General features: G+C 45.8%; 1 protein-coding gene across 2 annotated transcripts; it reads right to left on the bottom strand.

The window, feature by feature from the left end:
* Nucleotides 1-12,599: 12,599 nt before the first annotated feature.
* Nucleotides 12,600-55,959, bottom strand: PRAG1 (PEAK1 related, kinase-activating pseudokinase 1). Of its 2 annotated transcripts, XR_010785857.1 has the most exons (7): nt 55,827-55,959; nt 43,132-43,543; nt 40,120-41,648; nt 27,294-27,469; nt 19,845-20,584; nt 14,871-16,389; nt 12,600-14,811 (listed from the first exon to the last, which is right to left on the bottom strand). XR_010785857.1 is itself a non-coding variant. In XM_066574307.1 (6 exons), the coding sequence occupies exons 2-6, from the start codon at nt 43,468-43,470 to the stop codon at nt 15,355-15,357; spliced, it is 3,819 nt and encodes a 1,272-aa protein (XP_066430404.1). In that variant the 5' UTR covers nt 43,471-43,543; nt 55,827-55,959; the 3' UTR covers nt 12,600-15,354. The 2 variants fall into 2 exon arrangements, 1 of the variants encoding a protein (XP_066430404.1); XM_066574307.1 differs by having other exon boundaries at nt 12,600-16,389.
* Nucleotides 55,960-72,089: the final 16,130 nt, after the last annotated feature.

The raw sequence follows: 72,089 nt of genomic DNA, 5'->3' as shown, positions 1-72,089 counted from the left end.
GGTCAGATATCCCGACCAGCATTGCTTAGTGCATGAGTCATATGCAATAATTTGTCACCCGCGCACTGTAACTGCTGATACATACACAACATCAGCTGTCGATTGGCTGAACACTAAGGCCTCATGTCCACGGGGAAAATCAGGCGCGCTCCGGATTCTCCATGTAGAATCCGTAGCGGGTCCCTCCTGCCCCGCGGACATGAGGTATAAAAATAAGAATTAACTCACCTCTCGCCCGCTCCGGATCTTCCCTTCGGCGTGGCTTCATCTTCTCTCCGTCACGGCCGGATCTTCTTTCTTCGGTTCGGCGGATGCACAGGGCACGTCAGTTGCGTGCCCTGTGCATGCGCCGGCCCGAAGAAAAAAGATCCGGCCGTGACGGAGAGAAGATGAAGCCGCGGCGAAGGGAAGATCCGGAGCGGGTGAGTAAATTCCTATTTTGGTCTCCCGCGGATTCAGACGGCTTCCATAGGCTTCTATTGAAGCCTATGGAAGCCGTCTGAATCCGCGGGAGACCCACACGAAAATGGAGCATGGTCCAAATTTTTTCATGCTCCATTTTTTTTTAAAATCACTTTTATTGACCATCCGTGGGTATTTATCTTCCCGCGGGTGGTCAATGCATCCCTATGGGGTGCGGATCCGCGGGCAGGAGAAGAGTTAAAATCCGCTGCAGATTTTAATTCTTCTTTTGCCCGTGGACATGAGGCCTTACAGAGGGTAGAGATAATCCAAGGTAGGGGAGGCTCCCTCGGCGAGAAACTGGACCGGAGTCCATATGACAATAAAGGGAGTCTTGGATAGGCTATAATGGGGGGCAGGCCTAGGAGGCTATGCACGGGCGCGATTGTTCCTACAGACAGATGATCCATGTGGCGGAAAAACAATCACTGCATGTCCTATTCGTGTCCATTTTCACGGAAGAGAATAGTACATGCACAGCACACAGGTACATGGGTGTCCGTGTGCCCGAAATTCTCAGATGCAATATAGCCGTGTGAATCAAGCCTAATGGGCATGGGGAAATATTTCCATCTCTGCTATTGACAGCAATGAATTTGGAAACCACCACCTTCCTCCTTACAGAGAAATGACTAGCTATTCTCCTTAAAGGGACTCTTATTGGCTAAAAGTAGGTGACACGCTAAGTCCGGGGAGGTAAGTGTAATACTTACCCCCCCCATTGTTCCCCCGCTGTTGGCACTGGAAGCCGCTGCTCAGTGCATTGAGCGATGTTGCCAAGTAGTCCGCCCGTTCTAATTTTTTTTATGGGCAGACTACTTAGCAGCGCCACTTAATACAATGCAGCAGAGGCTTCCAGTAGTGACCCGGGGGTAATGACAGGAGAGGTAAGTATAACACTCAGTGGGTCACCTACTTTCAGCCCAAAGTTTTAGCTCACAGGGCTAAAAGTAGGTGACGGAGTCTCTTTAAAGGGTAAGTAGTCATGTACTTACCTTTAAGCCTTTCCAATCCACTGTCTGACGTCTAAAGACATTCTAATTGAAGGCTGTACACCTCCGATGTCGGAAGACGTCCAGCAGGGTATTCTTACTGTAGATTATTGGCCGCTCTGTTGTTGGGGGCCTCTTCAGCATGTCCCATACCGCAGTACTCGCTCTAGCCAGCAGATGGCGCCATTGTATAAAGAGAAAGCCCCCCCCCCCCCCAGGAAACCCTGAATCCAAAATTGGATTCCAAAGGGTTAAAATTTCATGTTGTTTCTGCATTGCAAATGCAGTTTTACAAACCCCCTTTGCAATTGGTTCCATCACTATATTTATGGAGGCCTCTACCACTATTTCAGACACATAAAAGTGGTGAAAAGGGCTTTAATCACTCTGATGAATGTTACACGGTGGAGAGATTCTGGCGCGTTTTGCACAGTGCACCTATATTAACCCCTTAATGACCACTCATACGCCTTTTGACAGCGGCTGTTAAGGGGCATTATTCTGATGTATATGCCCTTTTACAGCGCTACATCAGAAGACTGGCACGGGTCTCCCATGCCAGGGGGAGCAGGTGGTCAGCTGTTGGATAACAGCCTGGCACTTGCTCAAACAACAGGAACCTGAGAAACCTCTGATCTCTACTGCAGTCAATGCAAACCTGGCATGTAAAGAAAGGGCCGTCACCATCAGACCCCCGCAATGTAATCGTGGGTTCCCGATGGGTTGCTTTGGACCCCAGAGGCTTGATTACCTTCAGGTCTGTCAGCTATGGTGGCCTATGAGGCTCAGCCTTTATCTGAGCTTCATAGGCTTCATAATACACTGCTATACTAAAGTATAGCAGTGTATTATAGGAACAATGACAATTTGAGAGATTGAAGTCCCTTAGTGGGATAAAAGTGAAAGACAAAAAAGAAGTGAAAGTAAAAAATACAAAAAAATAAAATAAAAATGTCAGAACCCCAACTTCCCTCTCTATGTATGTAAAAAAAAACCCCCCACACACACACACAAAAAACACCATAAATTTGATATTGCTGTATTTGTAATGACCCAAGTAAAAAAGTTAGTACATTATTTAACCCGCACGGTGCATGCTGTGAAAAAAAAATCCAAAAACCCGGAGAACATAGTTAATTTTGCCCATTTGCCTTACAAAAAATGGAATAGAAAGCGATCAAAAGGTCATATGAATAAAAACATTGTACGATTAAAAAACACAATAGTACAGACGTAATCGTTCTGAGCCTCAGAATAAATGTAACTATTTACACTGCACAGGGTAAACCATAAATAAAACATTTAAAGGCTGGATGCAGAAGAACGTATATCGGCTCGGTTTTCACGCCCGAGCCGATATACGTCATCTCTCTCTGCAGGGGGGGAGCTTGGAGGAGCCAGGAGCAGTGCTCTGAGCTCCCGCCCCCTCTCTGCCTCCTCTACGCCCCTCTGCACTATTTGCAATGGGGAGAGGCGGGGCTAATTCTCAAAACTTAGCCATGCCCCCGTCCCGCCTCCTTTCATTGCAAATAGTGCAGAGGGGCGGAGAGGGGGTGGAGAGGAGGCAGAGAGGGGGCAGGAGCTTAGTTTCTGCTCCTGGCTCTTCCATCTCCCCCCCCCCCCCTGCAGATGAGGACACCGTATATCGGCTCGGCGTGAAAACCCTGGCTCCACCCTAAAAATCATGTCAGAAATGCAGATTTTAATCTTTCATCTAAAAAAAGGAATACAAAATTGATCAATGTGTAATATGTTCCCAAAAATGGGATTAAAGACTAGAACTTATCCTGCAAAACACAAGCACTCATAGACCTGCGTTACGGGAGAAATAATATTTATGGCTCTTAGAATGCGCTCACACAAAGGCAAAAAAAAAGGCTGATTTTTTTTTTTACTAAATCGCCCCTAAACAAAAATTGACAAAAGTTCTACAATACATTATATGTACCCCAAAATTAGGTAATTACAAAATACAACTTGTACCGCCAAAAAACAAGACCTCATAGAACTAAAATTGGCCGGTCACTCTCCCCCTATGAATGCTAATGTGGGCAGCATGGACATGTTATGCTGTCATGCCATATTCAGGATATTTGTCTGTATACTGAGTACCTGTGTGAGATTTTGCAAGCCACACATAATAAACACAGGCCCTATGGGCTGAATCTGGCATGCCACCCCTTTGTGTGTGCACCACCCTGTAGGTATAGGTCAGTAGTCAAAGACTCAGCCGTGGCTGCTAGACCGGAGCTGGGTGAGTGGAATGCCCTTAGGGATGCTGCCTGACCAGATGCCAATAGCGGGGTTGCTATTACTACTGGGACTTCTATGGGGGTCACTTATTACTACTGGGGCCAATATAGAAGACACTACTACTGCTGGGGCCACTATGAGGGTCATTATTACTACTGGAGCCACTATAGGAGTCACTATTACTACTGCAAGTGGCTTTGGGGAGCACTATTACTACTGGGGCCACTAATATAGTGGACACTTACTACTAGGGCTACTATAGGAGTCACTGTTACTGCTGGGGCCACTAGGACGGTCAATATTATCAGAGTCATTATGGATGGAGGGGGGGGGGTAGAGTCACTAATATTACTGGAGTTACTATTACTACTGCTGCCACTATTATTACTGGAGTTACTATTACTACTGGGGCCACCAATATAGTGGACACTTACTACTAGGGCTACTATAGGGGTCACTATTACTGCTGGGGCCACCGGGACGGTCAATATTACCAGAGTCATTATGGATGGAGGGGGGGGGGGTAGAGTCACTAATATTACTGGAGTTACTATTACTACTGCTGCCACTATTATTACTGGAGTTACTATTACTACTGGGGCCACCAATATAGTGGACACTTACTACTAGGGCTACTATAGGGGTCACTATTACTGCTGGGGCCACCGGGACGGTCAATATTACCAGAGTCACTATGGATGGAGGGGGGGTTGGGTAGGGGGGCTAGGGTCACTATTATTACTGGAGTTACTATTACTACTCGGGCTGCTATGGAGGTCACTATTACTTTAGAGTCTTATACTTAGAATTGGCCCTTTGAAAACAGCCATAAGGCTGATGCAGCCCTCTGTGAAAATGAGTTTGACACCCGGCTCTAACTAGACATTGATCCTTCCAGATAGACACTCCTCTAACCACCGGGGACGGAGCCACCTACCTGCAGCGCAGAGCGGTGATTCACCTTGGAATTTGTGTAGGAGTGTTTATGGGAAAGGAGAGGGGGGGGGGGGGGGGGGGAGAGAGATTAGAACATGACTTGTGGACCCACTGGCATATAATACAGTGATAGAACACTTCAGAGAACGTACAGGAGCTCCAGACTCGTCTTTCTACACTTTCAAGAACATTGCACATGTACAATGACCTAGAAGGAAATGCATTCATCTGGAACTATAGGGCTGTTACACCCATGGGAAGCTCGTTTCCAGAACGTTCTATCTCAGCATCCTGCTGTGTTATTCACAGGCCAGATTTCCCACAGGATGTGGACAAATAATTTGTCACGAGACAGAATCCATAATTCGCTGATTAACCCTAATAAGAGGACATTGATACAAACTGAAGGCGGAGCCTGTTCAGCCCAATGGTATAATTACTCCTCTAGGTTGGAGAATACCGGGGATAGGATATATACAGGGTTATTCAAAAAGAGGGAGCAGATGTGTGTTAATTAAATCTCCAAAATCGGCTTCTTCTTTTTGAATAACCCTGTATAAGGCTTCATTCACACGGGCGTGAAGATTTTCGACCAAGTCACGGCTGCAACTCCCGTTTTAACGCCCATTCAGATGTCCGAGTGCGTCGATTATATGCCGCACCCTAAATACTATCAGGTGGGGCAGACAGTTTAGCTCTGCTAAACTGCCTCCCCCTCTCCACCGCCTTGCCGGCTGTCGGCAAGGGGAGAAGGCAGGACAGGAGCTAGTGTGCTAAACTCCCGCCTCCTGTCGGCTGCCAGTAATGGGAGGAGGCTTAGCAAACTAGCTCCCGCCCCATCACACCCCTCCCATTGCAGACAGCCGGCAAGAGGCGGAGTGAAGGAGGGAAGGGGGTGGTAAGTTAGCAGACACTCTGTTAAATTCCCTCCACCTACCTTCTCCGGCAGCTCCCATAGGAGTCTATGGGAACCACCGCCGTATTCCGTATGGAAGATAGTTTCAGAGCTATCTTTTCCAGCAAGCATAAAAACCCGTATGCGCTATCTTTGCCGGACGGACATTTTTATGCATCAGGAATACGCCAATCTGAACTGATGCATTGGAAACCAATGCATCAGATGGGTAGCGTATATCGGCGGCCGTAAAAAAGGCGGCTGATATACGCTTGTGTGAAAGAGCCCTAATAGTTATAAATGTGTAAATGGTCATTTAAGTCCCTTGTTAGTCGAGAGTCGGGTGAATGATCGCTTGGAACACTACACTTTAAAGGGGCACTAACTTTTGAGACAACTTCTGCTCATTTACTAGCTTGTGTTAGTCTCATCATTTCTGTAATATACTTTCATTAAAAATTTGGTTGGCTTACTACTGTAAATCACGCTTCAGATGTCCAACCACTAAAGGCCCCCTTTCAGCTTCTCTGCAATCCACCCGGTTATAGTTTGTAAAGTCTCTATAACAAGGCTACTGGGAGGTTTCTTTTCAATGCGGGGGGAGGAGCTATCTTCACAGGGGTGTTCCTGTGCACTCAGAAGCTGCAGACTGACAGATGTGTAGACACTGTGAAAACAATCGCCACAATCTTTGTGGGTGTGTGTGTTCACACATTGTATTGTGTTGGCTCACCAGAATGCCTTAATTATCCTGGGAGAGTAGATACTGTCCTCTTGCTGATTGGACCACAGGCCGTGCAATGTTGCATGGGAAGTCAGAGCAAGGAGGTACTGCACTGTACCTCCTTGCTCTGACTTCCCATGCAACATTGCACCGCCTGTGGTCCAATCAGCAAGAGGACAGTATCTACTCTCCCAGGATAATTACTACGGATAATTACTACTGAACTACTGACAAAGTACTAGGCTTGCTACATGCCCCACAGAGGCAAATTAATTGCAGACAGCAGAGCCACAGAAAAATGGGGAAGTCCATCTGAAAATCAGAACTTGCAAACATTATATGGACTGTATATTTGCGGCGCTGACAGCATGCGCCCGCTCAGCTGATCGGTTGGAGTCACAAGCGACAGACCCCAGCTAATTACCTATTAATGACATATCCTTAGAGGCCCGCACAGAAAAGTCATGGCTGATGCACCGGCTCTGCTCTGCACATGTGCGGGCTGGGCTGCAGCTGGGAAAATAGCAGAGCGGCGGAGACGTCGGAGCAGGTGAGCCTCGGTGGTCACTGCAGGGGCATGGCTCACATCCCGCTGCGAGAATTCTCGCAGCAAGATCCGACCCGGCTGTCTGCGGGAGGCCAAATGGTTAAAAAGAAAAATAAAGTCTTTCAAATTATGCATCCAGAATAAAGTAAACAGAATATATATATTATATCAAAAATTTCAATATTATGTTTGCACATATTTGAGATATTGCAGTTGAAAATGTGAAAAAAAAATGACAATTTTTTCAAATTTTCCCAATATTGATCTATTGGTCTATTCTTACTGTCTAAATAAGTACAACATGTGTCCAAAAAAAAGCAATGTCAGAATCCCTTGGATATGCAAAACCTTTACGGAGTTATTCCCTGTTAAAGTGACACGTCATATTTCCAAAATTTGGCCTGGTCATTAAGGCGCAAAAAGGCTTGGTCACTAAGGGGTTAAAATAGAAAGCACACAGTAAATAATAGTCACTTCAAACACCCCCTTCATGTAGGGGCTGGAAGGCTCCGGTTACATCCTGCCTTGGTTGCTGTTAAAGCACATTTACATTTTTTCCTTATCTGGATTACCCTTCATGCTGACTTGAGCGTTTAGTTATGTGACGTTCCCCGAAGTACTCTTGGACCCGATTTCTTGATATGTGCATTAATATGCCGGGGTGTCATTTTGGCATATATTTCAATTGAAAATGCTGTGTTTTTGCTGAGTTACCTGTGTTTTTTGATACAACAGTATGCCGCAAAAAAAACAACAAATGTACAATATATCACATGCTTTCAGGCTGAACTATTATTGCTCAAACGAGCGAAAGTGAATGATAATCGTTCGGTCTAAATGCCAGCCAACGACGAACGCTAATCGTTCACTTTATGAAGTGGCTCATTAATTTCTTTCTCAGTCCCTTTTCTTTCACCTATACGCTGCCTCTGCCTGTCTAAAGGCCCATTTACACGGAGCGATGATCGTTCAAAGATCGCTCAAAGGACAGTTTGAGTGACAGCTTTGAGCGATCATATTGCATAAACTATTAAGTAGCTACTCAGCTACTTAATAGCAATTAAGTATGCAAATGAAGCATTCGCTGAATGCAATTAATAGCCGGAGGGCTCTTATCTGCTTTCAGTTCCTCTGTTCTCCGACTGGCAACAATGCTATCAGCACTCCCCGCGGAGAACTGCTGATAAGACTGAACAACGATTTTTAGGTTGGACTGAATTTAGCGATCAGCTAGCAGTGCACAATGGCGGCGCAGTTAGATGCAACGATTATCACTCAAACGATCGCTTTTTAGCGATTCTTAAGCGATCATCGCTCAGTGTAAATGGGCCTTATGCCGACTGCATGAGAGCAAACACATTAGCGATGACGTCACTTGGCTCCTCTAAAAGAGCACTTAGTGGGGGCCATACATAACTTTTTAGGCATGATAGCGCAGTAAGGCAATTCCTCAATTTAAAAGATGCCCATATACAATCAATAGCTTGACAACTATTCCTCCCGACCCCCATACACACTCATCTTAGCCAAGCAGGCATTGGTTCTTAGCAGGGAGAGCGGAGTAACACCTCTGGCAGCGGCTCATCAACTCCGAAGACAAAAGGATCAAGTATTGGAATTCAACATGCCCAATCCTTCTATCATCAGGCATCATCTGTCGGGGGAGAGTCTGGAGACCCCCATACACATAAGATAATCAGTCACATCGATTTTTCTCTTATGTATTTGGGGGAGGCATAATGTGTAATCAAACAGTATTTATCTAGAGCAGGACAAACCTCCCCCATGAAGAAGCTGCCAGTTGCCCCATACCATAGGGAAAACGATACAGACTCCACATATGGCAATTGTATGTTTTTCTTATAATGATGACATATCGCTAACAAAAGGGGATATAGTGCTATAACAGTGCTGCGTCTTCTTTAATCTCAAGATCAAGGGGGTCCCAGAGGTTGGACCCCCATCAATCTTGAGAATGAAGGGAACCAAGCTCTGCCTCCTCTTCGCAGCTATTCCCCTGCACAGCCCTAGTTACCAGCTGTGCAGCAAACTGTGGTTTGACCGATGCACAGCTGGTGGCAAGACGGGTTACTATGTTGGGAGAACCTGAAAGGAGAAGCAGCACTAAAGTTCCTCCATGTTTGGGATCCTTTGGCTCCTAGAAGTTGGACTCGTTCATAAAGTGTCAATACTCCATCATTATTTGAAGGCAGGAAAACACCTTTAACCCTTTCCAATCCAATTTGTATCCTGGTTTTCCTAGGGGGGTGGGGGTTTACTCTTTTTCTGCCATTATACAATGGCGCTATCTGCTGGCTAAAGCCAGTACTGCATGAGGTGACAGATTGGATAGACTCCGACAGCAGAGAGGCTGGCAATATACAGTAAGAGAACCCTGACGGACGTCTTCCAACATAGGAGCTGTACAGCCTTAAATCATAATGTCTTCAGGAGGACAAACAGTGGATTGGAAAGGGTTAAGAATAATTCCCGCTTTATTTACTCAACTCTACTAGTCTAGCAATTAGAACTTGTATTATTTTTGCAAGAAATACTTTCAGGCCCCTTAACGTCCTTTGATGAATTATTCATGACTGCTCGAACAGAGATTGCTCTTACAGTAAAGAACCCTCTTCAAGGTTTGTGTAGAAGTCTTCCATCCTCTAGACATAGTGGATGCCGCCTTGTTACAGTCACAGTGCTGGGTAGAAAATAGAATTGAACAGTACTGACCTTTGATATGTTTAGAGAAGTTTCACATCTGCGTTGGGGGTTCTGGTCTCTGGCTTCGTTCAGGGAGCAGGAAAGGGGAATTCCCTGGCCAAACGGGAAAACTTATGACGAAACCGAACCGTGCCGAATGGACACCATTGACTATAAAGGGGTCCATTCAGTTTCCGCTCAGCTGCCCGGCATTTTACCGGAAGACGAAGCACTGCATGTAGCTCTTTTTCTTCCGGTATTTTGTGCCGAATCGGCGACGGAACCCCTGATTAGATGTTCCAACACAGATGTGACCCCAACCTTATACAGAAATGTTATACCATCTGTTTTAACTGGAATTTGTCACCTTGTGACCCAAAGTAATAAGTGAGAAGAGGCCGAGCTCAAGTATGTGGTCTGTATACTCGCACTCACGCCCATTTCCACGCTACACACCCACAAACTGGCCGTTAGCTGCATGGAGCCGACTACCAAGTATATTCATATAATGGAGAGGAGCAATCCTATTATTACTCCTCTATGCTTGCAGGCGCACAGGAGGGAACGGGTGTGTAAGGCCCACTTCAATTAACACCTGCAGCTTGATGTGCGGATGCCACGCGTGGAAAAGAAATCGCAGCATGCTCCATTTTACTGCGGATTCCGCATGGATGGGTTCAATTGATCTCTATAGAAGTGAGCGATCCGCAATTCATTTGCGGATTTGTAGGCAAATACCTCTCTGGTTCTTGGAGACCAAGCAGGCAGGTGGGGAGGAAGGGGAAGGCAGGCACTTTGGGCTTACGATTTCTTTTTCTGCTCAGACTATCCATGGTGCATATGTGCGGGAAAAAAGAAATTCGTATCTGCGATTGCTGGCTAGCATTTAAAAATCATTTCCACACGGACACGCAGGTCTTCCGCTGTGGAAATCTGCGTATGGAATGCGCGCGTGCCGTGGACATGAGGCCTAAGTATGCAAGATATGAATTTTAACTCAATGCCGTATTTATTCATAACTTCAAGGTATGGGAATCATCCAAGTGGCAAACTCTAGTTTAGGCGGCCTTCACATCTATGCTGGAACCTCCAATCAGGGTTTCCCTCGCAGATCCGCCACAAAATCCCGGAAGGTACAGCCCTGCATGCAGCTCTTATTTCTACCAGTAAAATGCTGGACAGTTGAGTGGAAACCAAAAGGGACCCCATTATAGTCCATGGGGCCTGGTTGGCGCTGTACGGTTCTGTTAGAAGACAGATCCGTTTGACCAGGGGATTCCCCTTTCTTGCTCCCCGGATGGCCACAGAAGAGGTGAACGCAGCCTAAGCCATTTTTTTTCCCAAACCCCAAATTTGATCTGTATAGGTCTTGGAAATTCATTAGGTGAATCATTTCAAACGTCTGGTCGAACATAATACCCGGCCGCGGTGCGACGCTGACCGCTTCCCAGATGTGGATGTAAACTGGTCACTCTCTGTTATCCTTACACTGGATGAGCGTCTTAAGGTCTATAAACACTAGTGGAGATGAGATTACCAGCTGTCTTCATACCACATGTAAGCTATGCATCACTAGTTTAATGGTGGACCCCGTATTCAATGTAGTCTTTACTTCCTTAACCCCTTAGAGACCGCTGTATTCTGTGCCAAGTGATTTTCATTATTATTATTTTTTTGGGGGGTTGGGTGGGGAGAGAAGAGTTGTATATTTTAATGGCACCACTCGGCCAATATACGGACGTGTGAATAAGCCCTTACTGCGATACCAAGTTCATATTGATTTTTACTTTTTTCACAATAAAAACAGGTTTAAAAAATAAAAATAAATAAATAATAGAATACGGCGATGCAGATTTAATTTTAAGAGTAAGAATTTTTTTTCTTTTTTAACCGTCAGTGGAGATCTTTGAGGGCTTGCTTTTGTACATGTGATTTTTGGATTGCTTTTTTTTTTTAAATTGCATTTTTTGTGAGGCGAACAAAATAGAAATTCTGGCATTAGTTTTTAGGTTATGTTTTTAGCTTGCATAGAGAATGCTGTAAAAGAAAAAAAATCATTGTCTAGGTCGTTACAAATGGGGTCATATCTATTATGTGTTTTGAATTTATTGGGGTATTTTATCCATTTAAACACTTTTTGTGGTGAAAATGCATTTTTTTAATTTTTTTTTTTTTTTTTTTAAAGAAATCGGGGTCTTTTTCTTTCAAATTAAAACTATTGAATTTTTTTTACGCCATTTTTTAGTCCCTGAAGGGGCTTGAAGATGCGTTTAATTGCTAGAATAGTACACTGCATTACTTATGTAGCTTATTCTTCTAAGGCCGCCTGCACACGGGCGGAAATCCCGCGGCGGGATTTCCGCCACTAAAAGCCTGCATAGGAGTGCATTACAATACGCACTCCTATGCAGACAGCCGCGGTTTGGCCACGCCAAATGTCGCGCGGCAAGTCCTATTTCAAAAACGTCACTCACCCAGCCGCCGACTCCGGTCTGCGCTTGCGCCGGCTGCCCGTCAGCCGGCACATGAAAGAGCCGGGGCCGCCGGGGGGTACGTGCTCCTCCCTGCAGGCGCTCGGGTCGGGTCCCGCGGCGAGAATTCTCGCCGCCGGATCCGACCCGCCCATCTGCAGGCGGCCTTAGTCTAGGACATCAGCCTAGTAGGCTCAGCAGGAGACGAGGCCTAATAGACCGAGTTACATAGCAGACATGGAGGCCTTTGTCAGGCTTCTGTCTGCAATGGGAACCCATTGGTACATTGCAATTGCATTGCAGGATGCCAATGGATGACAGAAGTCCCCTCCCCCCGTCATCCACTTTACATGCTGAAGTTGTTATTGATTGCGGCATGTAAGGGGTTAAACTGCCAGGATCTGAGGTTTATCCTCTCCTGGCTGTCAGTAGTCAGCCACACCACCGCCTTAAAAAGATGTATGTGCTGTTTTTAAAGCCCATTAGTGAGGTCAGTAAACAGGCGTATTATGGTCTCTAACGGGTTAAAAAACAAACAAAAAAAAAAAAAAACAATAAAAATAGATAAAACAAAAAGTTACTTAAACATAAGAAAATTTGAAAAAGTAGTTTATTTTTCAATATTTTAAAAGTTAACACAAGAACATATAAAATATGATAAATGTGATTTGTAAACAGTATTAAAAAAAAAAAAAAAAAAACCAAAAAAAAAAAAAAAAAAAACACAAAATAAACGCTAGCGTGTGAAGCGGACAAACCATTGCACTGCAACGTGATGAGGCTCCCACCAAAAAGGTTTTAATGATAATCTTATAAAACAAATGTACATCTATAATACAGAAATGCTGAATGACGGAGGAGCGACCTCTGCTACCGGTAGCGGCTCCCCAAACAGAAGCCACGAGTAACAATCCAGGCTACTCTCACCCTTGTTTCTGTACAGATGGGCGAAGTTCAGTGTGGCACTCCTGATATACAGCAGTTTATGAAGTTGGTGCATACGGGCAGTAGAAAAAGGGGTCAAGTATTTAGGGTAGTGGTAAGATTATACAGCAGCTCGAGTAGAAACCATGGGAAGGATTTGCATTCTGGTTTCATGACCATTTAAAAATGGCCATTATTCATGGAGCAGAAAAAAAGCGTAAAAGGGGTTGTCAGAAAAAAAAATGTATTTGCCAAAAATGGGTAAAAAAAATAAATAAATAAAATAAAAAATGCTTATACTCCCCTCTTCAGGAAAGGGGAGTATTGGCTCTTTTGACGTTTTTTTTTTTGCTATAGACCATCAGTTTTTACAAAAAAATAATGAGTTCTTGGACATCCCTTAACCCTTTCCAATCCAATTTGTATCCTGGTTTTCCTAGGGGGCTTACTCTTTTTCTGCCGTTACACAACGGCGCTATCTGCTGGCTAGAGCCAGTACTGCATGAGGTGACACGTTGGATAGGCTCCGACAGCAGAGAGGCTGGCAATATACAGTAAGAGAACCCCAACGGATGTCATCCAACATCGGAGCTGTACAGCCTTAAATCATAATGTCTTCAGAGGTCAGACAGTGGATTGGAAAGGGTTAAAGCAGCCATACACTTGCGATTGAGCCTTTTGTCAACAACTCTTATGTATTTCAGTGGAGAGCAAAGTGAAACAATGGCGCATCTCTTGATGAGATTGGTAAGGGCATCTCAAGTGTAAAGTTTGACCAACTTTAACTATATTTTAACACTGGTATACCCTTTCCAAAAACTAACTGCTTTTGTTCATCAACCTACCTTCCATTCGGGCAACATCCCCATTCTGTATATTTAGAAATCTACATGGATGGTGTGTAGGGTGTTGAGCAGAAAAGTGCAAACGGTGCTGTTATGGAGACCACAGACTTGTTTTAGTGTTCCTACAGTACAGATTCTATATTCAAGTCCAGTTCAGAGTGCTCAGGGAGGGATTTCCTTTACAATGTCTAGTCTACATCAGGAACCATGAAATGGAAAGATTAGATAAACATGGCCATACAAAATATTTGGGGGTCAAAAATTACACGGCAATTGCAAATTAAAGGAACCTTTACACGGGCCAAGAGTCACTCGAATGAGTAATTATGGGCGACTGTTGACCCATGCACATTCGGGCCCGATAGGGCACCGAGTGGCTCAGTAGTTGCCAGTCATTCCTTTGCAGCGAGTTGGAATTGAACGGCTGTTGAGCGGCTTCTTGCTCCGTGTAAACAGGAATCCCTCAATCTTTGAGAGACGCCCCATTTGCATCGAATGGAGGCGGGCGAACAGAAGAGATCTCCAGCCCACTCCTCCATTCTCTGAGCCACTAGGAGCGATCGTTGTTGGGACATACCATGTAAAAGGTACCTTAAAGGCAGGCTTAACTAAATTTATAGGAAAAGCTTGAAATGAACCAATTTTTCAACTTCTTGATGATTTGCACAGCTTTGCCGTCTAAAAAAACCAAAAACAAAGTGGGGGCATCTGGGTGGATTAGAGGTGCCAACATGTGAAGATATGGCAGTGGATTGTTGCCAAGCTTCACAAAATCATATATAAATACCTTACTAATAATTTTGATAATTCACAGCATTGTCTTAAAAGTAATAAACAGCGTTCCCAGCAGGCTGAAAATATGTAATGAAATAGACCCCTGCAATTTAATGCATCCCTTGATCGGGGGCAGGAAGGTTATGGTCGCTCCTCAAGTCATCCCATGTAAAAGGGCCTTGTCGGGCGTAGTTGTCCCAGCAATAATTGTCCAGCACCTTCTACTAAGGAACGAGCATTGTTAGTGGAGACGTAACAGGCCGTGGATCTCTACGGTCCACCCACCTCCATACACGGTAAGCATGCAGTCATTCATAGGCCGTGGATCTCTACGGTCCACCCACCTCCATACACGGTAAGCATATAGTCATTCACAAGTGAACAACTGCCTGTTTACACGGGCCGATACGTCGTTTAGTTTCCTGCATGCAGAAACCGATCACTGGACGAGAAGCAAATAGATTCTCGTCAGACGTTCACTGAATGCTTTTTTGGCACGTGTAAAAGGGCCCATAGGGAGAGCATTTAGTGAGGAGACGGATAATACCATGCATGCTCCTCTGGGAAAATTGTGCAAAAAGGCAGATGGAGCAATGCCTCTACAGCACCACCTATGGGGAGCCAGCACTCCTGCGAGTCAACATCAGATCTTTTAACAAGCCTTGTAACAAAAAAAACAAACAAAAAAACATAACCAAACCAAAATGAAAAAAAAACAGACCCATTAGATGAAAATGCAGCATTATTGGCGTTTTGGATCTTGCAAGCTCTACAGTGATCTTCAAGACTCAACAGCCAGATGTTATTTTGCCAATTACATAGTGCAGGTCATGTAATGAGTTTCATGAGTTTCAGTGTTTTATACAGGTAGCACGGATCTGCAGATGCCAAGTATTGGCAGCATAACCAGTCCTCTAGAGAAATGCCATGCTCCGGCTCTAAGGCACGCTCTGCAAACTTCATCATGAGAAGGGCTCGCTTCATGTCAATCCAATTCTGCAGGGCGCAGTGCAATGCCTCTTCATGGCTAAATTGTTGATCGGTTAAGTCTTTTCTTGGACCCCACAAAAGACACTGAAGAATGCGCTTTGCTTCGGAAATGCGAATACGTTTAATTGGATCGGCTTCCAAGAGTAAGTGGGCAAGCTGTTGAAGACCTCGAGAATAAACCGATAAGTTACGGAGCAAGGGCAAGTCTTTCTGACTGTATTCGTGCTCGTGAAGGCTTGCACGGACCTCAAATGGGTTTGGTCTGTGAAGCAGTTCATAAATAAGAATCCCCGTCTGGAACTCGTCAAACTTTTTGTACTGGGAAGCAGCCATGATTTCTGGAGCTAGTCTGGTTTTATCTCTCTTGAGTTTGAAGTCCTCAGATCCAGGTCTCTGTTTGGCTTTGGAAAAGTTGCTCACAATAAGTCTTGGAACATACTTTCCATCTTTAATCTTATCGGGTGTAGTCTGGCAGTGAACAAGTAGCAGGTTTTCCAAGCAAAGATCTCGATGGATGATGCCATGTTCTTTTAAGTGGTCTAAGCCATTGCAAAGCTGTAGTAGAAGTAAGCAAACTTGACGCTCATAAATCTCTGGTTGAGTTTCATGAGTGGATGCCGACTCCCTGACGAAGTCTGCAGTTGTACGGTAAGGTACCTCTCGAGTGATGACCACCACACAATCTTCCTCAGTAGACAAGCCGATAGCCTGAGAGGTCTCATTTGTTAAAGGGTCTTTTGAGGTTTCAGAGGGATGCAACAAGGTTGAGGGGACACTGGCCAAAAAGTGGCCACAATCTTGCTGTATGTTGAAATGGATGGGCAAAGAGAAGTTGGAGTAAAACGGGCTTTTCGTGTCTTCTGTTCTACATAACTGCAAGCAACGACAAAAAGATTTACAATAAATATATGTATACAGTGCTTCGCGATGCTGAAATTCTACTTAACAGATACACTGCATAGCAAAATATAGACGTTAAAGCGAACCTCTCGCGTCCACACAGCACCATAGACTAAGTTAACATAAAGCAGCTAACAGACCCCATTGGCTAGAATGGGGTTGGTTTGGTTTCTGCTCAACTGTTCGGCATTTTATCCAACCAAAAAAGGTCTTGCATACAAGACTTTCTTCCAGCATCTTGTACCGGATCTCCAATGGAACCTCCGAATGGAGGTTTCTAACACAGATGTGAAAGCAGCCCAACAGCATCATAGCTTTGTTTATGGTGTTGCGAGGATGTGACAGGTTCCCTGTAATACTGGCAAGCTGAAGGTGCCCAAACATATTCAATAGCTGCCAACAGATATTTTTCCTAAATCTCCTATACATATGGCCATCATCTGCTGGAGGAAATTAGGAGGCCCCCTATACACATATGGAAGTTATCCGTTTTTTCCAAGATGAGCTTTAAAATATTGGAATTTGTAGCTTCTGGTCTTTAGTTGCTACTAGTGATGAGCGAGCATTGCCCTTAGCGAGTACCTGCCCGCTCGAGACAAAAGGTTCGGGTGCCGGCGGCAGGCAGGGAGCTGCGGGGGAGAGTGGGGAGGAACGAAGGGAATTTCTCTCTCTCCCTCTCTCCCGCCCGCTCCCCCCTGCTGACTGCTGCTACTCACCACTCCCACGCGCCGGCACCCGAACCTTTTGTCTCGAGCGGGCAGGTACTCGCTAAGGGCAATGCTCGCTCGAGCAATTGCCCTTAGCGAGTATGCTTGCTCATCTCTAGTTGCTACCCAACTGAACTCCGGGGAAAGGCAAGCAAATGAGTTGGTAATCTTCCTCTGATGACTGGGATCGGCAGAAGGGTGGGGTGTGTGTGTGTGGGGGGGGGGGGGGCAAATTCCAGCGATTTCTAGTAACATAGTATGCAAGGCCAAAAAAGAGATCTGTCCATCCAGTTCAGCCCATTACCCCCCTCCAACGTTGATCCAATTAGGTAAAAGCCAACTTCCCCCATTTAAAGGGGAAAATACCTACCTGACTCCAATCTGGCAATCAGAATCATCCCCGGATCACCGACCCTTTCCGATGAACAACATTAGCTATAATGGCTCCCCTTTGGTTTCTGGTGTACTTGATGACAAATATTAGGAAGCTAGCACATAGTTTTCCTAAATATGCAGAGTTGCGCAGAGATTTCATTCTGTCACTTCTATGCAAGACAGCGGCATGCTATATGATACCTGAAGAATCACCATATGGCGGCACATTGTGTCCACGAGGTTTCTCAGTACAGAGTTGCACTACACTCCATGAGCCATTGTTCAGCCCCTGCATAGGCATTTGCTCCGTGGCAGGCCTAAAGCCAACTTCTCCACTTTGTTCTACTACTACAAAGAGCTGCTAATGGATGTCTACTACCAAGTAAAGCCGGACATTATATGACCAAAGCACTGTAAGCAGCTTGTAAATCAGGCTTCCTGAAATCAAACCCTTGGGCTGAACCTGCCAAAATTGTTGGGGTTGGTCGAATTTTTTTTTTTAATGCAACACCACAACAAAGTGGACAACTGTAAACATTGGAATTGTGGAACCACAAAACCCATAAATCATTTTAGCAAGGAGATTATGGAATCTCAAGCAAGCCGATTACTTGGATCCATTAAATTGGTCATATGCACTTCAATATAACGGACATGGATCGAAAAAACACCTAGTGTCTGCTTAGAGGGGTTGTCCAATTGTCGGTCAATTTTTTTTTTTAAATTACAGGTGCAAATGTGTTAAAATAGTACCAGCAGCACTTAAGGACCTTTTACACGGCCGATAATCACTCGGATTCCCGCAATCCAGCGTGAAATAGAACGATTATCTCTCAGTGTAAACGCATACACCAACTCAACGACGGTCCAGAATTTGTTTGCGTTTGCATTCTAGAGTTCAGTTTCTGCATGCAGAAAACTGAATGATGGATCGTTCCATGTAAACAGGCAGTCATTCACTTATGATTAACTGCCTGTTTATTGTGAATGTAGGCAGGCTGGAACGATCCCCAGCCCGCTCCACCTCCATGAAGGGTGTAAAAGCACAGGAAAGATTATTGCTGGGACGACCTGTCTGGGATTTCACTCGACAGGTCATCCTGTTGTAAAAGCACACTTGCTCGTCATCTGCTCCAGCACTGCAGCCTCGTTGTTCTCCTGGTCTTTGTTGTAGAACAGCTACCAACCACCTAATTGCTGAAGTGGTCATGCACCGTTCTCTTGGATTCATGGCTCCCAGCATTTAGCCCTTTCCAATCCAATTTGTATCCTGGTTTTCCTAGGGGGCTTACTCTTTTACTGCCGTTATACAACGGCGCTATCTGCTGGCTAAAGCCAGTACTGCATGAGGTGACATGTTGGATAGGCTCTGACAGCAGAGAAACTGGCAATATACAGTAAGAGAACCCCGACGGACGTCTTCCAACATCAGAGCTGTACAGCCTTGAATCATAATGTCTTCAGAGGTCAGACCGTGGATTGGAAAGGGTAAAACCCCTTTAAAGGGACCCTGGAACCAAAGTGGGAGTGGAGGACTATTTTATGCGGTTCTCCATTTGCAGTGTTCTGCCGATCCATGGGCAACTCTTCTGTGTTCCAAAGTAGCCACAGTGCTCCTCTCACCACCTGATGCACATTGGACATCAGTGCTCCAAGATACTTCATGTGGCTTTTGACATGCCAGCATGCTCACATGAGCAGCATATAGCGTCTTAGACTATGGTGTGCATTAGGTAGGCAGAAAAAGCTGGGCTATCACGGAAGGCCAAAAGAAGGGGCCGAGGAAAAGTCGGAGCCATAGAAGAAAGCCGCACACAGAGAACAGAAAGTAATGTTATTCCCCCCCTCTATTCCTTGGACTAAGGAGTCCCTGTAGACCTAAAGATGTTTTGGTAAATACCTTATAGGATAATTAGTGATAGCACTCTAGTAGACCAAGTAAGCCTGTGGGCATAGACTCCATGCACAGAACAACTACTGTTCGGTCATTTTATGCATTCTTAATTGAGATGAGCGAGCACGCTCGGTTAAGGCAGTTACTCGAGTTTGCTTTGTTCTTCTCGAGTAACTGCATACTCGTCCGAGCAGATTTGGGGGGTGGGGGGCGTTTCCCCCCCCCCCCCACTCACCCCAGCCACCCCAACCCCCCCACTCCCCGGATCTGCTTGGACGAGTATGCAGTTACTCAAGAAGAGCGACGCTCGCTTGAGTAACTGCCTTAACCGAGCGTGCTCGCTCATCTCCAATTCTTAATGATCTTCAGACATAAGCAGTATTCTTTCTGCACGATATAGTCACTACAGTTTTGGTAAATGAACTTTAATAAAAAAATAAATCAAAATTTACCTTCACAGCATAATTATTCAGTGGGTCCTTGGCACACGTTGCACAGTAATAGATGGCATCCCCGGCATTGCAGCATGGTTTGTTGCTTGTCAGCTTGAAGAGCGACCAGTTATTTTCATTGAAATGCAGTTCATTCTTCTGGTCCTGCATGAAGTAATCCTCACATTTGATCATTAAGCGTTTGGTGGATTGTGCATAAAGCCCGCTGAGTTTGGCATACATCCCCTCTTTGCTGTCTATGTTACTTAGCAGCTGGTGGAGCTGAAGACTGGATGCAGAGGTAGTGTGACTAGATACGCTTAGCTGTGATGTGGACATGGTTGGCAGTCCTCGGCTTTGAAGGCAATTTCTGCTCCTAACCTCATTTCTGTGACCAGTACCTCTACAACACACCTCCAAGGACTCGGAAGATGAAAACATGGCATGTCTATCGACCGGACTTAAAGACTGCTTGTGGAGCGTGGATTCTTCTCCGCAAACATTGTTTTCTGACTGACTAAGATTAAACTTTGAACTATTTGAATTGACTCCAGTTCTCGATGGGAACGCCCGACCCCAGGCAGAGTTATCGGGTGCCGATACAGCCCTGTTCATTGACTTCTTTACGGGCAACGGAGGCGGCTGTCCAAGTGCATTCTGAGCTTCCATTCCAGAGTCCACAGAAAATGAAACTTGGTCAAAATGCTTCTTCGCGTTGGCAGATGAAGGACTTGGAGAAGTGACAACTTCACATGATTGACCTACAAGAATAAACAAGGACTCATTAAACTACCTGATGTTAAAAAGTGTCGTAGACTTAGTTGGCTTATGGGTTTCATACATCTACGTAAACCGTGACACTCAACTTTTTGGATGCATGGAACGTAAAGGTTTTTTTTTTACTTTCTGGTCAATGTATTAACAGCCTGTATTTCACTAATATGGCACAATTTCTGTAAGTCTTATCTCTGCGATAACCGCTAACAGAATTTTGTGCAACGAAGCATGGAAGGTTTGTTTGCGTTGCTCAGGTAGGAAGAACAAAAGTACATTCCAAGACTGCTTTGTGACAAGAGGCTCATTGCAATCGGATTATTAAGAGAGGCAGGGAGTGGCCATCTACTGAACACGGATCTGGCAAGCTTATTTTATTTTAAGTCCATACTCTGAGTAGAGGGCAGATGTTGCAATAGCCTTAAATATGGCTTACAGGATCTTAAAAAGCAACGCTAACCCTCTTGCATAACCTTAACCAAGTCAGCTTTCAATGTGCCAAGCTTCTGAGAAACAACTTAATGTGGAGTTGACATATCGGAACAAGCGGGCAATGACATTGTGCATAAGAAGTCTACGTTCAATACTCACCCGGCACAGAGATAAGCAAGCTATGTGCAAATAGCCAACAAGTCTGTAACACTATTACAGGCTCTGCGGCTCCCTATAGCCATGCTGGTTGCGAAATCGTCCTTCTTGATTGAAGCGCTGCACCCCAACCGCCGATGTTCCCATTAATATTATACAGTCAAAGGGCATGAATGTGGTCATGTCCGTACTGTAATACCCGCTCCAAACAAGAAAGTTAGAGGAAGTCTGGGCATATTTGCATTCACATGTCTACCAGACATTGGCACAAGCTGTAGTAACAGGAGATCAGGTGGACTTTACCCTTTTTGCAAGAGTTATGCGGATAACAAAGGGAGAATGCTCATCGACGCCCTTACACTTCTAGTTTGTCTACAAGAGCTTCATGGAAACGGAAAAGTCATTAAAAGGGGTTTTCCAAACAAAATATAAAAAAATTGCCGGGAGAATATATTGTTGCAAAAGAAACTGAAAACCCATATTCCTCTTTCTGACTTTTTTTTTTAGTCCCCACCAGTCTAAACCCAAAGCAATTGCAATGGTCATATCATATGCCATTCACGCACAGATGCCCGATGAGACCGGCGATTGGCTGACTGGTCACATGAGCACAATAGTTTCTGGGATTGGACTGGCATGAACCTGAGCAGGTTTTCTTTTTCTTTTACACCCCTCCGCCCCCCCGACTTGGAAAACCACATGGACTTGACTATCCAATGAAGTGATTTAATATGCTAATAAAATTAAAGTTTGCTAGAGTAGATAATTAGCAATTTAACGGTTTCTCAAAATCTGTGTATAAATTGTTCCTTGATAAACATTGAAATCTTTATAGTTTATACAAAGAAATCTTAAAGTATCAAAAAAGGATTCAACTAAAATGGTAAATATACCTGCAATTTCAAATAACTTCTAGTATGTCATAGTGACATGTACGAAATTGTGATTGATAGGGATATGGATGCTAATGTAATGTCCCACAGCAACACAAGGCTCACGCTGAGGAGCCGGCGGGGTAGAGATGGCATTTGTCACGGTGGCTCTAGCAGACTCCTCCCCGGAGGGGCGCATGCAACCTCGGCCAAGGCACCGACACGCCTCTTCTAGGCTATGCTAGGACAGTGGTTACCTGTATAGGGTTGTGTAGTAGACCGTAGAAGTTGTCACTTGTGATCGCCGGGATTCCTTGCTATAGCAGAGACGAAGGGTCATACTAGACCCTGACTAGCTCTGCCAGTGACTAATGTCACTACAGGGGTTGTTTTTCCCCAGTAACTGGGGTTCCTATGGATGCCCCAGCTACAGTGGGAAAATGTCAAATAAAAAAAAAAAAGTGAATGTTCCCCAGTGGTCATAAACGACGTCATGGGGGACAGAGATAGTAAAAAACATAATTACATACACAAGTGAATAAAAATTACAGAATAAAATAATACATACATAAGAAAGAAAATAACCCCAAACCGACGCCAACTAAAACCGTCACTATAAGCGCCCTGTAATCCAAAACCATATATATAAAGATATCAAAACATCCGGAATAAAAAAAAAAGAGTAACCTGCTCCCATGTTTTATCTTAGCGTAAATATACTAATTAAAAATAAATTTAAAAAAATCTTTTTTTAGCTTTTCATCCCCGATAAAATGAAAAAAAAAAAAAAAGTCAGTGAAAAAGATATTAAAAAAATAGCCCTATGTGTCTCGGAAAAAAAAATGCAGCAAAAATAATTTTGATAGCTAAAAGGAAAAGGGCAGTAAAACCACCACATGAAAGTACCACCTCATAAAAAAATGTCTGGTCCTCAAGGTACAAAACAGCCTGGTCCTTAAAGGGGTTGTCTCACGCCGAAATGTTTTTTTTTTTTTATTCAATAGGCCCCCCGTTCAGCGCGAGACAAACCCAAGGGAAGGGTTAAAAAAAAAAAAAAAGTTTATTACTTACCCGAATCCCCACGCTGCGGCGACTTCTTTCTTCCTTTACCAAGATGGCCGCCGGGATCTTCACCCACGATGCACCGCGGGTCTTCTCCCATGGTGCACCGTGGGCTCTGTGCGGTCCATTGCCGATTCCAACCTCCTGATTGGCTGGAATCGGCACACGTGACAGGGCGGAGCTACGAGGACCAGCTCTCCGGCACGAGCGGCCCCATTCACCAGGGAGAAGACCGGACTGCGCAAGCGCGTCTAAAAACGCCAGAAGACAGCGAAATTAGACGGCACCATGGAGACGAGGACGCCAGCAACGGAGCAAGTAAGTGAATAACTTCTGTATGGCTCATATTTAATGCACGATGTATATTACAAAGTGCATTAATATGGCCATACAGAAGTGTATACCCTCACTTGATTTCACGAGACAACCCCTTTAAGGGGTTAAACCATAAACCATAAACAATCGTAGGACCACAAACACTAACTTAAAGCTCCTCAAAAGTGCAGGTCTGCTGTTCTCAATACACTGTATGCAAAATCAAATGAGAATAAAACCGTCATTTGAAGCCCGGTATGACCGTCTGCACTGCTGATACATGTAGCACTGACCAATCAGGAATCGTTCCAATATTCAACCCTTAATGAATTGTCCCAAGATTTAAACTTATACCCTATACACAGGATAGGGCAGGGACTCCCAATTGGGGTGCCGCAGCACCCAGGCTGGGAATCGCTCAGCCGACATTAGATGGGTCCTCCAGCTGACCTACTCCGTGTGGACTCAGCCTTCGGGTAGGTTCTCACAAATCAGAAATGCTGCAGGTTTTCCGCAGTGGAAAATTCTGTGACAAATCCGCAGCATTTTCGTAAAAGATTCAGAGCCAAAATACATACCTGTGTAGATTAGGACTATTCGGCAGCGGATTTCAGAAGATCCCGCGCTTCCTCTCAGATCCAAAGTCTGTGCACTTTTGGCACCTCCTTCACCGGACGGCTTCTAGTGAGCGCAGCGCCGCTGGTCAGAGGATGTGGAAATGGCCAACGGTACTGTGCTTATTAGAGACCGCCGGGTGCCCGGAATATCGGGGGTAAAGTCATACGTCGTGATAAGACATATGCCTGGCCGCACTTCCTGACCACACCCCATTTTTGGCAAAGGCACCGCAAGGCTGAAGAGGTTGGGAAACAGTGGGATAGGGAATAAGTGTCTGGTGGGATCAGACCACTGGGAACCCCAACGATCACAAGAACGGGGGTCCCATGTCATCCCTATGAATGGAACGACAGTTGAGCGTGCATACTGCAGCTCCATTCATCGCTAATAGGATGCCGAAGAGAAACCGGGTACAGCGCTCAGCTGTCCCGGGCAGTCCTATAGAGTTGAATGCAGTGGCAGTGTACATACTAGTCTTCCATTTGTAGAAGAGAACACAGGACCCCCGTTATGATTGTTGTGGGTCCCATATGTCAGACCCCCACCGGTCAGACACTTATCCCCTATCAAAAGGATGTGGAATAAGTTTAAATCTTGGGAAAACCCCTTTAAGCCAAAACATGAAGCAAAAAGTTCATTACACGTTATACAATATCAAATACCTTAAGTAACTTATGGTATGAGGAAATTATGTCGTAATGCCAGAGGTTCGTTAAGAGACAGTTATTACAGGGATTAAAGTAGATAAACCAAAAGCACTTGAAAGATTTCTAGGAATTTCCCGGCAAGGGTCTCTGTTCTGTATCGTCACCTCGCTCTTCTGCCAAAAAAATGTTTTTATAATGTGAATGCTCCATTAAAGGCGGCTATTTCCAATTTAGGCCATTTAGCAGCTCACTGACTAATTTGCAAATTTTAAATTAAAAAAAATATACACACATTTGGCTATTTTTCAGCACTGTGTGAGATCTATAGCTTTCCTGAACACTTTTGTTAAAGGTAAAAGAGGCATTCTCTAATCTACCCCTTTCCTATTAGAGAATATGGATATAAAACAGGAATGGAGAGAGGGCAGGAGTGCTTAAAAAAAAAAATATATATATATTATACACACACACACACACACACACACACACACACGTTTCTGGTGAAGTTGGCTCATCAACATATTCCATTCCTTGAATGACTGTCATGTAATACCGTATTGCACCTGCTAATGGTCTGGTCAGATGCAGTTATCACAGATAACAGCTGATCACAAGGGATTAGAGAATCTAGACCCACAGTGATCAGTTGATTGCCACGCTCCCTTATTAAAAAGTTAGTCCTCCTGAGCGCATATTAGCCTTTTACTCCCCACTTCTACACGAGCCAACCCAAAACCACCAGTCACCGGGAATCAGCCAACCCAAAACCACCAGTCACCGGGAATCAGCCAACCCAAAACCACCAGTCACCGGGAATCAGCCAACCCAAAACCACCAGTCACCGGGAATCAGCCAACCCAAAACCACCAGTCACCGGGAATCAGCCAACCCAAAACCACCAGTCACCGGGAATCAGCCAACCCAAAACCACCAGTCACCGGGAATCAGCCAACCCAAAACCACCAGTCACCGGGAATCAGCCAACCCAAAACCACCAGTCACCGGGAATCAGCCAACCCAAAACCACCAGTCACCGGGAATCAGCCAACCCAAAACAACCAGTCACCGGGAATCAGCCAACCCAAAACAACCAGTCACCGGGAATCAGCCAACCCAAAACAACCAATCACCGGGAATCAGCCAACCCAAAACAACCAATCACCGGGAATCAGCCAACCCAAACAACCAATCACCGGGAATCAGCCAACCCAAACAACCAGTCACAGGGAATCAGCCAACCCAAACAACCAGTCACAGGGAATCAGCCAACCCAAACAACCAGTCACAGGGAATCAGCCAACCCAAACAACCAGTCACAGGGAATCAGCCAACCCAAACAACCAGTCACCAGGAATCGGCCAACCCAAAACAACCAATCACCGGGAATCAGCCAACCCAAAACAACCAATCACCGGGAATCAGCCAACCCAAAACAACCAATCACCGGGAATCAGCCAACCCAAACAACCACCCAAACAACCAATCAGGTTGCAAATGGTGTGCATTTGGGGAGTCATATAGATATATGCCTCCTGAGAAAGCCTTTTTTAAAATTGCACGAAAGGGGTTCTTTCAAACATACAGCACATGGACACAGAGGAGGTCCACCACTTGGGATCCCCCTCCGTACGAGCAATTCCCATTCTCGCAGACATGAGCTTTCCTGAATAGGCACCATGTATTACAACAATTTCCCAAGAAAATGCCCAACTGGCTGTGGTTTTCCCCACACCAAAGTCACCTGTTCTCCAGGGAATGGCATCGATGGGGGACGCACATTCTGAAGGGAGTTGATGAGACGACCCCATTCAATTATAGGGCAGGCCTATATCATGGGCTGCTATACAATGTTTCTATGGAGTTAGAGTGGCTCTTGTATATATATATATAAAAAAAAAAAGAAGCAGAAATTTAAAGGGATTTTCCCTTTAAAGACATTTATTCTTTATTTGCAGGGCAGAAAGTAGATAATCATTTGGCCTTTCATTTTTAACATGGAAAAATGCAAAAATTTGACTTTAAATGCATTGGTGGCGCAGAGTAAAAAAATAGTAAACCTCGGCACATAGCTCACTCCCATCTATGGCTACTTTAACCCGTTAAGTACCAAGCACTGTAAACATTTGGCGCATGGTGCTGAGCATTAATTCCATCTGATGCTGAAAACATGGCGCGGGAATGTAAGCTCCTGCAATGTAGCAGAAGCAGGTCAGGTCCTCAGCTCTTAGTCACAACAGAGGTACGAGAGGAGAAGGGAAAAGTGTTTTTTTAACCGTTTCTGCCTTCTCTCCTGCAGACAACATAGCGCTCAGTGAGTGCCATGTAGTGAATAGAGAAAGCCAGTGTTACTTCTGCTATTTGATCCAGCGATCACGTGATCACCGGGTGCCCCCTGCCACAGCAGAGCTGCAGGGTCCTAGCAAACCCATATCAGTTCTGCCAGTAACTACTATCACTACAGGGGATGTTTTCCCAAACCCTACAGTCTATCTGCATGAAAACACACCTCCAAAAAGTACAATATATCTAGAGATAGGAAAACAAATAAGCTTCAGAAATTGGATCATATGACATACAAAAGCCCGTTCGCTTACCTCCTTCACTGCACGTCCTGGAGTCCAAGCTGTCCATAGAGCTTGTACTGAAGCTGACATTGCTGGTCACATTGGAACTGCTGATGTTCACTGCCTTAAATGATTCTCCAAGACTCTCCACAGATCCCAGACTCACATTCTCCAGTTCACAGCTACTCTTGTTCATTTTCACATGCCTTGGGACAACAATAAAAAAAAAAAAAAAAAAAAAAGTTAAATTGTCATGAGTCAGCTTTTTATTACTTTTCCCAGCACTTTACTTTTCCTGTTGATTTAAATGCTTTAGAAGTGAGCAAACTTAGATGCACGCAAGTCGTCCATCGTGAACATTTCTATCTAAAGTTTGGATGTTTTTCTGGGAGGAAGAATTAAAAAAAATGGTCACCCTTTTAAAATACTTTAATAGTAGGAAAGCAGAAATCATTAAGAGCCACCTGAACAGGATGCGCAAACCGAAACTTCCTCTTCTCTATATTAGGGAGCAGTAAAACAGGTTTTTCCTTCCACAAAAATGCACTTTTGAAGTGAAGCAGAACGATCTGTATTGCATCGTGCCGCCCTAAACACAAGCAAACACCGGAATTTCTAGAATGACACAATAGTGTATACTGCGCCGACGTTACAACAACCTACATTACAATGGAAGACGTCCGTGCGGAGTCCGCATAGAATCGGATCTGCAAGTGGATCACCGCCGCAGAGCAGGAGCCAGCTGATAGGCTCAGCGCTGAGAATCGTGGCAATTCGCAACATGCTGCGATTTGCCGCCTGCTAGCAGAGAATTGCTGCGATTCTCCGCTCGTGGACAGGGGGGCTAAGGAAAGCATTCCCTGTGGCCGGATTATCGCCGCGGGGAACACAATGCGAAAACGCCCGTGGACAGGTAGCCTTAGTGCGGTCAGTAAAAAGGTGCATTAGCCGTCACTAAGGTGTTAAAATAGAAGAGTTCTTTTATCATTTTATGTCATTCCGGCTCTTGTAGGTCAATTCATGTATGACTAAATAAGCTTTAGCTTCTAACAGGCAGACACAACACCTTTCATATCCTCGACTAAACTGAAGCTGTACTTGGCTAATGGTGTACATATTTCTGGGTGATTAGACTTGGAACAGGTACAAAACAAAAAGATAAAAGCTAGGATCTCTGCCGAAATATGTGGAAAGGCAACTTCATCCTGGCATAATTAACAGGAATGTTTCTGAAAGAAGACATTGTGATGGTGCAGGTTTGTTCTCCTTGGAGCATTAACAATCATTAACCTCATTCTTCCCTTTTCTATATTCACATGTGTTGCACTGGAATGCACCAAAATTATTAGAAACTTGGTCAACACTTGGTTTTATTAGGACTAATGTTGCCTCATGTGCTCCTTGGCTTTTGGGATGTGAAAAGGACACTTCAAGCTGTACCCATATAGCGATCACTATACTGGAAGGCTCAAGGCGCAGAATGGAATGTGACGAGGCCGCCCCTCCAGGTCCCCCCGCCACAGAGGCCAACCCCTCCAGGTCCCCCCGCCACAGAGGCCACCCCCTCCAGGTCCCCCCGCCACAGAGGCCACCCCATCCAGGTCCCCCCGCCACAGAGGCCACCCCATCCAGGTCCCCCCGCCACAGAGGCCACCCCATCCAGGTCCCCCCGCCACAGAGGCCACCCCATCCAGGTCCCCCCGCCACAGAGGCCACCCCATCCAGGTCCCCCCGCCACAGAGGCCACCCCATCCAGGTCCCCCCGCCACAGAGGCCACCCCATCCAGGTCCCCCCGCCACAGAGGCCACCCCATCCAGGTCCCCCCGCCACAGAGGCCACCCCATCCAGGTCCCCCCGCCACAGAGGCCACCCCTCCCGGTCCCCCGCCACAGAGGCCCACCCCTCCAGGTCCCCCGCCACAGAGGCCCACCCCTCCAGGTCCCCCGCCACAGAGGCCCACCCCTCCAGGTCCCCCGCCACAGAGGCCCACCCCTCCAGGTCCCCCGCCACAGAGGCCACCCATCCAGGCCCCCCCCGCCACAGAGGCCACCCATCCAGGCCCCCCCCGCCACAGAGGCCACCCATCCAGGTCCCCCGCCACAGAGGCCACCCATCCAGGTCCCCCACCACAGAGGCCGTGAGAAGAGGCGGCCAGCCAGCACAGTCCACATAGACTAGTAGTAGGTCATTCTGAGACGGTCTCTGGATTCAAGGACACAAGGAATTCTTTGCATAACTTCCAGCTTCCCCAAGCAGCTCCACTACTTGGAATTAGAAAACAAATGCCATGTAAGGCTTTGAAGTCTTCCTGAACAAAAACACAGCCTGAACCCTACGACTGGAACAGGTTCTGCCTTTGATAAATGTTACTCCATGGATGCCAGGAAAAAAGTGTGTATAAGACACATACCATCTCCATAGCAGCAAATCGTGTCTAAATATGACTCATATGATTGATTAGCTCCGAAACACAAAAGGCAAACGGATGTGTAACCATCTGTATAAACTCTTAGACACTATACGGGTCGCACCGAGTCTACAACTCTGCATGGTGGATATTCAAACAATTCAAAAGAACACAAGAAAAAAAGTTGCCCAGTACAGTCCCTTTAAGTGAAGGGCGGGTTTATATCACTGACATACTTTACACTGAGAGGTGTGGGACTCGTTACCCTCAGTTGCCCGGCTACACACTAATGCTATGTGATGCTCAGTGCTTCTACATTGACAATAGGACCTGGTTGCAATGCGAGTTGCACAAGTTTTTACTTAAAATGGTCACTTGAAAACTTTCAAAAGACTTTGCATAAATCAATATTTTGTGACTATTGTAGAAGAAACTTTGCAATATATATCTTATAAGAGAAAAAAACACTTCTTTCTCCACCTATGCTATATTCTTCCTCCCTCCTTAATCTTAAAAACTGCTAAAATCTGAGTTGGTAAATAAAATGGAATAACACAGGGGAGTCCAAGTCATTTTCGCCGAGGGCCACATCAGCATTAATGATGGTCTTCAAAGGGCCGTTTCTAAGGGCTTATTCAAATGGGCAAATCTGTGCGCCACATAATGTGCATATTTTTTTAAGGCCTCATGTCCACGGGAAATAGAAGAATTAACCCTCTCCAATCCACTGTCTGACATCTCAAGACATTAGGATTTAAGGCTGTACAGCTCCGATGATGGAAGACAATCGTCCGGGTTCTCTTACTGTATATGGCCAGCCTCTCTGCTGTTGGAGCCTATCCAACGTGTCACCTCATGCAGTACTGGCTTTAGCCAGCAGATAGCGCCATTGTATAACAGCAGAAAAAGAGTAAGCCCCCTAGGAAAACCAGGATACAAATTGGATTGGAAAGGGTTAAAATCCGCAGCAGATCACCCGCACGCGGATCCACGCCCCATAGGAATGCATTGACCACCCGCGGGTAGATAAATACCCGCGGATGGTCAATAAAAGTGAATTAAAAAATTTCTGGAGTACGAAAAGAAATGGACATGCTCCATTTAGGTGCGGGTCTCCCGCGGGGACGGCTCCCGCAGGCTTCTATTGAAGCCTATGGAAGCCGTCCGGATCCGCAGGAGACCCGCGCCCGAATTAAACTCACCTGCTCCGGGCGATGCAGGTCTTCCTTCCTTCACGGCAGGATCTTCTTTCTTCGGCCCGGCGGATGTGCCCGGCGCATGCGTGCACCACACAGCCGGCGTGCTGAGCACATCCGCCGGGCCGAAGAAAGAAGATCCGGCCGCGAAGAAGACAAGATCTGCACCAGCCGCAGTAGGTGAGTTTATTCTTATTTTCAGCGCTCATGTCCGCGGGGCAGGAGGGACCCGCTGCAGATTCTCCATGTAGAATCCGTAGCGGGCCTGATTTTCCCCGTGGAGATGAGGCCTAAGCTTTTTTTTTTTTATTATTATTTTTACACGCATGGTACAGACAGCTTAATCCCGATCGATTTGCATTGGGTATTCAGACATGCGTTCTACACATGCGTAGAGTAGATAAAAATCAAAAAATAAAGCAGCATGTTCTTTTTTGGGACGTTTTATGAAATTAAATCATTGGGCATCACATAAATGCTCCGTGAATATGAATGTAAGGTGCGTATTTATGAATGAAGGCAAGAGAAATCCATGGGACCTTCTCGCGGGGTTTTTTGTGCATGTTAATGTATGCAAAAAGAACGTAAGAAGGTCCAAATACACCGTGAATGTGCAAAGTTTGGGTCTATGAAAACACTACATATTTCACGGACCATAATTGCATCCGCACGTGTGAATGAGCCCTACATGTAACTACACCTTAACCCCTTGAGTGGCACGCCCGGAAATTTTTTCCGGGACGAGCTCCACTGCTCATAGTGACATAGCCCGGAAGATTTCCGGGCTAATCACTATGGGAGCTGCAGAGCACAATGCCACAAGCTGTGACAGTGTGCTCTGCCTGCACAGACCCACAGAGAACAAAGCAAGGGCTTTGAAAAACCAGCAGAAGATATTGCCGATATGCCGGCAATCTCCTGCTTTGTTTACAGGTTGTCATAGAGACCATCGGCTTGTCAGAAGCAAGCCGATGGTCTCTGTGGCAGGGAGAGCTTGGTGCTTGTCTGTCAGAGGACAGCTAGGTACCAGCTCTTACAGCAGAGATCAGAGAAAACCTCCGATCTCTGCTGTATTAACCCTTTACATGCTGCAATCTATGTGACTGCAGCATGTAAAAGGCTGTCACCATCGGACCCCCGGAATGTGATCAGGGGGTCCTGATGGGTCCCTGTGGAAGTCCCCTAAAGGGACAAAAAATTAAAATTAAAAAAAAAAAAAAAAAAAAAAAGTTAAAAAATTATTAAAAAAGTAATAAAAACACTTGTCTCCCTTTACTTTGTAAAAAATCAAAAATACAATCACACATGTGGTATCTGTGTGCGTCGTAATGACCCAGAGAAGAAAGTTAATACATTATTTAACCCCTTAATGGCATGGCCCCTTTTTTTCTTTTTCCCCCATTTCTTTTTTTCCTCCCCCGTTTAAAAAAATCACAACTTGTCCCGCAAAAAACAGGCCTTAATAGGCCATGTCAATGGAAAAATAAAAAAGTTATGGCTCTTGAGACGCAACTGCAAAACTAGTTGAAATTCAATGATTAGACCATTTTAAAAAACCTGCCCTGGTGGGCACGACAGGGTGGTAGGAAACCCGCCACTCAAGGGGTTAATATGGCTATAGAGCTCTATGCACTATGATGGGGTTTCTCCCCTTCCACCTCTTCAGCACTGAGCTTCCTACCATGGTGGCTAGGGTGCCCAGATGGCGCTGTCAGTTGCTGAACAGAGCTGTGTGGAGGTGTGCTGGAGTTCACAATCCAAGATAGCACTTGCTCCCTGTGCTGGCGCTGCCCCCTCTGCCAACCGCTGTTGGCGAAAGTGGAGAGGCGTGTCTTCTGGGTCCGGACCTCGTCACGGGCCTCATCAAATGACATGGCAGGCCGGGTTTGGCCCGCTGGCATTGAGTTTGACATGTGGAATAACAGGCATCAGAGTACATTCTGCCCATATACATCTATGGAGGGGAAATCGGTGAGGAAGATGGAGAAGCTGCGCACACACACACACAGATATGGAAGGGCTTTAGGCTACGACTACATGGAGACTTCAGCTTGACATGTTTCATGGCCAAAGAACACACTGGGGTCCAATGAAGCAGGAACACAATGTAAATGAATGCACTATGGCTCGCAGGCTGCGGCCAAACAATCAAAAGAAATTAAAACTTGATGGTATTGTTGGGATTGTGTCGCAGTCACGTTGTGACTTACAAGTTGTCACACCTGCAATGCAATAATCATTTACATTAGGATGTGACGTAGTAAGCTTGTGCAACACGTTGCAGCCAAAGTCACCAGGTAGCCCTAGCCGTACTGTCAACACAGCTACTGGAATTACATCTACACTGCTCAGTAGTGCTGAATCATGTCCTTGATGCGGACTCTCTGTATATGAAAGACTATGTGTTAAAGGTGTACAAGTGATACATCAGCTAGTCTCCTCCCACCAGCTCATGGAAAAGCAAATTAGAAGAAGGTGGAGCTTGCAGAAGTGAAAACTACTTTAAAAAAAAATACAAGTCATATAATATGTACAGATGGGACCTCCAGAGTGTGACAGGTAATTAGTTGAGGGAAACAGAGATGGAAAAATGCGCTTTCGCCACAGTGGTCCTTTATAGGGATTTTCCAGGCAAACACTTTTGTTGTATTTTATGATGTCATCAATAGCATATTGGCAGGGGTCTACCATTTTGGACCCCTTTTTGTCTGAAAGCTGCCAAGCAGGACCAGAAAGTCCCTTGTTTGACATTGGTCCAGTTTGGTATTACGGTTCTCTTCCATTAAAGTAAATAGGAGAGAGCTGCAATACCAAAGCCGGCCACTGGCGAACAGATGGCACTATGAGCTTTCCAGAATTCTTTACTACTTTCTTGTCAGTTCTGACCACTTCCTGGAAAAGCCCTTTAGCCTCTATGAATGGCTGTTAGAATGTCATATGAGTACTATAGATATGTAAATTATCTGCATATATTGCTCATATGTGTGTGTGACAACACAGGAGAATGCTGCTGCCTGTGAGAATATATCTCTAGATTGCTTTCTTAGCATTAATATGCAAAATAATGGTCCTAAATTGGACAACCCCTTTTTAAGTTGAAGATGGGGTACAAACAAATCACTCGTACTGTATCACCAAGTTCTTCACAGGGAAACCATAAAACAAGTCAACTAGAGAGAGAATCTGTCCCGATAACAATAGACTTATATTAAGTGACCCCAAAACGGAGCCATCTGTTGCGGTCTAGGAAAGTGTGTGGCGAGTGTCCATTTCATCGAGTCTGCACCCAAGGGCCCTTTTTAGATGAGCCAACAAGTGACATCATCGCTGGCCCGTTCGCTCTCCAGCAGCCGGTTTATACGACCAATCGTTGGCTTCTTCAGTCTTTCACACTTGCTGTATAAACAACTGAACAACTGGTTTAAACACGAATTGATGAGTGATCGAGGTAACCATGACTTTCAGGTCAGCATAAAATGCACCCTAATATATACACATTGCTTACATCTTGTATGCAGCTAGTGACTGGTTCAGTATTGTAACCCCCCCCCCCCCCCCCTCTTAGGTATACATTGTAACATTATACCTGATTGTAATTGTATGTCGAGGTGCCCTGAAACTCCTTGCATAGTGCAGCGCTCAATGTTAACCCTTTAGAAACAAAATTATTTCCAATGGAATCTCGTTACCGAATGGTTCACACTGATTAATGATCTCTCCATGCGATAGATGTACATACCTGGTTCTTGAGGGAAACCCATCTTTTTAGTAGTTCTGTTCTGCTCCTCACCCTTATTAAAGGGGTTGTCCCGCGAAAGCAAGTGGGTCTATACACTTCTGTATGGCCATATTAATGCACTTTGTAATATACATTGTGCATTAATTATGAGCCATACAGAAGTTATTCACTTACCTGTTCCGTTGCTGGCGTCCCCGTCTCCATGGTGCCGTCTAATTTTCAGCGTCTAATCGCCCGATTAGACGCGCTTACGCAGTCCGGTCTTCTTTTCTGAATGGGGCCGCTCGTGCCGGAGAGTGGCTCCTCGTAGCTCCGCCCCGTCACGTGCCGATTCCAGCCAATCAGGAGGCTGGAATCGGCAATGGACCGCACAGAAGACCTGCGGTCCACCGAGGGTGAAGATCCCGGCGGCCATCTTCGCAAGGTAAGTAAGAAGTCACCGGAGCGCGGGGATTCGGGTAAGCACTATCCGTTTTTTTTTTTTAACCCCTGCATCAGGTTTGTCTCGCACCGAACGGGGGCTATTGAAAAAAAAAAAAACCGTTTCGGCGCGGGACAACCCCTTTAAGTCTGACATCCCCCAAATATTTGAGAACATTTAGGTAATTACACCTCCTATGAGTTCTGAAACAGATGGCAACTGCTATGTTACAAGACGAAACATAATGAGTTCATCACCAGACTATAGTGCAGATAGAAGGTGCAAAAGAACAACCTTTGGAACCCCGAATTGAAACTGCAGCAGGGCATACACCAGCGATAAATCTAAAGTACAGCAGGGTCACGGTGTCTTAAAACTCATTAGGAGGGGAACCGGGTTGTCCTCAGTGACAAATCCAGGTTTAGTTTGGTTTGGTCACAGACGACGGCAGTGTTCGTGTCTGGAGAACCCCGGGTGAGAGCCTCAATCCTGCCTTTGCTGTGGAGCGGCACACTGCCCCCTGCTGGTGTGATGGCCTGAGGGGCCATCGCCTAGTATGAGGGACAATGACAGCTCAGAGATATGGTCAGGACATCCTGCAGCCACATGTGTTCCTCTCATGGCGGCTTTCAAGAGGCAGCAGGATAATGCTCGGCCGCACACAAGGGTATCACAGGAATATCTCTACATTGTCACGCTTCCACATGGTCACCAGATTCATCACCAATAAAACATATATTGGACCATCTGGAATGCCAACTTTAATAGCCTATGAGTTTGCACAATCTAGACACTCAGTTACAGCAGATGTGGAGCGATATACCATACAGAACCTGTATGCCTCCATGCCCACCCGTATCACATCTTGTATCCAAGCTAGAGGCTGTACAACAGGGTACTAGAGCCTCCATGCCTGCCTGTATCACATCTTGTATCCAAGCTAGAGGCTGTACAACAGGGTACTAGAGCCTCCATGCCCACCCGTATCACATCTTGTATCCAAGCTAGAGGCTGTACAACAGGGTACTAGAGCCTCCATGCCCAGCCGTATCACATGCTGTATCCAAGCTAGAGGCTGTACAACAGGGTACTAGAGCCTCCATGCCCAGCCAGATCACATCTTGTATCCAAGCTAGAGGCTGTACAACAGGGTACTAGAGCCTCCATGCCCAGCCGTATCACATCCTGTATCCAAGCTAGAGGGGTACAACAGGGTACTAGAGCCTCCATGCCCAGCCGTATCACATCTTGTATCCAAGCTATAGGTGGTACAACAGGATACTAGACCCTCCATGCCGCCTGTATCACATCTTGTATCCAAGCTAGAGGTGGTACAACATGGTACTAGAGCCTCCATGCCTGCCTGTATCACATCTTGTATCCAAGCTAGAGGTGGTACAACATGGTACTAGAGCCTCCATGCCCACCCGTATCACATCCTATATCCAAGCTAGAGGCGGTACAACAGGGTACTAGAGCCACCATGCCCACCTGTATCACATCTTATATCGAAGCTAGTGACGGTACAACAGGGTACTAGAGCCTCCATGCCCGCCTGTATCACATCTTGTATCCAAGCTAGAGGCGGTACAACAGGGTACTAGTGCCTCCATGCCCACCCGTATCACATCTTGTATCCAAGCTGCAGGCTGGAGTGTATGTATGTTGGAGCACTTTATTCCTCCTCTTATAATGGGATTACCAGTAGACAAGAGGTAGAGTCTTACAGACTGTCTTGTCTGCAGGGGATGTGAGAAGTAGAGATAATGTTCACAGTGATGTGTTGATCTAACCCAGCAGACAACCTTTTGTGTGTCCAGAGTCAATGATCCCATTCATCTTATGACACAGGTCAGTGACAGGACCTATCAAGTCACACAGTCTGTATATAGTCCGCAGTTGGGAAGTCATCTTGCTGCACAATGTCTTTAAGGAATGTTGTGAGGACTGCTGGGAGGAGGGTGATGAGAACTACTATCAGACTGAAGTCACAACATCATTAAGGACAAGTGCCCCCCCACCCCACCCCCACTACACAGCATGATAGAATTAACCAGTATGATGAACTTCGGGTAGAAAAGTGTAGAGCGATGATGAATAAATATATGTTACATTACATTCTCTCTCAGCATTCTATTGCATCAAGCGAAAAGCCCGAGCTAGAAAGGATCCTAGAACAAATACCTACTTAACTCATTTATAGAGTAGGAGTAGAACTAAAAAGAAGATTGCCAGGGACTTCTGCTTGGATGTGAAGTTATTACAGATCCAAGATTTATGAAAAGGAGTTGTCAAAAGTTATTCTGAGGTTCTGGGAAGGAACATCCCTTGGAAAACTGAGAAACCCAAAATTGTGATGGTCCTCCAATAGTGATTTGTTACAAATGTATTCTTATTACGAACGGGAAATACATCCTGGTCATTGAGAGGGCACCCGCTACGTCTAGAGGAAAGCAGATTTCATCACCAACATAGAAAAGGGTTCTTTACTGTAAGAGCAGTTAGACTGTGGAACTCTCTGCCTGAGGAAGTGGTGATGGCAGAATCCATAGAGGAGTTTAAAAGGGGACTGGATGTCTTTCTGGAGAGGAAGGATATTATAGGTTATAAATCTTAGGTTAATTGTTAATCCGGGTTTACAGGCAGGTAGGAACTATCAGGGGTTGATCCAGGGAACAATCTGATTGCCATTAGGGAGTCGGGAAGGAATTTTTTCCCCAAAAAAGGCTAATTGGCTTCTGCTCTTGGTTTTTTTTGCCTTCCTCTGGATCAACATAGGAGGATAGACAGGCTGGACTAGATGGACATTGTCTTCATTCGGCCTAATGAACTATGTTACTATGGACAGCAAAGTTATTGTATACTATAGGAGATAATAAGTCCCCTCCGGGAACCAATGCGAGACTAAGCAGCTACAACTCAGGCAGCAGCATTGGCTACTTGGTACATGGGAATTCTTTTACCTGGGTCACGAATCCTTCATAGAAAAGGTACTGTTGTATCTTGTCTCCACCGGAACTGTGGGTGGAGGCGAGGGTTGTGCTGCTGGAGTAAGATGGAATGCCCACAGCTGGCTATTGGTCCCGACTCCCAACTAATTTATCCTGGGTCCACACCCCATCTCACCACTTGGATTTATCTGCTCACAGCTCCAGACAAGCACTCTCCTCCAGTAATCTCACCCGACCCTCCTCTGCTATCACTGTCCCTGGCACTTAGAGTTATTGCCTCCCTGCCCCTGTGCTGTCCATTGCGAGTGTCCCCGGCAGCCTGCCGTCAGCGCTGCAAGATGCTGGGAGCGCTGATATGAGCTTGGCACAGAGAATGACAGCGGGGACCGGACAGCAGCGGAGCAGAGAGGGTAGATGGGAGGGGAACCTAAAAGCGCCAGACATATTGTAGTGCTGATGGCAGGCCGCCGAGGAGAGTCACTACAGACAGCGCCAGAGCAGGGAGCCAATAACTCCAAGCGGCAGTGACAGTGACAGCAGCGGGGAGGAGTGGTTGTCCCAAGCAGGGAGCAAATAAAATCCAAGCGGCAGGGATCCTGACGGCAGCGGGGAGCTGAGATGAGGGGGTGGGGGTGGGAGTTGGGACCAATAGCCAGCTGTGGGCATCCCATTTTACTCCATCAGCACAAACCCTTGTCTCCACCCACAGTTCCAGTGGAGACAAGATACAACAGTACCACATGGATCATCGGGACCAGTGGGGTCCCAGCAGTCATACCCCTACTGGTCAAAAAAGGCTAAGGACACCTCCATGGGCTTTTTCGTAATTGAATGTTGTTAAGTATTTTCAACCATTTAATTTTTAGGCTTGCCTTGTGTGCCATTACAGCGCTGGCTAGACAGCAGATTCTTGTACAATCCATCAATCAGGCAGACCAATGGTGACTGTGTAACTAATGGCAGGTGGCGATGGAGAGATCTGTATATGTACTAGAGTGTAGGTGAGGCAATGCTTGTGCATGGAGGTGGGCGGCTGGAATGATCTCCAGCCTCTCTGCCTCCATTCAGTCAATGATGCTCCTTCCTGTGTAAAAGCCCAGGAACGATTATAGCGTTAACAACCTGTCGCGCTTCTGTACCTGACAAGTCATCTCGTGTAAAAGGGCCCTTAAAAAGTGTATGATAAGTCTTCTTCTCCCACCATTCCCTTGTGTAGTAGTGAATGACAAATCTCCTCCCCTGATATCTTCTGCGCATTCAGATCTCTTCCCCCCTCCTGTTATTAGTTCTGAAGTTTGTCAGTCGGCCCTGCAAAAGGTGTCCATAGCCTTAACGTTACCCCTATCCCATGGATAAGAGTTAATTGTATATCTTGGTACAATCCCTTTAAATAGATCCAAGCACGTCTCACTCTACAGTGCAGTTTCTTGAGAAAGCCTGAATTCTTGTTAGGCTAGTAGGTACTTGTAATTAGGAGAAAAAAAAAACTAAGCATCTTATAGCCCCAGGCTCACAGACTGTAAGCAAATGTAAAAACACGTTTCTTTGCACACAAGGTTCATCTGCCTTCTGATTACCCATTATTTACAGGCAAAGACCAGGACAACACATTGTAATTAATAGTATGAGGAAAACAATTCTAAATCGATTTTCTGTCAATGATCTACAGATCATGTTGTATACTGTAGGTTTATTCTTCAAAACTCTAAAAGTCAACACCTCTAAAAAGTTACTCCATGTCAACATGCTTCAGGCTCTTCCATCCGTAATAGGTCACCATGACATGACCACCTTGGCCTAAACCAAGATCCAAATTTATAGTTAATTGAGCAAGTGCCACTTGTCTAATGGCTGACACTAATTTGTACTAAGAGAATGTATTTGTCTAAGATTAGGTCAAAAGGGTTTTCTACTAGTTTAACATAACTAAGCATGCACTGTGGGTGGTCTGAACTGTCCAAGTGGCCCAGAATTTAGACAGTAGGTTACTTAGAGACTTCTGCTCGGAATAGTCTTTTTATGACCACAAATTCCGGCGTCTATTGACCAAGGTCAATGCATCTTAAAGATACACCAATGAAGACATACTGTATTAGCAAAGTGATTAGTCTACAGTTTTAGAATTAGGAAACACCAAATACCTTGCTGGTTTTTTAGGTGGAGGAGGTGGCGGATCAGATGAGCCTTCAATGTCATTACTTGCTTTTGAAAGTTCAACTGGACAGGAAGATGATTTACTCATGCTTGTTGAACCTTTCTGTCCGTCCAAGGGGTCACCTTCTTCTGCAGTAGAGCAAGATCCACCGAGCTGTCCATTGCTTACAGCATTTGTTCTTGGCTGTGATGAAACTGGCGAGATCTCTTCCTCCTCCTCTTCATCAATCCTACACTGTTGGCTCCACATTGTCTGTGTGATTCTCTGCCGACGGTCTCCAGTTAACAGACACCTGTCGTTCAGCTCAAAGGGTTCCTTTTTGTTTGATGTGGAGGATAATATCCCAGTAGTATGCGTTGGAGAAGACAGTTTGGAAGTGGAAAAATCCTCAAATTTAGTAGTTTTAGCTGGCACCACCAGACTGGAGCTGCAATGGAATTTCTGTGATAATGAAGTCTGGTACTTTTTATTGACGTTGCCTTTTCCTTGGTTCCTTTCTGTCCAGGAAAAAGTAGGTGAAAGACTCACGTTCTCTACTGATGAAGGACTATTACATGACCATTCAACCCCAACTGCAGAATCAGGGCTGCTCAAGTAAATTGTTCGGTTGTCTTCTTCTGTGTGTGCAGCCATAACGGTTATTCTAGCTGCCACGTGGGTCATAGACTCTTGTAGTACCCTTTCAATGCCCACAGAACATTGGTTCTCTTTGGTGCCGTTCTCTTCTTGTTTAGTATTAATTTTCTCCATTTGGACTGCTTTTTTTGTCCCCTTGCCAGTAACACCTTTTCTTTTAGTACTTTCAGCATAAATTGGTTCATTGCTTCCCCGATCAACTGGTACTACAGACGACTGAAACTCAGTCTGGGAAGTTGGTGATCTAAGAGGACTGTCCTTCATACCAACACGTGAAAGCACCTCCGTCAGGTTGTGTGACTCAGAATGAAGTGATACTTTCGTTCTGAAATACATGCTCTTACTAGAAGCTAGTTCTGAGTTATGGCATGGTTTCTGATCATTCGCAGACCTTGTTTGGTTGCACAATCCTGGAGCAGTCTTGACAAATAACTCGCTGACTGTATTGTCTTTAGAATGAAGACTTCCATTGGGGGATAGCCTTTCGGCAATAGATTGGGTTCCTGAGCAACGACCACTGCTATTCTTCGAAGAGGATAATGCAGATTCTGTTTGGAGACACTTCAGCTTTTGAGTTTCTCCATCTTTATTGTGCTTTGATGACAGAGTACATTCTTCTGAAAGCACAGGCAACTTTTCTTTAAGAAAAACAGCTTTGTCAACCTGGCCACCAAAGTGGCTCACGTATGTTAAATTCTGGACAGCATTAATTTCGATTTTCTTGTCGTAATTTGACAACCCATCGAAAACACATTTGGGCGTATTATTGAAAGAGTTCAAATTATTTTGGATAACTTTACAGAGCCCTTTACTCATAACATTTGATATATCTCCAGATTTCAGGGCAGAATTGCTAGTTGAGGATTCTTTCCAACTAACCTGAGAAAAGAGAAAAACACAAATTCTGTAGTAAAGCAGTAACAGAAAGTTTGCCATGTTTAGAATCCAATAGTGGGCGGCCCATCTGATCACTTTAAACAGACTCGGTCGCCTACATTTAGGTCCTATGAGCTAAGCTTGTGGGCTGAAAGGAGGTCACCTGCTGAGTCCGGGGTGGTAAGTGTTATACTTACCTATTCCGTCATTACCCAGTGTTCGCACTGGAAGCTGGTGCTGAATGTATTGAGCAGCGCTGCCAAGTTGTCCGCCCACTGTAAAATCAGAACGGGTGGATTACTTGGCACGCAACTCAATGAATTGAGCAGCGACTTCAGCACCGACACCAAGGGAACGACAGGGGAGGCAAGTATAACACTTAGATTCTTGGATTCAGTGGGTTAGGACTGAGTCATAGGACTAAAAGTAGCTGATAAGGGTCTCCTTATTTCATTAATCCAAGGGTTCTTTCTTTCAAATACTTTTGAATCGGAACCAATATTGGGTGGCAGGGGGGAGATTCTGGCTCAGTTTGCGCCCCCAAAACTGGTATACATGCCTCATGTTAGATTTACCGTATAACGTGTTTTAGGCAATTTTTGTAACTCACCATCCAAGATAGCATGGCTTAAAATTGGGTGCAAAAAAAAAAAGTCGGAACAAAGCCCTCTAAGTGCTGAAAAAGTTAGGCTCCTTTCCGCTGAACAAGAAGTGTATGATTCTCATTTGCACAAACTAATGCGCTTGTGATGTCATCACCTGCTCGTTTGCGCTCCTAAAGTTGGTTTGTTTAGACAGGCCGATTCATTGTTGAGAATATGCCTTAGGCTGGGCTCAACACGGGTGGACCGGATTTCGCATGCGGGAATCCCGCAGCCGATTCCAGCTGTGAGCCCGGTAATGTGGATAACAGTACACTTTGTTTAGTTTTTTCCTATATGTGTATTTCCTGTGCTGTTCCTTAGCGATGACGCGGGTACCGCAGCCCATACCCAATGCTAATTGGGAATGGGCTGCGAGTCAGATGCTCTCCATTGACATCAATGGAGGTCGTTCATGCGGAGCCCGTGACAAAATAGAGCAGGTTTTTATTCTGCTCGCGGAATACGCAATTCATTTCTGCGAGTGTGAACGAAAAAGCGAAAGTTAAAGTCTGCGTTTTGAGGCAGATTCCGCAATTGGAATCCTCCCGTGTGGGCACGGCCTTAGGTCACTTCGACATGAGTGTAATACAGGCACATTTCTGCACCCGTGTTATGCTTAACTATCCCGACCATCTATAATGCTGCGAGTCACTAGCTCCAAGGCTGTGCTAGGTCATTCATCTGTAGTACGGTACAAAAACCCACCCATGTTCAGATCAGACTTTATTACCATTCATGTTCCCCAGGATATGCAGATACCTATGGTTCAATGTTTGCATGCACAATGGTCCATGATAGTGTATATATGTGCACTAATTTTCAACATGTGACCAAAAACTTACCTGAGCGAGCGTCTCAGTGCTGTTCAGCTCTGCCCATTCCTCAGACGTCTCCGACGCAATCATTGTGGGCTTCACCGCTATGGTGGGTTTCGAATATAGAGCAGCAGTTACAATGTCATCGTCTTGGTTCGTGTTCTCCTGCTTGATCCTGATCCCTTTATGACTCGGCAGGACTGACAAGTTGTTGGCTTTTCCATCAGAAGGGGCCTGATGTGGTCGATGGTCACTCTTTGGGTGAAAGCAATTCTTACAGGATCCAGGTTTCCAGATATGTTCAACAAAATTGTTGCAAGCCGACATCTTCAAGCCTTGACTGGTCACGGTGATGGCTCTTTGCATGGTAGGTTCAGGATATCCACTCTCATCTTGTGCACACAAATGTGCGTGGAAAACCAGAGGCTTCTTTATGCAACTAGAAGAGAGAACATTATATTATTGGTTTGTGTTAATAAAGTGAAAAGATTAAAAAAAATTGGAAACTGTATCTGATAGAACCCCCATCTACATACAAAGACCAGATGAGTCCTGCACGGCCTTAAAAAGAATGTAAAGGATCATTCTAGTGAAATGTGCATCTCCTATAGTAGAGTCTTCCAAATGCCTAAATTAATATGTTTTTTCTAAGTAATGCGCTTGCCAAGCAATAAGTATGGGCAACCACTTAGCAACAGGTATGGCTATCAGCAGATGACACAAGTCTATCTCTACTCTTCGAAGTTGACCTCTAGTTGCCAGTACTGAACATTAAATGGGTATTCCCGGATTATAGTGTTACGACATAGCACTATGATGTGCCAGAACATTATGATCGCTATCGTCCAACCTTTGGGACCCACACCAATCACCATAAATATGGCAGCCCCATTGGCTTATCAAATGACATCCAGTTAAAGGATAGTATAGACTACCATCACTTAATATGTATTTTGGTTTTCGTAGAGACCAGCCAAATTCAAGTTTTTCCACGTTACAAAGTGAAAGAAGCAAGGAGGTCGGTTGCTACAGAGAAATGCTCCGCTCGTCTTCATGCCGGACCGGTCCCGAAAACGATACATGGATTATCGAAAGTTCTATTTAGCAGATAAAAGGTTCTCAAATGGTTCCTCTGATTAACGTCATCAAGGCGATTCATCAAACTCTTCCACAACTCCACCAGTAACTATGTACTGAATGGAAGTCAGTGAATGAATCACCGGTGTAATCTACGTTTGACAGATCGCTTACTCAGTACTTGGCAAGTTGCAGGAGCACGAATCCTCCAGGTCTCACCAAACAGGGATTCTGATACTGTGAGATATCCGCTTTCCTGCAATGCCTGCCTAGTCTGTAGACTCCCTATATCTAAAGTCATTCTTATCTGTGCAATATGCGTTTCCTTTCTCAGCTCAATGACAATTGGAAGCGACACCTAAAATATTTACCATATCAAAAGTCTTCATTAAGTTTTCACAGTTGCCGCAGACTAATTCCATTGTCAAGTAACAGACCTTAAAGCTCACCAATTGGCATTTCCTTGTCTTAAAGTGGGAGCCTCCTCATACATTAGGCATATTGTGTGCCGACGGAAATAAAATAAGTCTGGTTATTTGGTCTTAATTTGGTCTTAATTGCCCCCCCCCCTTCTCCACAGTGATAGACTTAGTAGTTAATGCTGCGTTTAGACTGAACGCTAATAGTTTACTTTAAAACGCAAGCCAACGACTGAACGATGGACAAGAATTGTCAGGTTGTCGATAGTTATTCAGTTTCAGGCGGCATAAAAATCAGTACCGGCTCGTGCACTTATTGTGCAGTTCAAGGACTGATCCTTCAGGAATGCTGCCTTCCAATAGGTGGGGCTGCAGAGGTATTGTTCCATCTCCCTTATTTTCATATTATCCAGAGGAGCAGGGTGGCCTTATAAGTCTCCTCATTCACCTTCTAGGTCACTTTAAGGCTCATTTATCCCCAACTGCCGCATCCAGAAAAGGGGGAAGGACCAATGGTGAGTTCTCTTGATGGGCCACAACTTATCAGAAATCTGGAGTGGAACCCATAGAGAAAAAAAACGAAGCAGATGGGAGGTTCTCTTGGAAAGACAAGGAGAGAGTAAAGTGGTGCGGCAAGGAGAGAGTAAAGTGGTGCGGCAAAAATGAAAGCTGTTGAGATGCCTGCTAAAAGAGAGCAAAGGCCCTGAAACTGAGCAGACAGAGAAACAGGCTCCAGCAGGGGCGTAACTATAGGGGATGTGGTTGCACCCGGGCCCAGGAAACTTAAGGGGCCTATAAGGCCTCTCTTCTTCGTATAGTAAGCCTAGTAGTATGAATAAAGCATTATAGTTGGGGGCCCCCTTGCAGATTTTGCACTGGGGCCTAGGAGCCTCAAGTTACGCCTCTGGACTCCAGGGTACAGAGTTGATAGGGCTGCAAAGAACAGGAAGGAGACACCTATGTCACAGACACCAAGTGTCCACTAAGTGGCCACTTCACTCCGCTTACCCCAAAGATTGCTCAGCTGAGCTACAAATCATGGACCAAAATGGGACAGTTAAATAATAAAACTCGTCCCACAAACAACAAGCCCTGAAGTACGTATATGAAAGAGAAAAAAAATTCTTAAGCTGTCAGAAGGCGGAGGCGCAAATTTTTTTTTTTACGATCCCCTGAAATATAATAGTATGACAACGCAGCCCTCAAATAATAATAATTTTAAAAAAAAGAAAAAAAGAAGTTAATTCTACCCCCTTGTTTAATGCAGTATACAAATATATTACTAGAATGAGACGATACATTTATCCCAAATGTCTTGCAGGCTGTCAACATTTATAAGTGTGAGTTTGTAAATGTCTTAATATCTCCTTACGCCCCGTAATACTTTAGGGTGCATTCAGATGTGCGCGTTTATGTACGTACATACGTGCGCACATAACCACGTGTCCATGAATTCAATGAATGGCTGAGCGCAGCCATTTTTCTTTATTTTTTTACACCAGATAGAAATGATTTTCAGGGACTGGCCTATATTTAAAGCCCTGCCCTGAAAATCACTGCAGGGGTTGCTGGCAGACCATTGCTTTCAGAGGGTCTGCCGGCAGAGGTCGCAGCCCCATTAAAAGCAATGCTGCACGGACCTGCATTAATGAGTGTTTGTGCACGTACGTGGGCGTGCCGGTTTTGTACGCACCAGCACACGCTCGTGTGAATACACCCTTATACCCAAAGGCAAGAATTAAAAAAAAATAAATAAATAAAAAAATAATTATCCCTGAAAAAGTGCTAAATGGCATTTTCAACAGAGCAGATAATCTTCTGGCTGCATCACAAACACTAGGATTAGCATTCATCAGGGTCATGTAAACTGTGGCACCTTCAGACATTGGCTGATGAACTGCAGGATCCCTCCTTCTACCACAGCTTTAAAAACAAATAAAGGAGATAACAAGTAGAGCTGAAGGGTCTGTTTACACCGAAGGAGTTGGAATGAGCCAATGACGTTGGAGTTCACGCTCCTACGGCCCGTTCATACATACGATACATCGTTGGTTCAAACGAGAGATCATTCAGTCGTTCACATTCGCCGTATAAGCGCTTGGCCGTCTGCAGACGGCCGGGTCAGATCCGGCTGCGAGAATTCTCACAGCGGGACCCGACCCGAGCGCCTGCAGAGAGCACCACGGACTCACCCGCTCCCGCGGCTCCAGCTCTTATATGTGCTGGCTGCCGCACAGAATTAGGACATGCCGCGGTTTGTTTGCTGCGCGTGATTTCACGCAGACAAACAATGTCAATCCTATGTAGGCGCACAGGGGCGGAAATTTTGCGCAGTACAAAGAAAATGACAGGCATGCACAGACGCCGGCTGCTGTCAGGGGCGGATTCTGCTGTGTCTCCGCCCCATTCGTATGCAGCCAGCCTGAGCAGTGGCAACCTGGATCTTTTATCTGCCGATCTGGCCCCTCTTCTTTGCCCCGTGCAGCCGCCCATCTGCCGCTGGGTTTACATGCATCAGTTCCACAGCAATGGACTATTGCCTACAACTCCCAGCTTGCATACAGCTGGTCTCCCACCAGCAATGTAGCTCCGCCCACAGCTCACAGGTCCTGCAACGTACTGGTACCAACCTTCCTCTCACTCCCAAGTGCCAGAGAAAGGAGCTTCCGGCACTCTGAACTGCACATGAGTACACATGCTTCACACTCTCGTCCTCCCATCATGCACTGCTCACAGGAAGTTGGAGGCTATGGACAGGGGAGGAAGTGGGGAGATTTTTCTGACAGAGTCAAAGAAAATGAAGACGGTAGTTAAACCGGATCCAGTGAACCTCTTACAACATGACTTATTGTGATGATGTACATTAGACTTTATAATGTTAGCCGGCGCCCGGAATACCCCTTTAAGGATAAAGTTGACTTTTTTTAAGTCAACTTACGCCAATTTTTGGTGCACAGTACTGCTTTTAAGCATACAAGTTGTAAAAAGGATGTAAAAGCACAATAAATGTGGCGCAGACCATGGAAGCCTGACGTAATTTGCACCAAAAATCTGTCACATTTTCAATAGTAAATCTGCCCCAATCGGGGGGGGGGGGGGGGGGGGGGGTTCGGCCTAGTTTTTACAATTGAAAAGCTAAACTTCAGTATCTGAAGGGAAATCATCTTCAGTGGAGGGAATTGCATAAATTGCAATTCCCTAATGTCGTTTTTCCAGCAGGAAGAGTGCAGATTAAGTGGCAGGCAGCCAAGAGGCATCTGAAGACTAAACATGTCCTATGGGGCTGCAGCTCTAAAAGGGCCTCCGAAATGAGATGGTTGTAGAGCTGCGTCACACGTGGGAGAAAAGAATACTCCAATTTCTCTGACTTATCTCTATATTTGCATCCCCTACATCAGGGGTGTCAGACTCACCGGAGGCCACAGCAGGCCTTCAGAGGGCCAATTGTAATCGTGCAGTAAGGGCTCGTTCACATGAACGGATTCGCGCAGCACATGGATTTCAATGGTTTCGGCCACATAAGTGTATTTTTTCACACATCGTGCGATCACGTGAAAAACTACTTTAGCGTGGATGACGCTCTGCGATGGGCCGTGGAAGCGAGAGGCTAAGCGCAAATATGCAGTAAATAAGCAAGAACCGTGCATATGGACTGCGTATTTTTGCACCAATGACTTTATCTGCATCCTCTTTTTGCGTGCGCAAATATGCGGTGCATTTCTGCACATAAACGTACGCAGCCAAATAATGCGGACTGAAGGAATTTTTGGTCGCGCAAATACACAGCATATGTGCAGAACCGAAATGCACTCGCGTCCATCTGAACGAGCCCTAATAGTGACCCCCGTAGTGGTCCAATAACAGTAGCAACCCCCCTATTGGCCTGTGGCCAGGCAACATCCCTACAGGCTTTTCACTCACCCTGACTGCAGCTCCGGTCCGGTGGCAGTATAGCCTGTGACCGCTGACCTCTCACCTCAGCGTCTGCAAATAGGATGGAGAGGTGGGACGAGGTCAGAGGTTACAGACTTTACACTGCCGCTGCGGACCGGAGCTGCAGGCGGGGTGAGTAGAATTCTTGTTAGGTTTGATGCACGGCCAGCGGGCCACATAAAATTCATTTCATGGGAGCGCCTAAGATTGCCAAGCAATTGTACTTGTCAGTTTCTGATGCTCCTATTCATGCGAGGACCTTCGGGACCCCCATTCTCAGGACGGATGAGGTTCCCGGAGACAGACCCCCCCCCACCAATCATACAGTTGGTCCCTTACCCGATGGATAGGGGAATAACCTGCAGATTACACTGAAGGGTGCTAAATTCCAATATTTGAGTGGCTAAGAAGGCTGCCACTATTTTCCAATTACACTATGTACTGCTCCGTGATTGGCTAGCAGCAGTGGCCAATGACAGAGCAGGTATAGTGCATTGGTAGTCCCAATACTACAATAACACACTATGTGTAATAAGGTAGTCTAAAGATGGTGCCGACCATCTTGGCCATCTGAAAATGGCATCTAGAACAGGGATTTGGCCGAAAAGATCTACAGGTAATACAGTCCCTCCGCTCCCGGGACAGACCTTTGTCCTGAAATTAGTTGCTTTAGGGCTCTTTTTCCGCACTACATTTGGCCAATGCAATTGAGGTACTTTTAAAATAGTGGAGATACGTCTACTGTCTCCTGCTCCCGGGCGGCGGCTACCGCCGCGGGATACCGCGACGCCCATGGACAGGCAGCCTTAGGCTAGAGGTCGGGAGGTGTATCGTCTCTCCTTAAAGAAGAGCACCCAGAAGGTGAGTGAGGAGACTTATAAGGCCATGCATGCTCCTCTGGGTAATATATGCAAATGAGGAAGATGGAAGAATATCTCTGCAGTGCCACCTATTGGATGGAAGCATTCCTACAAATCAATGTCAGACTCTTTAAACAAGAAAACCAAGCCAGAATCTATACAATGACAGCTGTTTGGGGGTTTTGCACTCATCAGGATTCAGCAGGTTTCTGGCTTGGCTAGCTTACAAGGTCTGACATTGATTTGAAGGAATGCTGCTATCCAATAGGTGGCGCTGCAGAGGTATTGTTCCATCTTCATTATTTGCATATTAGGACAGAGATATAACATGAAGATCCAGGGCACCAATGCAAAGTCTGCAAGAGGGTCCTTCACCTACCATAACCCATGAATACATCTTATGTGGCAGAGGTGCCAGTGCTACGCCCCTGCTTCAGATGTACGGGGCACACATGGTCTCCTCATAGCCTTGATATTACGTATAGTGGAGCAAATTAATATTTTTTCAGAATAGGGAATTTGATAGACGGTAGATATTAGTACTTAATTCTTTGGCAGGATCTTGACATTTTAAGGCAGCCCTTCATCTAACTATGTCCACCGGCAGTCACCCAAGATGCCAACAGTTTAGTCGAAGCTCATTGTACACAGAGGGAGAGGATTTCGGACACTGTTGGCTTGCTGTGAAAGCAGTAGTGCTGGAATTCCTGTGAGGCTCTACATGCATGGCCCGATCAGTCCGCATTCCTTAAGTCTTTATGGACAGTTACTTCGGCCTTTGTTATGGATGGAGGGGAAGAGTGCCATTCTACTGGGATCCCACATTCCACACCAGAAACAGGCCACAACACAATATCTCCAGCAAAGCTCAAGTGATTTCTGGCCAAAGTGAAAAAAAAGGTTTAACTGAATTCCAGATAACGCAATTACATGGAGAGAATATCAATGAGAACTTAACCCCCCCCCCCAAAAAAAAAACAACACTTTAATTGTTACAATAGACCCAAGTGAATACCTATCTACTCAATTAAGAAGACCTCAAGATAAGAGGGGTAACCACATGTGGTGTAAAAAAACAATTGTTCACCTGTGGGCCTGATCATACATAGTAGGAGGTCTCTTAAGTTTTATCTATGGATGGCACATCCAGTCATCTCAACCCCCCACTAGGCCATAAAACAGTGGGGGTCTATGTCATCATCACAAAAGGAAGGTTTCACAACATAATCACAAGGTGGTTTTTCAACAGGACAAGACATTAAGCCTTCAGATCTTCAAAAGTCCTTGATGGAGTCTCCCTGTAAATGGGGACCTATGGCAAGTCATTGCATTGGACTGCATAATTCCACTGTATATGGTCACCGTAGTGGCTACAAATCACATAGGTGTTCAGCTTCCTTCTAGCAACGATGCAATACAACCAAATTATGCACCTGATAGTTTATGTCCATATAGTTTAATGGGGTTGTCCAGGACTTCTAGTATTCATGACCCATCCTCAGGATAGGTAGGTCATCCATAGTTGATTTTCAGGGTACTCTAGATCCTGACGATCAGCAGTTAACCAGGTCCAGCGTCAGGGCTGACAGCCCTGGAAGCAGATAGTGCTGTCCGTATTACATTGGCCTGGGTTGGTACTGCAGGCGTAGCTTCCATTTAAGCTTCGTGTTGTACCATGGCTTCTACTTGACCCCAACGTTCTTCACTGCAGTCCTACACTTTGAAACTAGTACTACATGAGGGTTAATTTACCAGGACCCGTGCTTGCAGTACCAACCTGGGCTGCTGCAATGCTAACAGTGCAGCCCACACTGCACGCAGACCTAGCAAACAGCGGATGAGTGGGATCCTGAGTGGGGGATATGTGCCGATTAGCTATTGATGGACCAATCCTGAGGAAAGGTCATCAATAGTAAAAAAAAAAAAAAAGTCCCAGACAACTCCTTTAGGTTCCTATAATTGTATTCCCCTTTAAAGGGGGGCATGGGGGTTGGGAGACTTTTCCAGTATGCAAGCTACTTTTTCTTGAGTCTGTCCAAATGATCCAAATCTACCAGCCCCGTTCCCCTTTGAGTGATAGGAAATATGACACGCAGAGCATCAATAAACTGACAGATGATGAAATACATGGCGCATAGAGCGTGCTGCACAAGTTTTTTGTTTTCGCCCCAGTGATTCCGAGAGCAGACCACCAACTTTCTTGACGTGCCTGCCACAGATGCCCCCATAAGAGGTCCCCAAAACGGTATGTGAAGCACAGATTCTGTACTTCCATAGTCCATATCCACTTGTGGATAAGAAAGGGAATTGGCTTTAACCACAAAGTCCATTGGTCACTAAGAACTGATAGGCTGGGCCCACCGGGAGCCGATTTGCAGTGGAATGTTGGCAGCAGGCATTCTGCAGCGGAAAACCTTCCTCAAACCCATTTGTACGGATTTTTAAGCATTTTATAGCGCATTTCTGTGCGACATTCACCCCTCATCATGAAGAGGCAAATTCTGCAGCATAAACTGTAATAAAATAAAATGGACATACTGCGGAGTTGAATTCTGCACCGCATGTCACTGCCACACGGGTTGTGTGCAGATTATTTCTGCAGCCTGTGGAGAAGATTTTCAAAATCTCATCCGCTTTGCTGCGGCTGTAAATGCAGCAGAATTTCTGTACGGAGGGTCTGCAGCAAATCCATCCTGTCTAGACCCTCCAATATAGGTTCTTCTCAAAAGATTCGGGTGTCGGCGGGGGAGATCTCTCTGTAGTTCTTAACCCTTGATAAATGTCACTATTTGCATACTATATATGTGCACATTTTTTCTGTGCCTAGGCCAACCATATGCATGAGATATTGATCGGCCGAACCCACCGAATTCTAATACATTTGGTGGCCTCCCAAAAGGAGGATATAGGGGGGTGTCAAGCAAGACAACTATCTAATGTACATGGGCAGCGGAGCCCGTCACAGTGTCCCTTACCCCTGGATCCGCCGCCTGATGCTTCGGCGTGCATGGGCAATGGAGCGCATGACGCGCCCACAGCGTCATATGATGCGGCTGGCGGCGGGCGGGGAAGCGGTTTCACGCTATCTTCCGCTGTGCTACAGCGGAAGATAGCGTGATGGACGGCTTCCATTGACTGCAATGGAAGCTCTACACCCGTGGCAAATAGAACACGCAGCGGATGAGTACATGTGATTTCACGGCGCGGAATTCCGTGGTGAAATTCCGAACTGTTAGCATTGCGCTATTAGGTTCAATAAATAGTTGCGGGGCAACGCCGTGGATTTCCGCTGCGTAATACGCGGCGGTAATCCACCTGTGGTAATTAGCCCTTAAGGCGCTTACAAAAAAATAAAATACATAAAAATCGGGCTAAAAAGAACAATTGTTTTGTGTGAATGTAGCTGAGGATTAAGGATAAAATCGTTAAATTTCTGCTCATCGTTCATTTTAGGGTGGAAGAACCAGGAGCAGGAACTGACCCCCGCCCCCTCTCTACCTCCTCTCCGCCCCTCTGCACTATTTGCAATGAAAGGAGGTGGGGCTACGTTCCGAGAATTAGCCCCGCCCCATCTCACCTCTCTCCATTGCAAATAGTGCAGAGGGGCGGAGAGGAGGCGGGAGCTCAGTTCCTGCTCCTGGCTCTTCCATCCTCCCCCCCCTGCAGATGAGGACGACTTATATCGGCTTGGCGTGAAAACTGATCCGATATACGTTCGTGTGAATCCAGCCTTAGGCTGCCTGCAGACGGGCGGAAATCCCGCGGCGGGATTTCCGCCACTGAAAGCCTGCATAGGAGTGCATTACAATACGCACTCCTATGCAGACGGCCGCGTATTGGCCGCACGAAATGTCGCGCGGCAAGCAAACCGCGGCATGTCCTATTTCTGTGCGGGGCTCGCAGAGCCGTGCACAGAAACGTCACTCACCCGGCCGGCGGCTACAGCAGCCGGCACATGAAAGAGCCGAGGCCGCCGGGCGCGGGTGAGTACGCGCTTCTCCCTGCAGGCGCTCGGGTCTGATCCCGCGGCGAGAATTCTCGCCGCCGGATCCGACCCGCCCTATCGTTGGCTCGTTCACCAATCGTGCGGATTAAATTCGGATCGTTCAGTTGTTCTCAATCACTTAGGCTACATTCACAGTTCCTTAGTCCACGCTTGCCAACATGTGATCTTCATGGCGACGCAAAGAGTTTTTGATTACAAATTGCATCGCTTCTGTGAAGTTGCGCCCATGTGCATGTTAGGATCACAAGTGTTTCCCATTGACTTCATCGCATCCCACTCACATGCACATCAAACGAGTGCCATGCGATGTCTTCTAAGGTCTCATTGAAAACAACGGGTGAGATGTTAAGGGAAGGCCCAAAGATAGAACATGCTGCGATATTTTTTTCCTTGCAGCAATGATGTGGGAAGAACCCCCCCCATTTCCTTCCAAGAAAAAAAACAAAACATTTCCTTGTGCAAATTAACGCATTCAAAAGAATGGATTTCACACTTGTGCGGGTTTTGTGAGCACCGTACTAAAGCGAATATTCTCACATGAGTTATGTGAATGAGAACGACCTAACAAGCCAACGATGTATCTGCCTGTATAAACAGGATGCCCGAGCAAACCAGCAGACTCTGATATTACTCGTTCAAATGGGAAATCACCCCGTCTAAACGGACCCTTTGCCAACATCATTTTAGATACCGTTGAACTGTCAGCACCAACACCCATACCGGTGAAATATGAGGCTGCTACATCAGGTATTTGGGGACATATGCATCAGCTGAACCAGAGATTACTCGCTGCTACTTTGTATCCAGGATATCTCTTGTATACAAATTGCAATGCAAAACACCCCAGTGGGAACAGATGTATTATCGCCCCTTGTCAAACATCCTGCAGACTCAGGATTACCTGAGCAGCAACATAAGCAAATAAGTGTGTGCTAATACCCCTGCCTATTGTTGAGCAACTCAGGGGAATTGACAATGACAGGGGATTCCCGTGATGTCCTGGAATGTAGCAGGAACGTGGATTACAACATAACAAAGTTAAGAGTTTTTGACTTGAGCACAAAAGTAGGAAAACAATGTATTCTATAATCTATGCTTACATGACACTTCGTTCTAATGAGAATGGCAAAGTACAAGCTCCATGGAGAACAAGATAAGTGCTAAGGTCGTGATGACCATTCAGTACAACAATAGTAAGAAATGCCTCTTCATCATGCTCACAGCCTATGACCATATAGAAAGACCTGTTGTTCCATGCCTTCCCACTTGTACAGAGGATTTCCTCAACCCTTGTTACATTCATGGAATCAAATGTTTTGAAACAATCAACAGAAATCCATTGACACATTATAACAGTTTTTAGCAAAGTTTCCCATGTCTATAGACAGGTGAGCAAACACAATCCATGTGAATGAAGTCCATTCTTGGTGTAATCTCACCTTTCATCATAAAAGCCCAAACCCATATATATATATATATATATATATATACACACATACATACACACACCCTGTTTCCCTGAAAATAAGACATACCATGATTTTGCAGAATTTTTGAGGATGCACAATGATTTTTTCAGGCTTTTTGAGAATGCTTGAAATATAAGCCCTACTCCAAAATTAAGCCCTGCTAACAGTTAATTTTAAGAGTCAATTTAAATATTGTCCAGGCAGCTATACATGTAAAAAAGTTATACCTTTTTGATTAAAAATTAATATAATACACTGTCTTATTTTCGGGGGAAACACGGTATATATATCAGATCTTGGAGTTATATATATATATATATATATATATATATATTTGTAAGTGTGTTTTGAAACAAGTAACAGAATCCCCAGGATCCGTTAGATTTGAGCAAAGTCCCCAAAGTCTATAGACAGGTGAGCAAACACCTTCCAGATGAATGAAGTCAGCATTTCTATAAATGCACCTTTCATCCTAAAACCTTCTAGAAGTTCTCTCAGCTGTACATCCAGATCTCTTCTGGCCCCAACTCTTATCCCAGCTACATGATCTTCTTAGAATTTACCTGTCCAGTTAAACTTAATCCCGAATGTAAAATACATCCTCATGTCTCCAAGATCCCTTGACAAAAGTGCTCGCTAACAAAAGAAAAGTCTGTTTGGGGCTGAAATGCAAAACCAAAAAGTTTCTACCATGGTTTGTAGTTCCTATCCCTGGGGATACACAGCTAACCTGCCCTGTAACCCTTTCACTGCTGCTCTGTCAGAGGGGGTGGAAGGGGCTGGCAGTGCTACCTATTTAGAAAGCAAGAATATGCCCAGACAAGTCCTATAAAGCAAAAAAGTTTAAAAAACAATGAGAAAACTTTTTCTGAATGGAAGGGAACACCTAGAATGGGACAGACAAGACACAAAAGTTCTAACATGTGTTTAGTTACTTGCTATGGAGTTATTTCATTACCTGAGCCTGCAGCTCCTTATGGGGTGTGGGATCCTAGGAGATACAATAATCCAAGGAGGAATAGATGGCAGAGGATACCTGGTGCCAGCATACAGTGAGGGCTCAGTGGGCAGCAGCAGCTCTGGGCACACAGTGAGCAGCACAGAGTTACTACTGGAGGGAGGAGGGCAGAGGTGGAGGCACTGGGGAGGAGCTGTGTGTTGTATCAGTCCTCACTCTCCACCCATTGGGCATGGATTGTTACTTTTGTTTGGCTTAACTATTTCAGTACTTGCAGCTACAATGCATTTCTGGAAAATGGCATGTAGGAGGCAGGAGGCTTCCAGACTTTTACACTTTGCAAAACTTACAAAACTTTGTTACTTATCTGCAACTTTTTAAACTTTATCTCAGCATCTGGTGTAGGAGGGGGATATGCAGAAGCTTCCTAATAGAATGCTATTACCAGAGTAGTTAGTGTATGATAATATTAGAGGAGGATCAGAGGAATCCCACTTCTTTCTCTGCTGATCAGGCAAAATCAGTGAGGGTCACGAATTAATGACGAAGATGGAAATCATCGTATTTTGAGTGAGGTCTATGAAAACATCAAATATCTCATGAGAAATATCTTTAGCACTAGCGGATTTGGGATAAGTTTATTATTGGTGCTGCACCAGCAGTCCGGTGTGTGGGCTCCTGCAGACGGGCGATTTTGTGTGTGTTTTTCGCACATGGAAAATCGCTTGCGGAAACCGCAGACAATAAAATCCACGGATTTCAATGGGTTCCCTCACATTCTACGTTTTTGTGTGCAAATATATACGTGACATGCTTTTATTTTTGTGCATACACGAGGCACCATAGGAGTGCACAGATTTGCACCCCGTCTGCACAAAATTGCGCACTGAACTGCATAATTTCATGGTGTTCATTGATAACACTGGGGACTAATTACGCTGCTCAGGAATCTCAATCACGGCTCGGTTGTGCACTGCGCCGATGTGAACGGGCAACGTAGAAAAGTGCACGGATATGGGCGTGATGGCCAGTGAAGGCGCTCCCTTCACAGCGCGATTGTCCGAGCAGATATGCGAATGTTCTATTTTTTCAATAGGCGCAGAATACTGTGGATCGGTCACATGGGTGACAATCACATATTCCGCAATTGAAATCCCGTTGTGTGAAGCCGGCCTAAGGTTGGATTCACATGAGTGTATTTGTGCTCGCTTTTAATGGGTTTGCTCACATGCGTGTATTTTGCGTGCACATTCCGGTCGCTTACAAAAAAGCAGCATGCTGTATATTCCTGCGCAGGGAAAGAGCAAATATTGAGCTCTCCATGGCTGCCTGCAGATGGCCGGGTCAGATCCGGCTGCAAGAATTCTCGCAGCGGGACCGCACCCTGCGCCTGCAGAGAGCAGCGCGGGCACTCACCTCTCCCGCGGCCCCAGCTGCAGAGCGGAGCCAGCGTCCGGTGCGTGAAGTTTCTGCACGGGGCTCCGTGAGCAACGTACAGAAATAGAGCATGCTGCGGTTCGTTTGCCACGCGGCCAAATCGCGGCCATCTACAGGTGGCCTATCAATGAATGGGAGCATCGCTGCGTATTTTTCTGCACGTGCAAAAAACAGCCAAATTGACACCGATGCACACGCAAAAAAGATCAGCTTCACACAAGCGTATTTGCACATGCAAAATTTGCGAGCGCAATATGCAGAGAATACCTGTTGATGCTGCGATGGCGTATTCCACAACGCTCTTGCAGAATATTCCATCTCGTGTGAAAGGTCCCTCGCGGTATGTTCACACGGATCTGTTTTTGGAATTTGCCCTGTCATTGGAGAAAAGCTGCATGCGGAAATCTAATGCGGAAAATCGCATTTATGGGCACTTCTGCATTAAGACGTAACGTGTCGGATGCTGAAATGAGATTTTCCGTGTCGAAATTCCGCACGTGGATTTTGCCCATGGTGAATCTCTCCATGTGAGCATACCCCTAGGCTGGCATCGCACGGGCGCATGAGTATTTGTGTGCACATGGGCGCAGCATTTTTGAGGAATGAACAATGCTTTTTTGTGTGTGCGTTAGTGTATTTTACTATACTTGTGCAAGTGCACGGAGCAAAACATACGCACCAATTAAAATGGCTAATTAGTCTAATGAGTTCAGATGTGCTCTTTTTCCTGCGCAATTACGCATCTCCTTGCACACATTTGCACATCCCTATTGACTTCTATGGCGACTTTTGGTGCGCAAATATGCAGGAAAGTAGAGCATGCTGCCTTTTTTTTTTTTGCGTGACCCGAAATGTGCAGAAAAAAATTAATGTGTGCGAATGAGCCCATTACAGTTAATGGGTCGTATTCGCTGCGTATGCGCGCGTACATTGTGCATGTGCAAAAACCCCAATGTGAAGGAGCCCTTAGACTGAATCATTCACTCTGCCTCCGTTCAGCAGAAGCGGTCAGCCATACCCCCCTCGTGCTGATGCCTAATGACAGGGTCAGTGCCAGATGAAGAAGTCACATACAAGTGACCTCTTGTTGGCTTCTCAGATGTCACTCTCTGGCAGAGAGCATCATGGGAGCACGGACGTGAATGGCTTTTTTTTTTTTTTTTTTTTTTAAGAGAGATGCAATTACAGAAGTTCTGTCAAGTAAGCGGCTGTGACGTCATAAACAGGCTTAACACCGCTTGGATATAAGTAAGCTACTATGACATCACTGCTAGTTTGAATTACAGTGACATCACAAGTGGGTTTCATTTAAGTACCTTGCAGTGATATCATAGGTGTGCTTTTGTCACTTCTATGACATCACCAGTGATCAGTGAAGCTATTGTGTCATCACAAGTTGGTTTTAGGAGGCAAGCTGCTCTGACATCACAAGTGGGTTTACCCCCGACCGTATATACATTGCATTTCCAATGCATTCATTCACAAGCACGTTTATACGACACGTAAAAATGTTGGCCCACTGAAAACAGAACATACACGAACAAAATACGTCCGGCATATGTACAGTGGACAAAAAGATAGTTCTGGAACTATCTTTTAGCCAATATACGCTGGCGGGTCCCATAGACGCTTATGGGAGCAGGGAAAGAGAAGGGAGGGGGAGGCAATTTTGTAGCGCCCAATACTGGAAAAAACTTACAGGTGCCTCTATATAGGCACTGGAAGGCATCCCGAGGATTTTTGCAGGGCGAGAATTTTCCACGGTCCGGACGTATATTTCCGCTAAAAACAAAGCTCACGGCCATGTGAATCGGTGTAAAAACGGAGGCCATGGCAAAATGCCCATTCGCGCGTTTTCACGGGGCGGCAGGCAAGCGTAAAAATTCCTACACTTGTACGAATGAACCCTTAGTCCTCCTTCACACGGACGACATGGCATCTCAGCGAGAAAATCGCAGCGATATCGCATCGCTGCACCGTGCAACATCGCTGTGTCTTTTCGCGGCAATACCGCAATTTTGTAGCACTACAAAGTCACGTGATATACCTGAAAATATACCGTAACTGCAGAAAAAAAGAAAAAAAGAAAGCACACATCACCTAGACGCGCTGTCAGTGGCTCCGCTGCAGCTTCTCCCTGATCCCAGGTCCACTTGTCTTCTTCATCTCTTCCTGCTGTGAATTGAAAATACCAGCTTCCTGGAAGTGCTAGTTTGTAATTGGGTGATGCTTAGCCAATAAGAGCCAGCACTCAATGAAGGGCTGTGATTGGTTCATCGAGCACTGGCTGTGATTGGCTAAGCGTCAGCCAATCATAGCCAGCGCTTCCAGTAGGCAGGAATTTAAAATCCTTGTCCAGAAGATGATGAAGGAGAATAGTGCCGGGACCCGGGGAGAAGCTGCGGCCGGGCTGACAGCGCCGGAGAGTTGATGTATGTGGTTTTTTAATTTTTTTCCTGCAGGTAGGGCTTAGATTAGGGCATTGCACCGTCTGAATAAGGGGATATATGCCTGTCTGAATAAGGGGATATACGCCCGTCTGAATAAGCCCTTACTATGTAATTTAAAAAAGCAATGCCAGAATAATTACAAAACGCAAAAAAAAAACCAATCTCAGGGCGCATTCAGATAACCGTATATCGGTCGGGTCTTCACGCCCAGCCAATATACGGCGTCTCTCTCTGCAGGGGTAGGAAGCTGGAAGAGCCGGGAGCAGTGCACTGAGCTCCCGCCCCCTCTCTGCCTCCTCTCCACCCCCTCTCCGCCCCTCTGCACTATTTTCAATGAGGAGGGTCATTGCAGATAGCGCAGAGGGGCAGAGAGGGGGTGAAGAGGAGGCGGAGAGGGGACGGGAGCTCAGAGCACTGCTCCCGGCTCTTCCAGCTTCCTACCCCTGCAGAGAGAGACGCCAATATACGGTCGTCTTAATGTGCCCTAAGGGCTCGGTCAGACGAGCGGATATTCGCGCATTTTTATGCATGGAAAAAAACCTGCAATGCGTTCGTAGAAAAATTCGCACCTACAAAAGAAAGAACATATGGGTGGCAATGGACGCGGTCCTGAAAAATGCTTTCCGCACGCATTGAGGTTTTTTTTCTCCGTGCAAATATCCGCTAATCTGACTGAGCCCTAAAAGTCGCATGTACCTTAAAATGGTACCAATAAAAATTACAGCTCTTCCTGCCCGAAACAAGCCCTCTTAGGCCGCCTGCACACGGGCGGAAATCCCGCGGTGGGATTTCCCGCGGGATTTCCGCCACTGAAAGCCTGCATAGGAGTGCATTACAATACGCACTCCTATGCAGACGGACGCGGGTTGGCCGCGTAAAATCTTGCGCGGCAAACAAACCGTGGCATGTCCTATTTTTGTGCGGGGCTTGCAGAGCCTCGCACAGAAACGTCACTCACCCGGCCACCGGCTCCGGTCTGCGCATGCGCCGGCTGCCCAGCAGCCAGCACATGAAAGAGCCGGGGCCGCCGGGCGCGGGTGAGTACGCGCTCGTCTCTGCAGGCGTTTGGGCAAAAAGTGGGGCGGTCACTAAGGGGTTAAACATGGAACCTGCCTTCTGTATATTCCTGCCGGTCACTCGGTGGATGTACCCGCTTTGGTGTCTTATACTGTAAACAATAAGCGGAGTGCCTTCTATCCGGGAAGGGAAGTGGTGTCAGCACTTCCCCAGGGAACAAGCTTAATATCTGCATATTTACGGACGCTTCCTCTTTCTAATTGTTCCTTTTTCCGTTTCCTCGTTATCAAGGCCACAAAAAAGGTGATACGCGACATTCCAGCATTTTAACTTAAAGTGACCTTTTGCGTTTAGACTCACTAGTTACATTGTCAGCTGAAATAGTGCAGTGTCAGCGCAATAAATGGCCCGCCCACTCCGCTCCTTTACGCTTTCGCTTAGGTCACAATTTGTCTTTTTTTGTGAAAAAAAAGTATTTATTACAGTTTATGGATTCCATTTATTTTTATTAGGCCCCCCGCATACGGCGATTTTGTGCCCGTTTTTGTGCGCAGGAATTCAGTCGCAGAAAACGCATTCATTAAAACCCATTGATTTCAGCGGGTTCCCTTACATGGAGCGTTGCTGTGCCAAAATTTCTGTCAGGGGGGGAAAATATGCGTCATGTTCTATTTTTGTGCGAGGCCCCATAGGGATCTATGGGGTACAGAGATGTGAACTTGTCCCAAAGAAAATTGCGCACTGAGCGGCAAAATTTTGCAGTGTTAATTGATAGGATCAGGGATTAATTAGGCTGGTGTGCCTGTTCATTCCTGGCGCAATGTGAACAGGCTCAACAGCGCATAAAAGTACAGTAAGGCTGGGTTCCCACGAGATGAAAATGTCGCGGAATGTCCTCAGCGGGACCGCACGGAAATGCAGCAAGATTTCCGCAGCGGAAAGGCTTCTTCAAAACCCAGTGCGGCTTTGAAGTGGCTTTTCCGCCTGTATTCCGCTGCAGAAATCTCTCCCCAGAGCGAAGAGAGCCCGCCGTGGAAACGGCGATGCAATTGACAAGTCGCGGATTTGAATTCTGCGCCGCATGTCAGTTTCTGCGTGGCCTTTGCAAATCTCGTCCTCTTTGCTGCTTAGTCTCAGGTTTAAAAATGCATGCAGAATATTCCTTCCGCCCCGTGTGAACGCAGCCTAAAGGAGCATGATCGCGCTCCTGAGACGATGTGATAGCGCTCCATTCTGAGCACGATTACATCACGCTCTCGCCAACGTTAAGACGTCACGCTACTCTGCAGGAGGCCTGAGGGCTTAAGCACATTGGCGGTTTTCGTCCCCGCCGCTCAGGTGCCGGAAGCTGCTACAGCAGTATGTTCTGCTGATTGTTCACGAAGCTCTGCAGCCAATCAATGACTTCAGTGCTAAATAATAACCAGCACAAGGCGTTCCGGAGGCTTCTGAAACCGGAGGAGCTACGCTGCACCCGGGGACCTCTCTCTTTCTTCTATCTATCTCTCCTTTCTCTCTCTCTCACCCAGGGGCGTAACTATAGGGGATGCAGGGGATGCAGAGGATGCGGTTGCACCTGGGCCCAGGAGCCTTAGGGGGCCCATAAGGCCTCTCTTCTCCATATAGGGAGCCCAGTACTATGAATAAAGCATTATCGTTGGGGGCCCTGTTACAGGTTTTGCATCGGGGCCCAGAAGCTTCAAGTTACGCCTCTGCTCTCACCTACTTCTCTCTCTCTCTCTCCTCTCTCTATTCTCTCTATCTTCTCTCGCTCTCTCTCCTCTCTCTCTTCTCTCTCTCTCCTTTCTCTCTTCTCTCTCTCCTTTCTCTCTCTCTCTCACTGTCTTCCCTCTCTCTTCTCTCTCTCTTCTCTCGCTCTCTCTCCTCTCTCTCTTCTCTCTCTCTCTCTCTCACTTTCTTCTCTCTCTTCTCTCGCTCTCTCTCCTCTCTCTCTTCTCTCGCTCTCTCTCCTCTCTCTCTTCTCTGTCTCTTCTCTCTCTCCTTTCTCTCTCTCTCCTTTTTCTCTCTCTCACTCTCTTCTCTCTCTTCTCTCGCTCTCTCTCTCCTTTCTCTCTTCTCTCTCGCTCTCTATCTTCTCCCTCTCTTCTCTCTCTCCTTTCACTCTCTCTCACTCTCTTCTCTCGCTCTCTTCTCTCTCCTTTCTCTCTCTCCTTTCTCTCTCACCTCTCTCTCTCCTCTCTCTTTCTCTTCTCTCTCTCTTCCCTCTTTCTCTCTCTCTCCTTTCTCTCACTCTCTTCTCTCTCTTCTCTCTCTCCTGTCTCTCTTCTCTCTCGCTCTCTATCTTCTCCCTCTCTTCTCTCTCTCCTTTCACTCTCTCTTCCCTCTCCTTTCTTTCTCTCTCCTCTCTCTTTCTCTTCTCTCTCTCTTCCGTCTTTCTCTCTCTCTCTCTCTCTATACTTGTCATTACTGTAAATTGTTTGCATAATAAAATGGTGGCTGTGACCAAAAAAGACGTAGTCTGCGTATGTCTCTGTTGGGGGAGGGAAAGAAAGGGAGGTAGGGCAGGGGGAACAACTCTGTCTGTGCCCGGGTCATGCTGAAATAGAGCCAGCTGTCTTCTTTTCACAACTTTGTATGCTGTTAAACTCCCTCCCACCCCCCCTTTTTCTGCTCCCATAGAAGTCTATGGAAGCTTCCAGCATATCTCAACAAAAAAAGGGCAAGACCTGACTTTTAACATGGCATATAAAATCAGTGACTGAAATTGTCGCGGATGTGGTATTCCTCCCGCGCCCAAAATCGTTCATGTGAATGAATACATTGGAATCCAATGGTTCGGACGGTCGTGATTTTTGTGCGCTTTTTTTGACGCTACTAAATAACTGCATATATCCAGTCGTGTGAATGAGGCAGGGGGGGGGGGGAGGATTCCTTCCTGACTCCACTCCAGCAATCAAGGTCACTACTCAGTCTTGTGCTATCCTATAGCATCCCTTCAACAAGTCAACTTAACCCCTTACTGACCAGCCTATTTTGTGTCTTAAGGACCAAGTGATTTCTAGCATTGCATTGCCAGAGCCATAACTCATTGACATAATCGTATGAGGACTTGTTTTTTTTGGGGGGAAGAAGAGTTGTATAATTATTGTTGTAGAACTTTTATCACTTTTTGGGGGCAAGATGGAAAAAATACTCCAGAAATTTTACGTTCACCATTTAGTAAAAATAATGTGGTTACTTTCTCATCTAATCAGCGCGATTACTCTGATACCAAGATTATGTAGATTTTTAAAAATGTTTTTTTACTACTTTTGCATTAAAAAAAAGGTTTCTAAAAAAAGACAATTGAACCTGCAGCTCCGCATTCTAAGGGCTTATTCGCAGGAGCGCATATCATTTTCATGGCCGGCTGGTATATGTTATCATCTGGGCTGTCTTCCCCCTTCCCTCCCCCTCGCCGGCTCTCTGCTTCTCTCCTCCCCTCCGTCTGTCTGCAGCCAGCAATGGGAGGGGATGAAGCTTAGCTCCGCCCCCTCTCATTGCAATTAGCCAGAGGAGAGGAGAGTGGCAGAGAGCCGGTGAGGGAGAGGGAAGACAGTTCAGATGGTAGCGTATATTGGGTGGCCGATATACGCTTGTGTGAATAAGCCTTAAGACATTTTTATTTTCCGGTAACGGAGCTCTATGGGGGCTTGTTTTTTTGCAGGAAGAGTTGTAGTTTTGATTGGTACACTCTTGAGACACATGGCATTAGTTTTTAAAATTATTTACCATGTGTAATAAATATTAAAATATTTCCATCGTCTGGGTTATTATAAATGCGGTAATATCTATTGCGTTGCTTTTTAAAAAAAACTTTTTGATATTTCATCCATTTAAAATGTTTTTTTGCAATTGTTCGATTGCTAGGATAGTACACTGCATTACTTATGTAGTGCAGTCTACCAAGCCTATGACAGTAGCGCATTAGACTCTGCAGCAGTTGCTTTTAATAGGCTGAGTTATATGGTAAACGCGGAGGCCTTTGTCAGGCTCCTGGCTGCCATGGGAACCCACTGGTACCTTGCAATCGGATTGCAGGGTGCCGATGGGTGACAGAAAGAGCCCACTCCTCCGTCAAATGCTGAAGTTGCTATTAACCCTTTCCAACCCACTGTCTGATGTCTGAAGACATTATGATTTAAGGCTGTACAGCTCAGATGTTGGAAGACGTCCGTCGAGGTTCTCTTACTGTATATTGCCAGCCTCTCTGCTGTCAGAGCCTATCCAACATGTCACTTCATGCAGTTCTAGCTTTAGCCAGCAGATAGCGCCGTTGTAGAACAGCAAAAAAAGAGTAAGCCCCCTAGGAAAACCAGGATACAAATTGGATTAGAAAGGGTTAATACTGGCTTGAAAAGGGGCTGAACGGCCAGGATCTGAGGTCTCTCCATTCCTGGCTGTTTGAGCAGGAGCTGGGCTGTCAGTAACCACAGATGTATTTGCAGGTTTGTAGCTAGAGATGAGCGAGCATACTAGCTAAGGGCAATTACTCGAGCGAGCATTGCCCTTAGTGAGTACCTGCCCACTCGGGAGCAAAGATTCGGCTACCGGCAGCGGGCGGGGGAGAGCGGGGAGGAACGGAGGGGAGATCTCTCTCTCCCTCTCTCCCCCCCGCTCCCCCCTGCTCATGGCCGCAACTCACCTCTCACTCGCGCCGGCAGCCGAACCTTTTCTTCCGAGCGGGCAGGTACTCGCTAAGGACAATGCTCGCTCGAGTAATTGCCCTTAGCGAGTATGCTCGCTCATCTCTCTTTGTAGCCCATTAGTGAGCTCAGTAAAAAGACGTCTTGGCCGTCACTTAAGGGGTTTTAAAAGCATTGAGGATTGAGGAACATTTTATATTTCAAGCAGTTCTTGCTTCTTTTCTCGGGTGGTTCTTTACCATCAATTAGTTGTACTTTTTTTTTAACCTTCTCTTATAACCGTACGTTGCCCTGACCGTAGTATTTGCAGTGAATAGATCGCACAAAGCAGATGCAGAACTTTCCATTCACCACCTGTTGCCTGATTTACACGTTAATGGAGAGACCAAGAGGGCTACCTGCTGCAGGGCTGTCGCCTGACAATGCTTCCTGGGCTCAATATACAATGTATCAAAGCAGGAACTTGTAAGGAAATATTGTTTCATGAGATGCCCGTCATTCCCATGCCATAGACTGTGGGGTATTTCACCGTAGGGATAACGGATGCAACCTTTCCTCGTACGTCTGAAGCTGCACATCAATAGACCACCTGCCATCATGCCAGTCATATGAGAACTACATAAATGTAACTGGTCCCAACAGCTGCTAGTTCTATAGAAATAACAATATAGCAGCCGCCCATATAGGACGGTCTATATGTGCCAAATATCAGAGGCGGGCCGAATACCTTACTACACTTAATGAACATGCTCTAGTCAACGTCAGGTGGTAAGTAGAGATGAGCAAGCATACTCGCTAAGGGCAATTGCTTGAGCGAGCATTGCCCTTAGCGAGTACCTGCCCGCTTGAGAGACAAGGTTCGGGTGCTGGCGTGGGGGAGTGGTGAGTTGCGGCAGTCAGCATGGGGGAGAGGGAGAGATCTCCCCTTCGTTCCTCCCCGCTCTCCCCTGCAGCTCCCTGCCTCCCGCCGGCACCCGCACCTTTTCTCTCGAGCGGGCAGGTACTCGCTAAGGGCAATGCTCGCTCATCACTAGTGGTAAGGCATCGTTAGTACTTATTGTATGGCCACAAAGAAGACGGATAAATAAATGGGGCACATGCTAAAAACTGTGTTGGATGTGTTTGGGAAATAAGAAGTGGGCACATCACCCACATCATCTCCATAGGTCTAATTCACACGATGCAGTTTTTCCGTTGGCACGGGGCAGCCATGCACTTGTTTTATATCCATCTTGTACAACGTAAAAACTGGCAGGATTTTGGGATGGAGTCTTAACGACACATTCTTTCAGGATAAGGGGGGATTCACACGGACGTACGCACAATTACGCACGCTTCCGCACAATATATTTGCACTGTGTGCAGTAAAATTCAGCAATAGGCGCGCAAAAAACTCATTGATAGTGCCAATACGTTGCGCCGAGGCGCGCACTAAAACACGTATGCCCATGTGATGGCTCCTTTAAAGGCTTTCACAGGGACATATTTGTGTGCGTAATACACAGAGAATAAAACACACTGACATCAATGGGTTGGTCCACATTTATGTATTTTGCGTGGACATTTTGGTCGTGCAGAACAGAAACCAAAACACAGACGGCTCTACTTTTCTAAACATTTGCGCAACAAAGGTCCCCAATTTTACTCAAAATAGTAAAAAATAAATCTCAAACATCTGAAAAAAAGAAAACTGCTTGAAAAATAATGTAAGAAAAAAAGCAACCGAACTCCTGTGTCAATCCACTGGCCAGCCTACACTGATACATACACTCCCAGCTGTTCTGCATCAGGCATGTGTCTCGGTCTCACTCCGGGGTTCGGTATAGTTAAGGCCACAACCATATAAAACTTCATAATCGACTGTTGACAAAAGCTTCGCCCACTAATAAAGAGAGCGGCTCGTTACACTTCATTATCTTGTAATCTACTTTTCATGCTTGACCCCATTGTGATTTTCAGCCAGTTAAGCCTATAAAGACCCAACTAATTGTATTGTGTATAGTCACCATGTATAAGCAAACTTCTCATTAGTCGGAGCCATGAGAACTTGTCATTGTCAGGGCTGCAATTAAAAAAAATGCTACGGGGAATGAGGTCTCAGGATAACTTCTAGATAGTTTAACGTAGTTTGATACATTTAGTGGGGGGCCATGAAAATCCACAAATATTCACATGCTTATTATTTTTTGGTTAGTAGATAAAAGATGCATTTTAAGTAGAGATGAGCGAACCTGCTCGGTTAAGCAGTTACTCGAGCGAGCATCGCTCTTCTAGAGAAACTGCATACTAGTCCGATCAGATTTGGGGAATGGGGAGGGGAGATTTCCTTCATCCCCACAGTGATGCGTAGCTGTTTTGCCATGAAAATGCCTCGCGTCTGAGGGGAATTCACATGGTGGGAAGCGCAATATGGGGACAGGATTCACGGCCCCATATTGTGCTCGCCCATGTGAAGTTAGCCTTAGAGCTTTGTCAGATGACCGTATTTGTGCGCCTTTTTGCGCGTGTAAAATATATGTGTTTAAGGGTGCATTCCCACGAACGTATATCGGCTCGGTTTTCACGCCGAGCCGATATACATTGTCCCCGTGTGCAGGGGGAGGTGGAGGATGGAAGAGCCAGGAGCAGGAACTGAGCTCCCACCCCCTCTCTGCCTCCTCTCCACCCCCTCTGCACTATTTGCAATGAAAGGAGGAGGGACGGGGGTGGGGCTAAGTTCAAAGCATTAGCCCCACCCCCGTTCCATAGCCATTTAAATCAGGAGGGGGGGGGGTTGTGGACGCATGTGAACAGGGCCTGCTTGCATAAAAATTACAGTACTATGCGCCGATGCATATGCAAATCTACCTTATTAATCTCGTTTGTTGCTCAAATGCATGGGACCTTACACTCTCCTTTAACTTACCTTTGCTTCAACATCATCAACAACTTAACCCTTTAATAATAAATAAATAAAACACGGACAACCAGGTTGGAACAAAAAGGCCGCGGTCTTTATTGATGGGATTTTATTAACACCAAACCATTAATAATAAATACTGTCTTTAAGACGCGCTAAAACCAACCAATGCGGGCTACAAATTCCCATCAATCAACCGCAACACCCTACTGGGAGGGAGGGAAGCTGCTTTACAGTCAAAGATGCCCGGGACCTCTTTGCTGATTACCTCTGTTCACAGCCCCCTCCACTCTCGTTATCCAATCACATAGGCTTCCCCAACACCGCTCAACACCAGCAACGGGCCGAGCTTCCCGCTCTTTTAGGCCACCAGTCAATGCCCGCTGCCAGCTTTACCTCAAAACCGCCTGGCAACGACACCCCGGCCAATCACAGCAGGAGACCATCACCAACTATAACCTGACAGAATGACCTGAGAGCCAAGTTAATTAACCTTTTAATCACCATAGCAGTATACATTATGGTCCCACATAAGCCTACTGTATAACACCAGAACACTCCCAGGTCCCATGCGGATCTCCCTCCTGAGTGTCACTCGATCCGTACATTGCACTGAAGCATGTGTAACTATGCACATGGTCATCTGAAGAAGCCTTCAGGGTTGAGGTATGGAGGGTTTTTCCAGCACAGACTCCCCCAATATGGCGGCGCGCTTAGTTTACCAGACAAAAAACACAACGTTTGGTCCGGTACAAAAAAAAGACAAAATGTATAAAAAGAAATAACCCACTGTAGGAAAGAATCATGTAAGATGTTTTCCTTAGCTCAGCACATATATATCCTCCACCTACGACCGGAGTGAATGAACCTGTACAAATATGTCAGAAGAAGGTGTTCTCAGGTTCGGACATGATTAAACCTGCACAACCGGTGTGACGAAACCTCCAGATATGCAGCCCCCAACAGAAGGAACTAACTAATGACCAACTGTTACCTTCTTGTCCTTAAGGACCTTATTTATATCTTGAGGTAGTTGATAGATTTCTCGAGATCTTTACAAATATGCTTGATACTGTTCCACATAAAATCTTAGTGACTAATACGGGGATACTAGGACTTGTGTGTAAAGGAGTAATTCTAAAAACTTTGGGGCTGGAGGAACCTCCAACCAATTCTTTGGACCGCCAAGATTACGTAAAAACAGTCCCAGACCGCAGCAAAGCAAAGATTTCATTGGAGTTTACTAGAAACATAGATGACGCTTGGATTGGTCAGCCGTAGAGATGAGCGAGCATACTCACTAAGGCAAACTACTCAAGTGAGTAGTGCCTTATGCGAGTACCTGCCCGCTCGTCTCTAAAGATTCGGGTGCCGGTGTGGAAGAACGGTGAGTTGCGGGAGTGAGCAGGGGGGAGAGAGGGAGAGGGAGATCTCCCCCCCCCCCGTTCCTCTCTGCCCCCCGCCGACACCCAAATCTTTTGAGAAGAGCGGGCAGGTACTCGCATTAGGCACTACTCGCTCGAGGAGTTTGCCTTAGCAAATATGCTCGCTCATCTCTAGTCAGCCGCAAAAGAAGATCAAGCGGCCACAGAATGCGCTGCTTGATACTATCAAAGCCGACCCCAACATGCAAATGATCGAACTAAAAGAAGCCATACAAAAGAGAACCACGTGGAGGGGGCTGATCCATCTAGTGTCCAAAAGTCGTCACGACTAAACAGACAGAGAGGAAGATACAAAGCAGTGGCCATTAACGTAACCTATACATACCGGATCCCAGTAATTACCAGAAGGGGGCAGTGTTCTACCCTCTTCTTTTTAGTGTAGTTGTTAGTGAACTAGATCATACATGACTGCTGGTAATGGAGTCCTTGGAAATTGAGCACAATGTCCTTGATCATTGTTGTCTTTATAGCCAGCCTCAGCTACATGCAACCTGTAGAATTGCAAAGGGGGGCACCAAGTGGATGTAGGCTGGGGGCAATCATCTCCATTTGGTCGGCCCAGCCAGATGATCTTCTTCCTCAGTAGAAGAATCTTGTGTAACTATATGAATCATCTTCAACCTGGCTCTGTCTCTTTCCCTCTGCTATCCCAAAGTGCCACTGTCAGCCCATTGGTGCTCTCACAACACAGTTTCTTAGTTCTGCTACTGTATTTATGTTAAGAGCTTGGCTCTGGTGCTGTATCTATATTAAGAGCTTGGCTCTGGTGCTGTATCTATATTAAGAGCTTGGCTCTGGTGCTGTATTTATGTTATGTGCTTGGTTCTGATACACTATTTAGTCACTGATTGGTTCTGGTGTGGGCATGCGGCTCACTTGTTGCTTTCCACACAAGCAGAATATAGGCAACTTTCAGTTCAGTATATATTGTTTGTTCCCTATGAAGGGGAACACACAAAAAAAACTTTGGCACAGGGTGCCATCTAACCTAAATCCGGCATTGGTGGTCTTCAGCTATGGGAATCCATTAGCCTCACAAGTTAGACCATAACTACAATTAATAGGCTCCCAGGAATTTATGAAGAATGCCGACTACGGAGTCAATGTGGTCTTCACCTGTAGGACCCCATTATCCTCACCATCTATGTCCCAGGAAATTAAGCAACATATTCTTGATCATCATGGGCTTCAACTACAGGACCCATTATCTATACAATGTATACAATGGCTGCTAACGATGGCTTCCCAGCAAATTAAGTGCAATGTCCTTGATCATGGTGGACTTCATTATCACCCCATTAGCCTCACAAATACAACCATGACTATTATTAATGGGGTTCCAGGAAATTAGGGACAATGTCCTTGATCATTGTGTTTATTAACTATGACTCCATGGTCTTCAAAACCACACCATGACTGATCTTAATGGTGTCCCAGGAAATTAAGCAGAATTTTCAGTTTTCTTAATAGAAAACTAAGTTGAACCACATGGAATGCAAAAACATACAGAAAAGGCATAAATCAACTGCATGATGGGAATATGACACAAATAGATTAGAGGCATTTAGCCCCTTCCAAAAGTGCTCATAAAAGATTATAATTAGAGATGAGCGAGTATACTCGCTAAGGCTGCATTCAGACGAACGTATATCGGCTCGGTTTTCACGCCAAGCCGATATACGTTGTCCTCGTGTGCAGGGGGGGGGGGTGGAAGATCCAGGAGCAGGAACTGAGCTCCCGCCCCCTCTCTGCCTCCTCACTGCCCCTCTGCACTATTTGCAATAGGAAGAGGCAGGGCGGGGCTAATTCTCGGAACTTAGTATGTATTATAATTAGAGATGAGCGAGTATACTCGCTAAGGTACATTACTCGAGCGAGTAGTGCCTTAGCCGAGTATCTCCCCGCTCGTCTCTAAAGATTCGGGCGCCGGCGCGAGTGATAGGTGAGTTGCGGCGGGGAGCAGGGGGAGCGGGGGGGAGAGAGGGAGAGGGAGATCTCCCTCTCCCCCCCCGCTCCCCGACGCTCCCCGCCCCCCCCGCCAGCCCTCGAATCTTTAGAGACGAGCGGGGAGATACTCGGCTAAGGCACTACTCGATCGAGTAATGTGCCTTAGCAAGTATACTCACTCATCTCTAGTAGCAATCGAACAATCGCAAATTAAAGTGTTCTGGTGGGACTAAAAAAAATTAAAAAATACTTAAAAATATATATTTTTTAATTATTGGAAAAAAATAAAGGAAGTAAAAGTATAACTCCCCCTCCTTTTCCCATATTAATTAAATGAATAACTACATAAAAATAAAAGCATATTTGATATTGCCGCATTCTTAAAAGTCTGATTTATCAAAGTAACGCATTATTATCCCTGC

Source organism: Eleutherodactylus coqui, chromosome 7 (assembly GCF_035609145.1).
Source record: "Eleutherodactylus coqui strain aEleCoq1 chromosome 7, aEleCoq1.hap1, whole genome shotgun sequence".
NCBI lineage: Eukaryota > Metazoa > Chordata > Amphibia > Anura > Eleutherodactylidae > Eleutherodactylus > Eleutherodactylus coqui.
The sequence above is the reverse complement of the archived record's forward strand: the minus strand, read 5'-3'. Positions and strand labels throughout refer to the sequence as shown.

Coding starts and splice junctions, on each gene's coding strand:
- PRAG1 (XM_066574307.1), bottom strand. CDS start 43,470: ATGCAAAGAGCCATCACCGTGACCAGTCAAGGCTTGAAGATGTCGGCT. Junction 27,470..40,119: donor CCACCTAAAAAACCAGCAAG/GTATTTGGTGTT, acceptor TGTTGTCCCAAG/GCATGTGAAAATGAACAAGA. Junction 16,390..19,844: donor TGAATAATTATGCTGTGAAG/GTAAATTTTGAT, acceptor CGTTGCTTGCAG/TTATGTAGAACAGAAGACAC.